The 72,089-nt window shown below is 38.2% G+C and overlaps 1 long non-coding RNA gene across 1 annotated transcript; it reads left to right on the top strand.

The window, feature by feature from the left end:
- Nucleotides 1–34,088: 34,088 nt before the first annotated feature.
- LOC118501065 lies at nt 34,089–43,466 on the top strand. Its single transcript, XR_004903636.1, has 3 exons — nt 34,089–34,101; nt 39,287–39,294; nt 43,263–43,466. It is a non-coding gene; the product is annotated as an uncharacterized LOC118501065 (long non-coding RNA).
- Nucleotides 43,467–72,089: the final 28,623 nt, after the last annotated feature.

The raw sequence follows: 72,089 nt of genomic DNA, 5'->3' as shown, positions 1-72,089 counted from the left end.
AATTCCTTACCTCATTGTTAGAGTTGGTTATGAATTTATGCATTTCAGCAGGAGGAAAATACGTATTTCATCAGCAGTGCTGAGCCAGCGTTATCAAATACAATTGGCAGGTCGCCTGAGGATGGGGTTCACTGGGTGGCCGAGTCATATTTCACTGTCCTCACCTGTCTCTTCAGCGGCCCATCTGATGCAGCAGCCTTGGCTGTTGACATGGCGGTTTCACCCTTCTCCGTTTTGTCGAAAAGCCCATCCTCACCAGGCGAAGCCTTGTCATACAGCCTCTGTGCCACATTTTTTCTTGCCTGTGGCATCAAGAGATCCATCTGTATCCCAAAGTCAAAGCGGCCGCCTTCTCCAGAAAACACCCTCCTCCAGCTAACATCCTGTGAGTGTGCCTTACTCTGGAGGACTGAAAAAAATCCCCTGAAGCTTCCTTTTTTACCTTCCTCTGATGCTGTTCTATAACAAATCACATCTAGGCAGAAAATTACAATAACAATCATTGCTGCTACAATCACAGGTGCTGCCACGCTGGGTTTGTTTCTTATACCCACAGCCTGGCACTTCCTCGGGGAGCTCACGGGACTCCTGCTCTTCCCCTCCACCACGGGCCTCTGTGCTCTCGTCTCTCCATTGATCTGGATCCCCGTCTGCCTTGGAAACATTTCCTTCTTGCTGCTCCCTGAGAAGCTTCGTCAGGAGGCTCATGAAGGCTGCAAGCTGTCACCCTTTTTTGCCTGAGGATACCTGCTCTGGCTCAGTAGTCAGCTCAGTGCTGGTGTTCTTCTCCCGGCCTGGTGATATTTTCATGGAAGAGCCTTCTGCATCTCCTAAATATAGTGTTTCGTCACAACATGTGTTTGTCAGCCATTCAGTGTCCCAGTGCAGTTTGACTGTCTTGCCGACAGCCTCCATATTATTTTTAAATTGGCAGAGGCAGCCAGCCAAACGGCTCTGTAGGACCAGTTTTTCCAGTTTAAGGGTCATCGTGAGGATGCTCTCAACTGTTCTAAGTGACACTTGTGCTGTTCCCATGTCTAAATATTTTAATGCTGCCAATTTAAAAAGACATGAACCTTCAATAGTTGTCAGAGCATTCCGATTGAGGATTAGCTTGAATAAAAACTTCATTCTCTGCCAGGCCTGAAACGTTCCAAAGCTCAGTTTTGTGATTAAATTGGAACCGAGATTTAAATACTGGAGGGATAGCAGAGGCCTTCGATTGAATCCTTGTGTAATATTCTCTCCCATTATTTCCACTGCGGATGAGGTTCTCAGCCCATCGATATGGCTTCCGTGTATCTTTATCAACGTAAGAAATGGAGTTTCCTTGGAAACTGAAGATGGGGAAGGTGCCATTGCAGGTGCTGGGCTCTGGCACAACACTCTGCAGGGTCTCTGCTCTGAGCCAAGACCAGTACGCGACCGTGTCTCATTATCATGGGTATAGAGTACACACATGGTCACCGTGGCATTTTGCTGTCATTGGAGGGCCTGTCTTAGATGACTTTGGTTGCTGAGTTTTGGTAACTTCCAGGTCCGAAGGTTGAACTGGGACTTCAGACGAGGTTGGCTGCTGAGCCTGAACAGGCTCTGGATGTGGATGTGCCCCCGCGGGGTGTTTTGGAGGGGCTGTGTGTTGTCCGCCACAGGGCTGCAGCATCAGCCTCCACAGTAGCCGGAGCTGGGGTCTCCTGCTGGGACAAAGATGATTCTGTTTTCTCTGGGTGCTTTGGAGGGTCCTCCTTCTGGGTGGGAAGTTTGGCCATTTTAGTGGATTTTTTCAGGATGAGCTGAGACTTCCTGCTCAGTTGCAGACAGGTTAATCTCCTTAGGGCTCTCTGGTGTTATCGAAACCTCAAGTTCCACATCTTTAATGTTATTATTAGGCAACACTGGGTGCTGAGCTTCACCCGAACATAGAGCTGAGACTCTCACTTCATGATGTATTGAAGGTTGAGCTATCACAGCCACAGAGGATTTTGGAGGCTCAGCCTGACCCTTCTGCGGGACTGAAGGAGGTTCTATATCAGCAAGAGGCAATTACAGCTGAGCTGAGCTCTCCTGCTGGATTGAAGAGTAAACATTTTCAGAGGGGTTTGGATGCTGATCTAAATAAAACTCCAGGATAAACAGGCAAAGATTTAAACGTCTCAGGGAACACTGCAAACTGAGCCGAGGACTTCTCCTGGGTTGAAGATGATTCTCCCACCTTAGGGGATTCTGGATGATGAGCTGAGGCCTCCTGAGGACTTGCAGAAGCTTCCATTCCCTCGGGGGCCTCTGTAAGCAGAACTGAGACTTCCTGTTGGAATAACGAATGTTCAAAGCCTTCAGAGATATATGAGGGCTCAAGTGGGGGTTTTGGCTGATGGTTGGATGGCCCCCTTGGAAACAGAGGTCAGCAGCACAAGGTCCAGGGCTACTCCAGATGTCGAGCTGCCTGGACCAGCAGCTGCAACAGCTATCATGTGAAAAGGAGCCTTGGGTCCAGAGGTACAGCCCGAACATGACGTCCGAGGTCTGAGGCTCAGCGAGCAACCCGGGCTAGTGGTGTGACGACACTGCATGCTGAGCAGGAGCGGGACAATTGGCAGCTGTGTCATGTGTGCATCCTTTAGCAACAAAGTACCCCTCCCCCGCCTCAGTTTCCAACCCTTATTAGTCTTGCACTGAGAGTGACTGAAGAAGGGCAAGCCTTTTCCCCAGAATTACCAGGGACCAAGTGGTCCTTTGCCCCTGTAGAGGGGAGAACTGCATCCCACTGGGCCCCACTCCCTTCCTCTCTGTGAGGCAGGTTTAAGCCACATACCTGGGTGGTACTGGACTCCAGCTGCCTAGGTGTGGTGGGATGTAGTGGGCTCTTACCAAAGAGAGGGGTTGGGCATGGTGCTGAGCTTCCCAAGGAAGCCCCAGGGCCTGGTATCCCAGGACATTCAGAAGTGCTAGTATGGTTCTGGCCATCTGCCCTCCTCAAAGTTCAAATCTGAGAGACAGTCATCCTCCCCTTGGCCATACTGCTTCCAGAAAAGTAGCTGAAAAGTTGCCATTTCCTCCAAAATCCTCAGTATCCATGTGTGATTCCTCATTCACCACTCTATTAAATAGGGGCTACCACTACGCAGTGACAACTCCGAAACTTCTGTAGATGGGGTTTAGAGGGTAAGCAATTCATTCTGGGAGAAGGGTTGTTGGTCTGAAACGAAATGAGTATCCCTTTACAATGGTTTGGGGAAACGTCCCCTTCCCCCATAGTGCAATAGAGCCATTAAGAGTTTTAAATAAAACTTTATGGGTCATTTCATGGAGCTTCTTCCTTTACATGATTACCCCAGTATTTTTGAGGCCCTGAAGCTCTTCTTTTTTGTCCCCTGGGGCTTTGATTACCCGACTCTGCCATGAGCTTCCACAACTGTGTGAGTGGCTGGGGTTAAACAACAGGGAAACAACTAGAAAAAGCAGTGGCATTCACCCGCTCCTCTTGGAATCAGGGCTTTACAGCACAGAGAGGAAGGTACACTTCCCTCAGTTTTAGCTCCTGCAGAATTGCTTCCTTTTCAATTTAGTTTTTATTGTTATTTTTCCATTACCATTTAACCACCTTATACCCCCACCCCCCTGTAATCACCACGCTGTTGTCCATGTCCATGAGTCCTTTTTTTTTCTTCAATTCCCCCACCCCTAGCCTCCCCGCAATAGCTGTCATCCTGCTCTCTATCTATGAGTCTGTCTTTGTTTTGCTTGTTATTTCAGTTTGTTCATTAGATTCCACATATAAGTGAAATCATATGGTGTTTGTCTTCCTCTGGCTGGCTTATTTCACTGTCATCACCACCATGGGATTCCTTGGGGGCTAGAGCTTGAGGGAAGAAAGAAAAGTGGGGGGAGGTAATTTCTGTCTTCCTCTGAATGTCAGGCCCTCCTCTCCTGTTCCTCAGGCTAGAACTAAGGGGTTCATCTAGAGCCCAGGGGTGTCCAACCCATGGCCCACATGTGGCCCAGGATGGCTATGAATGTGGCTCAACACAAAACTGTAAATTTACTTAAAACCGTTCCTTTGCTCATCAGTTTTTGTTGGTGTTTGTGTATTCCATGGGTGGCCCAAGACAACTCTTCTTCTTCCAGTGGCCCAGAGACTTCAAAAGTTTGGGTCTCTCTCTTTGTCCCACGGCCCACTTCTGGTGTGCTGAGCTCAGGCTTGGAGCCACTAGAGGAGAAAAGGTGGTAAACTTAATACTTGCCCCATGGATTTCAAGTTTGGGTCTTCTCCGATCTGCTTTCTATGATTTACTTTACAGGGTTCACTCGCTGCCATGTGCATTCTGTCAGTATTTTGTATTGGTATTCAGTGGGAAAGACTAGGTCAAATCAGAAAACCTAGTGTTGATTTTGAAATAAGTAAATATAAAGCAAATTTGAAATAGTCACACAATTTCAAAATGCTAACAGTAATGTCTTTAATGACTGGAAAAAATAATTATACATAGTATATGGGATGATATGTACATGTGTGTTATGCCTATAAACATGCTCACAAGCAAGCATGTATGCAGGTGCTTAGCTAAGACCTTGGGGAATGGATTCATCCTTATGAAATTAAAAGTTCTCTGTCTGAAATCACCACCATTAATAATTTCTTGGCTGAGCTATTTGAAAGCTGATATTAAATTATACATGCTAAATTGGAGAAAAGTTCTAGTCAATAATTCATCATTTTTTCTTTTTACTAAGTAAATTCAACAAGCAAATAGTCATCAGCTTTAGAATGGGGAAAATTGAGTACATTGAAAAATACGATCAGAGGAAACTGCTGTTATTTGTGTAATTTTTTTCTAGAAACGCACTCCCCAATATTGTAATTCATGTTTTTGGCAGGCCTCAGTTGATAAAGGTTCACCATAACCTCATAAGTCACTAATAGAAGACTCCCTTTTTCTTGGGTTGCCCAGTTACGTGTTATCAAGTTAATAGAACACATAATTAATGAAGAAACATTATTTTCCTATAGCTACTTAAAGCTATACTTTAGGTTATTGAAAGTAACATTTCTAAAATGTAGTACTTGCTAATGCATTCATGACTTCACTTGAATTATGAGAATTGCCTGGACAGTTTCCCTCTGTTCATAATCAAAATACATTTGCAAGTTTTTAGAAAACCCTTTCTGGAGTTCACTGTAACAAAGGGAACTTGTCAGTAGGTATTTTGAAGTTAATGGAGTTAAATGTAGAGTGTTACACACAGAGTCCACTAAATGAATGATTTTGTATTTTGCCAAGAGAAAATGAAGAATTTCTTTAATTCTAATCAATTTATGGCAGGCATGTCCATAGGCCGATGGCCTTAGTGGAATCCTGAATACATGGACTGAGCATATAATGAAGTTCAGCAGGCAGAAGAGCTAAATTTGATTAAATTTGGTGGTGCTTTTATTCAAGGATTTTTTTTTCTCAAGGAGTTTTTATTTCATTTCCTTTCTTGGCCAATGTGTTGGTCATTATGCTGGAAAGATGGGTTGAAGACATGCTACGAACATACATGCCTAGAGACCTTTCAGCTTATCAGAGAGGCATTTTCAAGAGTGTCCAGTGATGAGAAATTAGAGGTTGGGAATAAGAGCTTTTGTCAGAACAGGGTAGGAAAAAATTAAAGGGATATACTATCCTGTGCAAATAAAACAGGATCTTGTAGGTCACAGAGCATGTACTCAATAAAACAAATACCTTATTATGACCCAACATAATTGTAGCCAGTAATTACTCTGCAAACAGAAAAAATAACCAACTACAGTGGGTTACCATAATAAAATAAAAGTATATAATAAATACATATATATATAAAATGAAACATATATAATGTCACAATGAATATTTTATTTTTATGTAAGTGATATAAACATATAATTACTTGACAATCCATTTGAAGTCATTTTGCAGTTACTGGTATGTCTTATAGAGTCTCACATCATTTCTTTCATATGCTATACTTGTCACACAGTACCCGTTTTCTAGTATTGGTTTCTTTAAGGTGGAGTGAGAACTTAAAGGCATTTATTAGGCAATCTGAGTAGAAATCCTTCTAGATATCTGCACTTTGCCCCCTTTTTTTTCCAGTCGTCTTTCTCTACCTAATATGGCAGCATTTCTATTATATTAATTTTAACTAACACATTTATCAAGTTTTCCTCACATTTAACATTATTTTCATGGAAACAACTTTTTTTGCATTCATATTTCATTAGTTTACATTCGATTTTATTAATATTTATATTTATAATAAATGACAGAACTAATCTAAAAATGTCTGAAAACCACCCAGAGGCCAACGAGATGACCCTTGTTAGCACACAGCTTTTGATAGTGGAGGCCGTGGGTCGAGGGCGGCTGGTCAGTTTGGTGCGGACCCTGAACTGTGGGCAGCAGTCACTGTGGAGGGCACAGGGAGGGAATCTGTAAACAGCTCATGGTGAGTTTTGAGTGAGTTTTAACTATATCTCCTTTCAACTTACCTGCTTTGTAGAAGGTAGTAATTTGACCTCTGAGATTATTAAATATTAAGATTCTTAGTTGATGCCAGAGAGATATTCATACTGTTCTTATCAATTCAGCAAGTAGGAAATACCATTTTGAAAACTCCTTTTGTATGTTGGCACAGAAATTTTGAGTTGAAGTTTACTAAATAGTATCTGGTAGTCCTTGGAAAGTCTAACAGTGATAAAAAAAAAGAGCAGAGAAATATTGGCTCCATAAAACTGCAGCACTGAGCAAGGCTTGGCTTTTATTTTACAAAATAACTATTTCAAAAATTTTATTAAGTATGCTGGGAATCTTTTTGTCACATAGTATTCCATTACATAAACAAAACAAAAACTATTTGACCTCTATATCAACATATCCTCACACTGTCAGGAAACTTCAATTTAAAAATAAAATGTACTTTCCATCAAAAAATATATTTTAAATGTTTGGGAACTTCAGGAGGATTTTATTGATAATGCTAGAAGTAACCAGGAAATTTAGTCGTTTGCTATTTTACTCAGCAGGGAAGCACAGACTGTAGTAAACAGAGGAACAGGAAGAGAGACGTGTGTATTCATTAAGGGGGCAGATTTTTTCCTCAATTATTAGCACAATCAGAAGGGAAACAACAACAAAAAATCAGAATACTGAGGAGTGGTGAGGAAAGTGCCTAAACTGCACATCACGCTGTGCTGAGCTAAATAAGGAAAAGTAACCACATTTACGGCTCTTCTCTCCATCCCGTTTGGGAGGCCTGTCCTCTCATTTCAGGCCCCCACTTTCCCGGTCCTTTCCTGCCCCAGATTACAGTATATTACTGTTCCCCCATTCCTAACCCCTGGCTGTATAAAGCTGCTTGTTTTGCCTTTCCCCTCAAACCTCAAACTGGAAAAAATATTTTTATTTTCAATAACTTGTGGTGGCATTTAACTGCTCCTCTGATCAAGAACACAGGCAACATGCAGTGACAGTGTTAAGAGTTCCTGTTGTGCATTCCACCATGGCGTGACGCTTTTGCTCCTCCTGCTCTCTTCTCTCGGCCTGCGCTTTCCCACTTTTTCTGACCTAACCAGCGCTGCCCTGTATAAAGTTCTGTAATACCTGTCGTTCATCAGAACGTAAAATTGATGAAAACAAAAGTCAAGCATTGTTCAACTAACTCTTGTCTTAACCGGCACCCAGAAAAGTGCCTGATACATAGCTCCTTAAAAATGATTATAAAATGCCTAAATGAAAGAAATGGTTGGAGATGACAAATACTGCTCACTTCTAACCTCTCTACATCCACTGCAATCTCTGGTAATATCTCAGAATGCGTGTTAAGAGTGGGCAAGGTAAGAAGCCCATTGCTTCAATGAATACTGATGGGCATCTGAACACCTTTATCCAGATACTTAAAGCTAAGTGTGAGCATAAAATGGATTTCATGCATTATTGTTTATTAGCCGTTTTATTTCTGGGATTCGTGTGCACAGGGGTATTTGTTATATTTTGAAAACCATAAAAGGCAATCTTGCATTGATCTTGTTGCTGAGATTTAAATGGCGCAGATCCACTCAACAGCCCATTGAAGGCGCCTCTTCTTACACCGTATAGATGTGAAATGGGTCTCTGCTCTTTCATTCTGCTAATCTTCCATAATACAATGGAATATGAGGAGTTTATAATAAAACTTTCCAATAGCATTGATAGAATAAATCTGATTTGAAATTTATGAAATGAAGGGAATATGTTGACAAGTGAGTCTAGACAAGTACATATCAGAGAAGTTAAAGAAATGACATATTGTAAATGCTAATTGTAAGCTCTCTTCCACTCCAGTACCAGTGAGCTTTTACGAACAGTGTTAAAGCTCACAGACAATGCAAACTGTGGAAGGTACAGAAGTTACACAGTCCAGGTACTGCTCAGGAATACTTGGTAAATGTGCTATTTTGCTTAATGACTCAAAGATATGAATAGCCATCCTGAAAAAGTTCAGACTCGGGGGAGGGAGGGATTGACAGCAGTCGAGAGATTATGGTGAGGTTGGTCCTCGCAGCAGATCCAATAGCAATGGATGGGGCAGGAGGTGGCTGTGGGGAGCAAATATCGCTCCATTAACTATGAGCTGCCTTCAGAGAACTGAAGGGAATCATGAAAAAAATTTTGTATTCAGCAACATTGTGACAACAGGTAATTATAAATGCAAAAAGAGAGTTCTAGTCCAGAATTCATTTCAATAGGAGCTAGAATTTGAGGGTTACCCCAGAACAGCAAGGATAGGGAATACATGTTCACAGGACCAGGCAGGGTCTCTGGAAAAGGCATTGGGGGGGCACACCCAATTCACCCATAAGCATTTGCCCTTCAGCATATCCCTTCCTCATGTCTCAAATGGCATATCTTCTGACTGAAAATTACTCTTTTTGGAGAGACCCCACCACTTATAAGAGTGACAGACAGAAGCTGCCATTAGTACAGCACTTAAACAGCCTCTTAAAAAGAAAGCTGATATTGGTTAAGGGCATGGGCCTTGGGATTAGCCAAGATTGGTTTCAAATAATGGACATGTCCCCTAGGCTATGTGACATGAAAATGCTTACTTAAATCTCCTACCCCTCAGTTCCTTTCGTTGGAACCTGACACAGTACCAACTGCCTCATGGTGTTGTCAAGAAATTTCCATGATGTCCTGCACATGAAGTGCTTAATAGAGCTCCCCCTACAGAACAAACCACTACACTGCACATCACCTCCTTGCAACTCCAGTCTCTCAATAGCTCATTAGATGAAAGATGGGCATCTGGCTTAATTTGCCCATAACCCTAACCCCCGTTCATTGGGTAGAATAAACTGTTCTTTCTTCTCCAGTGTTTTGATCAGAGAGACATCAGCACTGTTGTCAGTGATCTTAATGGAGCAGCAAGTGTGGGAGTGGAGTGGCCATAACAACCACGTAAGCAAAGGAAAATAGTCTAGATGGTGAAAGGGGGAGATGAATGAAGTAAAAGTATAAAGAGAAGCAGAAGCGAGAGAGATGTTGTAATACCTAAAACACTGAAAAATTACCCCGTTTTCTCACCTTCTCATTGCAGCCTTATAGAAGGCTTAGCTATTTTATATTTCTTGCTCTGGGATGACTGTAAAAGAATTTATGTTTGCGAATGTGAACTGTAGGTGAACTATAGCCTTTTCTGTAATGTGAGGTCAACTTGAGATTGCAATTGCAGCTATCGCTGTTCAGAGAGGGTGGCATAGTAATTATCCCTTTGGCTTGAACACGTTTAGATGGGTCTTTCTTCCTTGCCACCGAAATTTCTTAATTCAAAGAGAATTAAAGACCAGAGATAAAAAAGGCTCAAAGTATCAGAAAAAAAATATGGTATCAAAATTGGTCAATGGGGAAAGGTAGGCATTCTCCCTAAGGCAGGGGCCATTAGTCACTGCAGCTGGTCCTGATGTCAGCCGTGGCATCGCTGTGTCTAGCTGTGCTGCTCTTCTGGGCCTGGAGCTGAAACACAGCTGAGGCCTAGATGTAATCTGTAGTTTGGTCAACAGATCTGATGCTTTGTTCTCAGTTATTTGGTGCTGACCAGAATCTCACTGGCCTGAGGGCTTAAGGCTCAAGGGAGTAGTGGTCATGCAAGGGCTTGTAGGAAGGTAGTAAGAAGGCATTCTCTGCTCCCCCCTCCCCAACCTCATTCCTCCCCTAAGGGGTCTATATGCTATGGGAGGAAAGGTTAGGGGAGGGTCCAAACCCTGTGACCAATGACATGCTAGGGGAGGAAATGTTACCCTGGGGGGTGGTTGCACCCTACAATACTTGTGTTCCCAGTTTTGTCCATTGCTAGACACCAGGGCGTTCATCCCTGGTGACCTTCTATACCTGGGTTATCGTTCCTCCTCTGCTTATGTCTGCTTAACTGCCTACTCTATCAATTCCAACATTTAAATAACATGTTGTGTTTGCCATTGTCGTTTGGAAGGAACCCATCTTAGTTCGTGCAGGCTGGAAGCAAGACCTTGTGTGGAAGTTATATATCTCAAGCATTGTTGTTGCCAACATTCTCAGGGGCTAGGGAAGCTGGAGAATGCTCATTAGCATATAGCAACAAAAGATATACTTCATTATATTGCAAATGTACTGTAGTATGTACTGCACCATGCCCTGTGGTTAATCAGAGTCAGAAGCATGAATTCATTAGTCAGTGTCATAAAGCAGCAAGGGTCCCATCCATTTCTAATTGGTTACCAGCAACAGGATCCACTCCATGAGAAAAAGTTCATTCAGAAGCCCATAGTGTGTTGCTTTCAGGAAAAGTAGACTGCAAATAACTACTTTTAGGGGAAAACCCAATACCCTATATATTTTTTCTGACGTTAAAATGTAATTTGTTAAATTTTGCAACTGGGGCTGCAACTTGGTCCACCAACAATATTTAAAAAATTTGTTCCAGATACTTAGAAATGCTAAATTTTCCCAGATGACTTTCTCTTTGTGGGAAAACTGGCAGCACTCAGCAGCATCTGACCTCCTACTTTCCCACCTTTACTCTAAATGCTGGGCTCAAGTAGGAGCATCTGTGATAGGAACTTGGAGCTTTCTCAGATGTTTTCGCAGAAGGAGGCTCTCGAAGGGCTGCCGTTTGGGCTGAAGGACCTGGTCTGTGTGTGAATGATGGTGACAAAATAAATGGAATCATTTCTAAATCTCAAATTCTCTTTGGGCTTTTTGGAGTTCCTACATTAGTTAAATTTTAGAGGTTTTTACCATGAGGTGAATAAGAATTGAATCTTTTGCTTCTTATCCAGATTATGATGAAATCCATGAGAAAAAGGTGAGAGGACTTTTGCAGTTTTGCGGTTCAATAGAATGCCAGCCAGCCAGGTGAGCTATGATCAGGTGCCCGTCACAGAGGGAGGGCTTACTCCTCTGTTTAAGTAGCACAGATGCAGGACTCGGCCCTGGGCATTTCTAGAATTTCTTGTTGAGAGATTCAGGAACTCTATGACATGTACTTGCTGGTCATATCAGGGGTTAGATAACAATTTAATTTACACTTGATCTTAGATCCATGTTAATTCTAGCTGCTGCAAACATTTAAAGGGAGGAAAGCTGCTATTAAAATTCTGATTTAATTCTTACCACAAGTCTGAGACAAAACAATACCTTGTCTTTCATTTAAAGGTCCTTGTAATCCCTGCAAAATGTGGAAACTGGTCAGAGCCATGCTTCTCAAACTCACAACATCCACGGGCCAGTTAATGTTTATTTTTTCAAAATATCCACACATACTGATTTTAGCTAATATTTTTATACAATGACAAAAATACTGCTGAAAATAGTTCTTTTTCACACTAAAGAAAGGGATGAAATTATTATAGTTTCACCAAGAAATATATATCTAACTTAATAAATAGTGTTAGCCACAGTTCAGTTTCTAGTTAAGTTTTGTTCTTATATTTTACTTCTACTATATTATAATGTTTTAACAATAATAGGGCATGGTTAAGAAAAAAACACCAAAGACATAAGACATAATGAGTTTCTGTATTGAAGGGGCCATCCAAGGGCCAGAAACATCAGAACAATAAATGATAAAACAAACACACACACAAACAAATGATCCATACACAGACACCAAAAAACACAATCTTAGACCTAAAGACTGAGTTTGAAGGTAATAAAATGATTCATTTGGAGTAAAAATCAAAACTTAACTAGTAATATTCATAATTGTAGTGGTGGGAGAAAAGGTCTTTGAAACTTTTCTTGACCAAATCTTCCTTGGACCATCAGTTTTTCATGGCACACCAGTCACACAAATGGATGGGGAAGAGGCAAGAAATGAAATGAGATGAGTCCTTCTCACGCGGCAGACAATATGCCAATCATTTCATCTACATAATCTCATTTAATTCTCGTTCCATCACAGCCAGGAAAGTTTTCCTGTTTTTATTTTTCGATGAGGCATTTGAGACTTGAAGCAGCTAACTTGCTTGCTGAAGGTTACCAGCTAGTAAAATCCTGAAGCCACAATCCTAGGTGAGCCTTTTTCAAAACCAGGTCTTTGGGTCCAGGTCTCAGCAGGAAGAGCATTCTTGAACTGAATCATTTGAGGGAAAGTTGAGAGAAGGGCCTGTTCATAAAAATGTGGACACGACATTGGGAAACAAAAGCGATCATGCCTTTCCCGGGGCAGTAACTCCAGACCTGAGTGGGGAGGGGGTGCGTGACCATGGGGACCTGGAAGTCAGAGTGTCTCTTCACAGAGATTGTCTGTGGGAGCTGTGACCACCCTTTGGGATGTCATCCCTCTCAGGAAACTCTAATCACCTAGAGAAATGCACGATCAACGTGTTATGGGATGCCTCTTGTAATTAAGTCTAAATTGCTGAGGCTTATTTTAGCACGTCGTATGAAGGAGGAATAGGAGGTCTCAAGTCACCATCCCAGGTTCCTTTGCTAGTTTACAAGAACCACTCTGTGAAGGTTTTATTCCCTTACACAAGATATTGTGATGTTCTTTTAAGGGCATTTTTCTTTATTGATCTCCATAGTGATATTGTGAATACATTGATGTGGCCTGGTCCCCCAAATCATCCAGTAATTGGATAAGCCAAGAAATTTGTTCTGCCTCTTTCTTGTCTCTGCTGCCTGATTAAGAACAGCTCACTGTTCATTAGGATCTCCCCAGGAGAAGCCCAGAAGAGAAATAATTAGAAAGTCACCCACTGATTTGACTCCTGCTATGAGCAAATACAGAGGAACTTAAGAAAGGGACCTAAAATAGTGGAGAAAGTGTCTTTGAACATCACTATGCCATCGTACGAGCAAAGGGCAAATGAGTATTGGGATACACAGAGGCTATTTATGTGGGGAAATCCTACAGTAGCTCAGGATTTATGAGATAGGACAACACTTTATTGAAGAAGAGATTATGTGGTTTTGAAGCAAGGATGATTTATGTTTTAAAAATTCCATACATAACAGGAAAATGAAAGGAATGAATTTGAGGTTCTATTTTAGGTAAATGAGAGAAAAGCACAAACAGCTAAAGTTTGCAAAAGAAAAAATAAGAAGAAAGGCTTTAAAATATCAAACATGAAACCACATGTGATTAGGAAGAGGAACTTTTCATTAGTACCATATTTTTAGGACTATAAGACGCACTGGGCCATAAGATGCATGTAGGTTTTAGATGAGGAAAATAGGAAAAAAAGATTTTGAAGCGAAAAATGTGGTAAAATATTTAATAACCTGTGACCCCACTCCACCACCGCCCCAGGCCCTAGTGAGCCAGGTAGGCTACATTCGGACTATAAGGTGCACCCCTACCTCCCAAATTTAGGGGATGTGTCTTATAGTCCAAAAAATATGGTATCTATTTCAAAGAATTCCAAAATGAATCAAAACAATATATTGAAAGGCCAGAGGCATTTTGTAAGTGTATAATTATCTCAACACAAGTGAGTTAACTTAAAAACTGTTAAGGAAATGTTCTCTCCTTTGAATTCTAAAAGTATACCTCAATCAGTTAACTTGCAAAATGGTTTTCAACCACATATAAATAGACTATAGCTTGTCAAACTATGGTATTAAATATTCCCCATAATGATTTGCATTTTTTCATAGTAAATGCATCTGCATCTAGTATGCTCTGAAATTTTTCCTCTCTCTGTAGACTTGGTTTGCTCTGCATGGGTGGCCAAAGAAGCAATCCCGTCCTTTCTTTGAGGAGGAGCAGGCATTTAACATGAATCTGGTCATCAGAATTTGCTGTAATGTGAATAGGAGAAAGGAAGCAAGTGCAATGCTGTGATGGCCTTGTTCATAGCATCACTGTCCCCAAAGGCAGGTAATAGAGCCATATGCTTATGTTGGACTAGAATCTTCCAGTATTAGCTGTGTGACTGTGAACAGATTACTTAAGCTCTTAAATTCTAGTTTCCACATCTGTAAAAATCAGAATAATTGCACTTTCCAAGGTGCTGCATGAGGTTGCACAGTCTGTGCATTGCATAGCCACAAAGGATGCCACAAAGGTAACCCTTGCACTCATTAGGTGCCAGGCAGTGCTCTAAGTATTATTTATACTAATTCATGTAATCCTCCTGGCGACCTATGACGTAAGGGTTACTGTTAATTCCAGTTCACAGGTAAGGAAACAGAAGCACAGAGAAGTTAATGTTAAATAACTTCTTATATTTGATGTGAAGAGTCATTAATCAATGACAGAAAATAGTTTGCCCAATCTATTGAAAATAACCTTCAACAACTAAAGAAAATGCAAAATCAAATTTAATTTTTTAATAGCATAGATGCTTCTCAAATCAGATATTGTTCCATATGTTGAGATGACATTATTCCAATTAACTATTTTGATGAAAGAGAATCTTTATTAACTAACCTTCATTTTTCTGACTCAGTGGATTAACTATTTCATCTGTAAACCATTTCATAACACACTATATTCCTTTTAGCTGGAAGCTAAAGACACCCTACTTTACCATTCCCATCAGTTTAGCTGAATGTTTTCTGCTTTCTAACAGTCGGTTGTATTTATTCTTAAACCTATATATTCTATTTTACTTGGTACTTTACTTGCATAATTCAATTAAACATCATACAAATCAATACAATATGAGTGTGAAAAGAAATGGAATTGTTTCCATGTAAACAAGCTATGTGCCTTGTTAACACTTGTGGTGGTTAATGTTTTGTGTGAATTTCACTGGGCTCAGCGATGCCCAGATAGCTGATAAAACACAGTTCTTGGGTGTATCCGTGAGATGTCTTCATAAAAGGGTAGCATTTGCATCAGTGGATGGAGTCCAGAAAGTTGCTCTCATCAGTGTGGGTGGGAATCATCCAATCCTTTGAGGACCTGAATAGAATAAAAAGGCAGAAGAACAATGAGTTTGCTGTCATTGCTTCATCTTCTCCTGCCCACAGACATCAGTGTTTCTGATTCTTGGGTGTTTGGACTGGGACTGAATTGCACTACCAGCTTTCCTGCTTCCCTACTTTACAGGTGGTGGGTTGTGAGACTTCCCAGGCTCCCTAACTGTGTGAGCCAATTCTGTGATTAATTTATGTATGTATGTGTGTATGTATGTATGTATTATCTATATCCACCTTCTATTGGTTCTGTTTCTCTGAGGAACCCTAATACAACACTTGAAAAATTGAGTTGATTTAAAAAAGAAATGATGTTTAATTTGGTTTAAATGAGCCAAGTATAAAAGCCGGCAAAAGGACTGAATCTATACTCTAGGAGAAGAACAATTAGTGTACATTTAAATGTTTTATGCTTAAGCGTACTGTTTAAATTATGCACTTATCATTTTCTAAGCTCTCTTTCTAATTGACTTGCTCAATTAACAAAAATATTTAGGTCCAAATTTTATAGAGAAATGCAGGATTTTTTTTCTGTGTATACTTAGTTCCTATGACCTGCCAACCTAAGGTTTATCCTGAAGTCGTGAGCCTGGGGTGTTTTTCAAAACTTCCATAGCAGAATTCACAAAGCCAGTGTCCAAATGTGTAGTGCATTTTAGGGAAGACTCTTGCATAAGCTACAGATGGATTGATTTACCTACTTTTCCATCTGCAGGAATGTAACCATTATTGAGCAAAAGTTTTGTAATACGTTTTTGAGATTTGCTTTGTGGATCATTTTTAAAAACACAAAAATACATTTTATTATATTGTATACATTCAATGTTCTGTATCTTAAAGATGGGGACAAGCCTGGGCCTTCCCAGATTCCCCAAATATGAATACCGATAATTAGAACTATTTCCAAAACACCAGACCACATTAAATGATAAGCTGCCCCGGGCCCTAAAGAGAATTCCATGAGGAGTTTATTAAGATAATGTTGGCAATGGGGATGAATTTTCCTCCTGGAAAACCTGTCAAGATAAATAATGTGCAGGGGCTGCACTTACTTGCTATTCTTGCTTAAAATTAGGTCACGTTCCCTTATGTTTCCACAATACTTATTCAAATAATTCTTTTATCGCTGTTAAATGCATTCAATCTATCTTTTATTCTTAAAACATGTATTTGAGATTTCCCCTTACAGGTGGCTTCAATTTTGTGGAACATCATTAAATCTTCACTGTAGCCAGCATAATCATATTTTGGGCCCCTGCTGATACACATAGAAGGAAGTATTCTGTCTTTGCAGCCTAGTCAATTCTACACATCTTTTAAATATCTGTTTTATGTCATATGCTGTCTCTGACCATTCTGCCACGTGGTTTCTATACTGAGCACATAAAAATCACATGTCCTTAATCATCTAGAAGAGTGCCTATTTCACTTTTTTAAAAATAAAATTAGCCAAATACATGACAATGTGTGGCTCACATTTTCATATTAGGAACGCTTTGTTATGTAAATCAGTTAAACATAAGAAATTTTTTAGACTCCATATTCTTATACTTTTGTTTGTTTCAGGAAAATATTGTCGTAAGATTTATAGTGTTTATCCAACTGTAGTCCATTATGAGAACCATCTGGTGATTCATGCGTGGTTTTGGTTATAAGAAAAAAAGACCCTCAATTATATCTTAGGCAGATATATTATACATTGGAAAAATATCAAGTAGCTCATAACACGCAGGCGCAGATTGGAGACTTGGGCTCAGGAATGAAAAGGAAGGTTAGGGTGTGGTGTGCATGTTTGAGGGCAACGCACCCACCCAGATGTGATCCCTCACCTATACCCCCGCTACCACCCATGGCCTTCTATTTCCTCACAGTTGCTGGCCACCAACTGTGGCAAGTCGATTAGAGACAGAACCTAGACTTGCAATGCGGCCAGCACTACAGGGAGTAACTTTAATTCTTTACCTTTTGTCACACTCTTCTGCTTTCCTCCTTCTGGTAGACGTGATTAGCGATGCATAGATAAGTTATCTGCTTCCGATTATTCAGGAGGTGGATCAGGAATATACAATCCTCCTTGGACCTTTGTCTCCCACCAAAATTTATTCAATAGTAGATTTCTCCCAAATAAAGAGGTTTATATGCTTAAGAAATAAGAAAACACCTACTAGCTTGACCTCAACTCAAAAATTTTGGTATATCGGGTCTGGTATTGGCAGCCCAGTCTACAATGGAACTATGGGATAACGTAGTCCTGGGTCCAAACCTGTCTCTTACTCTTATTTGCACACTCTTGAGTGAGTGTATAGTCCTCTCTGTGTCAGCATTTCCTGTGGATTTCCACAGGAGTCCTAAGCATCCCTGGACACCCTTCCAAACATGCCAAATACAAGAAGTGGCCATCTCTGATACTGAGGAGTTTCTCCAGATGGCAGTTAGCTGGGCCAAGGCGACAAGGGCAAAACCGTGGTGCCACTGCTCCTTCTCTCGACAGGAAAGACACTGGCTTGTCTGCTGCTTGCTAAAGGGGCTGAGACATTAGCCCTGTGTCCTTTAGTGTATTTTTTTTAACATCTAGGATTTGTGACTTTAAAAACAATGTAGCTTAAGAGATGGTGGTCATGGGAACCATGGCCACACTGCAGCGATTAAACAACATCAGTTTTGATCTGAGAACACGAAAGCAATGTGAGTGCCAGAAATAATGGAATTGTCTGTTTACCTGACAGTTAGGAAATACAGGGAAAGAAGAAAGAGGAGGGACAAAAGAAGGATGTAAGGAAAGAAGGTAGGAGGGGGAGAGGCAGGAGAAATGGAACTTATCTCTATCATTTGTAATTTTGTTCAAGTCTGTTAAAATAACTTATGCCGGTGTGTAGAATAAGTGCACGAAAGAATGCACGTAGGAATCAATCTATGCACTAATAGATAAATCAGGGGGTAGGTAGAATTAGAAATAAGATCTTATGTTAATTAATAAATACTTATATTTTTAAAAGAAAGGTACTTTGAGGTAGGTATGGGGAGAGAAATACTTTTCGGGGTTGTCTATAACAAATATAGTCTTCCAAATACTGAATAAGCTACAGAAGAACAAAATGTTAGCAAACTAGTTCGGTGTAAAATTTACAGATACTTTGAGTGAATTGAAGAATACCCACACACTCTGAGAACATTGATACTGAAGAAAACATCTGCTTCCTTTAGAAATACACTTTGGGGATACTCTTACATGAAAGTATTATAATGAACCTATGAATAGTTGAAGGTAAATTCTCAATTGAAGACTGAGCCTATTTAACAAGAAGAGATTAGCAACTATTGTTCAAATCCCTGATCAAACTCATCAGACACCAATCTTCAGGTCTTAACAGAGGAAGATTACAATGACCTGTTTCCGCATTGAATATTTGGTATTAGAATAGCAAGGATTTTCCATCTAGACTTTTATTAACGATAAACTCCTGCAGAACGAGTTCACTCCACATTATCTAGTTAATCTGTACCATGCCCTGGAAAGTTAAGTTTAGATCAGATTCTCATTTCAGAGTGATACATTGAAGTATATAAAGTAACTATTAGCATTATGTCATGAATTAGAGCTCAAAGAAAATACAGTTTTTTTCAGTACCTCCCCAGAGTTGGCCTCAGTCAAAGCATGATAAGCAATTGCCTGTTCCTGAGATCTGAGGGGCACAGGGGAAGTCCTCATATTTTCCCACCAAAACCATCTGTAATGTATTATTTTGTATCAGCAAGATTCTTGGTGACCACTTGAACCTAAGGAAAATATCCTCAAGAGGATTAATGCATTACTATTTTAAGGTTTGTTAAATGCAGCAAATAGATTCTCTTACAACTACTTAATGAGATCATGGCACTCAAGAAATTAGATTAAGAACATTTACTTGGGTGTACTAAGGGCAAGTTGCAAAGATCCACCCAATGAGATGTTAGAATGACAAAAGGCCCTTTTACATTAGGGAATGAGTGAAGAATGAAGAGGTGGAAATGGAATAATCATTTAAAAATTATGGTGGTTGAAAGAAATTGTATCTCCTGCTGAGATTTTCCAAGACCAATCCCTGATGAATTCATGATTCTCTAAGAGATAATATAAGCTTAGATGCCCTAGACTATGCGTGCCTTTCTCTTTGGACATTGTTATGGCTAAAATATGTGTCTTCCACACTGGAATGTAACATTTTGGAAGTAAAAAACTACTCATTCATTCAACATATTTGTTAGGTTGCCACTATCTTTCAGTCATTCTGATACAATAATGAAAACTTCAGGTCCTTCTCCTTAAGGACCTTAAGGACTGCTGTCATTCATCCTTCTACTTTCAACACCTACAGAAATGATAGAAATGCCCAAGCAATTCAAATTCTCTTGTTATAAGGTATTAGTTCATTTTTCTTTTCAGAAAAGGAGGATGCTTATCCAGTTCATAAAGTAATACAATTAATTTGAAGAATGTTTAGAGACTGCTGTACCAAGAATTTCTTCTGTAAATACTCAAGTAACAATTGGACAAAACTGAGTGTATCTAGTTATGTAGATAGGAAACTTGTCACTAGATGCTATATGCTTAGGACCTATAGAGTATCTAATGACACTGTAAAGTCTTAATAAATATGATTGAATAAATGTAGACTGCCCTGCCTTTATCACTGGATACGTGATTTCAATAAAGAAACTTAATCTGAGTTTATTTTCTCACTTGTAAAGGCAAAAATCCTTGCTCTGACTCCCTCTCAATGTTTACGTTCAGATCAGATCAAGTAGGGACTATTTAAACTGTAAAGGTAAAAATATAAAAGGCCATATATTTTGATGTATTGTGTATACATTAAGCACATAATATAATCATACGACTGTGTCACTGAAATATGGAAGATGATGGAAACAAGCACATGTCACTTGTCTTCTCTGCCTTTATATTCCATTTGCTTTGGAGCATTAGAGAGCCGAGACTCTGGGTCCGTGTTAGATAGGGTGCCTGCACACATTGAGGGTTATCTCTGGAAGGTCCTATGAAAAACATTCTTAGGCCTGCACTGTTGAATATGGTAACCCCTAGCTTTCTGCGGCTATTTATATTTAGGTATAAATTAATGAAAATGAAATGCTATTAAACATTCAGGTTCCCAGCCACATGTCAAGGGCTTCCTAGGGAAAGGCTGCCCTAGCGCACGCCACAGCTACAGAACGTGTTCATCACAGTGAGAAGTTCTGCCACAGCAGTGGTCAGCTGTCACAGGGCTGCACCTGGAAGTGTTAAGTTAGATTTTTGCTTTTGGTATAAGTTATGCATTTGGGTTATACCTAAATTGAATTATCATAAAAGTGGAATATGAAAAATGTAGTTCTTTTGTGGAAATAAACTGTATAGCTACTCTAAAGTCTTTAAAGTGTCACTAAGCATTATGTCAATTTAGCTAGTTTAACACTGCTAAAATACAAGCAATGTGAGTTTAGAGTACTATTAAAGGCTGTGCTGGAGGGAATCCAGAGAAATTCAAGAAGTCAATTCAGTATTATAAGAATATATCTGTGGCTCACCCCTCCTTCTCCTACTCATTCCTTAAGAATAATGTTGCATTTAATATAAAATACAGTCAGAGCTCAACCTAGTACAGGCACCATTGTTTCACAATAGATTATAATAACACACGTGTATTCCCTACACGCATATTATTTCATGCTATCCATTTCTGAATAATCATTTCCTTTAGTGGTTTAGTGGGGATCATATAAGTAAGCAGAGTTTGAAACAAAACATTTTTATGTGTATCAAAATACCTCACAATAAAACATTCTCTATTGCACCTCTCAGTTGTTTGTTTTTTGTACTGGAACTGTAGGGAGTCCTCGACTTCCCCGAGTGATCCATTTAATTATTGAACACTGTAACTTTTATTTTTTTTTAGTTCTAAAGTGGAAAAAGGCAGCACGATCCTCTCTCCAAAGTCTATAAGACTCCAGAAGAAAAGGTTATCCAGCCTTAGTTTCAACATTTCCAGTCACGTTTTCTAAATCACCCATATTCATTTAGGTTTTCATGCCATTAATGCTTTTTCTTACACTGGATTGATATACCAGTTCTACCCACTGATCTGTCCTCTGAGTCTCTCAGGGTGCACGGCAAAAGTCTTATTATCCTTCTTCCAGATGACAGCACTCCAGTTACTTTAAGATAACTGTCACGCCCCACTACTTCCAAGGCTTCTGTTTTTCCAAAGCTAAAATATCATTGAGATGCTCCTCAAGCGTTCCTTCCTGCCCAAGCCTTCTTGTTGTTTGAGGAGTCTTTTGTCAGTAGGACTTGGGGATCATTTCTTCACCCCTAGAAGTGCCAGCCCTGAGTTATTCACTAGCCTAGACATCATGCAGCTGTAGAAAAGCAAAATCAACAACCTCAGTCTCCTTTCTGCCAACCAGGAATATATCAGGGAAGCCATTAACAATGGCCAGGTAGTTGGTGAACTACTACTGTTTTGTGCCTATAGCTGGACATCAGGAAGTTTTAATGTTGCTAAATGCTGTAGTTACTCTCAGGAAGCCCATTTATGAGTGAGACAACTGGCAAAGTAACAATAAGAGGGAAAAGAAATGCATTTGTATGTAATTGTGACCTTGAGTGTCATCCTAAAAAGGGAGAAAAGGGCAAAAGCATTGAAAGCAATCATGTAAAGAGGTAAAAAGACATACTCTGATGGCTGGGGTATTGGAGTATAACACACAAGAGCAAGAGACACTCCATCAAGCAAAAGATGGGTAGATTGGACATCAATAAGCATGAAAAACATAATTTCAAGAAAAAAATTGGTAAAGACATATAAAGGAAAAGCTGCAATTTGGATAAAATTATTTTTAATCTGTGTATACTATGAAAGACTAACAGCTTATAAAAACATATAACTTATTTAAATTAGGAAAAATAATTAAAAAACCAATACAAAAACCAAGCAAAGGTTTTGAAATCCTGGGAAGGAAATTTAAACAGCCACAAGAAGATTCTAAACTTTAATTGTTTCATAAAATTTAATAAATTCCCCTCAAAAAACTAAAAATGGAACTGCCTTTTGACCAGGCAACATTATACCCTAAGAATCCTGAAACACCAATCCAAAAGAACCTATGTACTGCAATGTTCATAGCAGCACAATTTACAATAGCCAAGTGCTGGAAACAGCCTAAGTATCCATCAGTAAATGAGTGGATCAAAAAACTGTGGTACATTTACACAATAGAATGCTATGCAGCAGAAAGAAAGAAGGAGCTCCTACCCTTCATGACAGCATAGATGGAACTGGAGAATATTATGCTAAGTGAAATAAGCCAGGTGGTAAAACTCAAATACCATATGATCTCACCTATAAGTAGAACCTAATCAACAAAACAAGCAAAATATAATCAGATACATTGAAATAAAGAACAAACTTACAGTTACCAAAGGGGAGGTGGGGAGAGGGATAACAGGGGAAAGAAGGGGAAGGATCACTAAGGAACATGTATGAAGGACTCACGGACAAAGCCAAAAGGGGGAAGGATTAAGGGTAAGGGGTGGGAGTAGGTGGTGTGGGGGAAAGTGGTGGTTGGAAAATGGAGACAACTGTACTTGAATAGTAATAATAATAATAATAATAATAATAAATGTAATCAATCAAAATTGCAGCTATAAGATTTGCAATGCATATGTTAATATAAGTATTAAACAGTAACTCTCATTCATTGCCAGTATAAATCTAAATTAATGCACCAACTTGGAGAAAAATTTTACCATATCACATTGTTTGAATAAGTGAAAATCATAAATAATCTACACAGTTACATTCTACATTCCCTGAGAATGAGAGAGAATATATATCTAATGCAATCATACAGCCTTATATGCTACAGTATTTCAAATCAATGGAATAGATTTACTTGTGTTAATGTCACTAAATCTTAAACATATTGTTGAGTAAAAGTATGTATTTAAATCTTAAAAAACACGTGTAACTTTGGAAGAAAACCAGTAAATCACTGAGAGAGGAATACCTATCAAATCCAAATGGGATTATTTTAAAAGAGAGACAAGTGATTAGTATCTGGAGAGCTATTCAAAGAGTGCTTTTTGTGATTATTTTTTTGTGAATTTTTTATTTCTTTAAAAATAAACCTGAAGAAAATACTGTAAAATATTAAAACTATTTAGGCTAAGTGATGGTTTCTATAATTGTATTAAAATTTGTATAAGTTTTAATAAGTTATTCTCATATTGGCTGTATATTTGAATATTTATAATATAAAATACACAAAACAAAATAGTTACCAAAATGAGTATATGAATTAAACCTCTATGGATAACAATTATATTGTGAAGATAAAATAGAGCTTTCCTTATTCAATATAGTATAATATTATTCAATTTTTGCAGTGAGTTTTCATGCATTTAGCTTCATTAGTGAAAAATTGAACCATACAAATGTAAAGTAAAATGATACATAATAAAATTTTATAAATATAAAATAAACATATGTAATATAACATAAATATAAAATATAATTATATGTTATATATAATTATATAGTTATAGTATATAATTTTAAGTTTATATTATATATAATTATATACATATACTTTATTTATATTTATTTGTTTATTTATTTATTTAATCCGCCTGAAGCCTGCACTCAAAATTATAGCTGCTGGGTGCCTGTGAATAATGTGAGTGCAGTAAATGCTGAAACATGACTTTCTGGTCATCCTACTTATAGGACCTTTTTAAAAAATCCACTTGCCCTTTTTTATAATCCCTATTATGTCACTTTTAACTTGTGACACACCTAAAAATAACATTTCAAGTTGGGTCTAACCCACCTAAATTAAAACTAAGGCTGGAACACTCTGTGTTCCCAATATATATTTTATAAACATAACCTAAGATTATATTTAACTTTTATTATATCTTCATCCTACAGTTGTCCCATATTGTGCTTATATTTAATGGCATGACCTGATTAGTTTTCACAGATGATATTGGCAAGTCAATACTCAGTCTGTAGATTCACCATCTTCCTTAATACTTATCCAGTCCTAATATACCATGGTGTGCCAACCCTTCCTACACCAATCAGTGTCTCTTAGTCTCCACTGAAGAAGTAGACATCTGTAGGTTGACCCAGATGTGTGCTGTAGATGCATGCCATTCCAGGGAAGTTGAATGGAAGGAACATGTGACTTAAGTTAAACTGCAGCCACTTTGTTATCATGAGGGAGACACAAAGAGGAGAGCCGAGAATGAGACAGAATAAGAAATACTTCAGAGCTGTGATCAAATTATTACTTTGACACTCGTGCTTTTAAGTTAATGAAAAAATTAATATCTCATTATTTTAAAGAACAGAGTGGAGGCTTCTTTTAATTAGAAATGAAAATGTCCTAGGTAATAACAGAATTTGATTCAAGAAAGAGGAGTGTAAAATGTAACAGTTCCTAAATGTGGAAGGAGTGCAGTTAGGAGGACACAATAAAGTGAGCATACTGTGTTTAAAACCGACAATCTCTGCTATTAGTTTTCTTTCAAACAATGGTTTATTATTCCTTGATTAGCAGAGCATATGCTACAAGGCTATCATATTAAGGTAATTGGCAGGAAATTTCCAATATGCTACATTGTGCTGGCTACTCATAGCCTTAATGAAGTGCTGCTCAAATAAATGTTTGCATTGAAGCTGACCATTCTGAGATCAGAGAGGGAAGAAAATCTTGCTTTTCTGGGAAGAGGTCCTTTCTGGGAAAACAAAAACAAAAACAAAAACCCTGTAATCCAGATTGACTGAGAATGGGAATCTGATCATTTATACATATTCAGGGTTTGAAAAGCCAGATCTCTGTCCAGCTGGCTAGTACCAGCAAAGACAAGGATGATGCAGACACAGCAGAATCAAGACTGGGGCCCAGGAATAGCAAGCTCAGCTCCAAAGCAGCTTTGTCAAATTTTCTCTGCATTATAAAGGTGTTCAGCTAAGTAAGGAGATGTGACTGGGTTCAACCTAGAGTGAAATGTAGATGAGTCTTGCCTCTACATCTATCCTGTGTTTTTACGTAGTCCAATACAGTGGACATCAAAGCAACCTGGGTGCAACTACACCAAGGCTGACCATCAGCAGACGAAAATTCAGTGCTCTGTCCTAGGCTCCAAGACGATGATGAGACAATGTCTCTGGCTTTGGGGGTAATATAGGAGATATATTACCCCCAGAAGCCCACTGTTTTTAAAGGACTTGTTTATCCAAAGGAGCCCCAGCCTGACTTACCACGATTGTTATTGCTCAAGTCAGAGGGCCACGTTAGTTTCTTATCACATAGCAACAGGAATTGTGCTACAAAAGCAGCCAACACAGACTTTCCTCTGAGTTTCTGGGTAGTCAGTCCCTATTCTCAATTTCAACTAAAAAGATACAGCCTGTCTGAATCATTTTACATTGTTACTCTGTGACAGATGCTAAAACCTTCCCCTCTTGTTACACTCCCCGCCCCCCCCCCCCCCCCGGGAATTTGTTTCTAAAAAGTTAGTAAATTTTCAGTACATGATTACTATGAAGTGGCAAATGGATTAGCAGCTCACATAACTCATGGCAGGCTGACCTTTTATTCAGCAATTTGTTCTGGGAAGTAGTATTTGAAGGATAATGTATATTCAGCTCAAAGCAAAAAAAAAAATAGTGAAACAAATCATTCACTACATTGTTAAAGATATGGAATGCAACAGAATAGCATTCATTCTAATGATTTTGGAGGGAGCTACATGTCTGTTCACAGATCTTTAGTGTAGAGGCCCGAGTAAGCCAGGATAGAGCTGCTATCTGTGCCCTGATATGTTTTGTCTTCTATAATTACTTCTTTTGAATTCCTTACCTCTGACTGCTCATAATTTGTGAGAATTTGGGTAGGTGAAGCATTTTGCAAGTGTGAAATGCTACTAAAGTATATTATTGTTGGAAAAGCAAAAAGAAAAATTCTAGTGCCAACTTTTATCAAGCAGAACCATTTATTAAACAAAGCATGTTTTATTTAGGAATTAAAACATGGCTCTGGAGAATCCTATACTATGTCTATAACAATATACTAAAGTAACACTATCTAATTAAAGTCATACATTACCTTTGAATCAGAACTGGTGAATATCGACACCAATTAAATTGTTGCACATTGCTACAAAACATTTGGTTGAATAAATTATTTAAGAGAAATACAAAGTCATGATAGGTTCTTGGCTTCAGTAAAAGAAATTATTCTGATTTATCTTTGTCTTCAGTGAAATAATTTTAAAAACCTCCCTTATTTATTCCTATTAAAACTCGCTTCACAGATAAATTGATGCAGGGAAACATTTGTTTTTTAAAAAGCATAGTGGTGATAGCCCGTGCCTGATTTTCTAAGCAGCTCCACAGGCAGGAGCAGAGCTTAGCCACAGGTCTCCTGACTCGGAGATGAGAGTTCTTTTGCATTGACTGCTCTGAGTGTGTTGATGGATTACAACACACACACACACACAGGCACACGCACAGGCACACGCACACACACTGATTTGAGAGAGATTATGCCACGTAGGAGAAGCAGCCAGTTGCCTTGTGCCTTATGGAAACCAGGCATCTGTGTTTAGCAAGGCTACACACCTCAGAGAATCTCTGCATGGGCCTGTGTTCCCCTTGTCAATCTGAATTTTATACATTTATCAATAAAGAAGAAAGAGGATATTGTTTGTGGAGAACAGAGGACCAGCTCTATTGGAGATAGAGAACTTCTGACTGGACAAGTGATCTCAAACGTGTAGGCTATTACAAGTCATGTTAGGAAGACTAGAGTCTTTGTGTTAAATGAGTTACCAGGCCAAGGATAACTAGTTTCCATGTGAGAGGGCATAGTTTTTGAGATTTCTGCAACATTTCCAGGGTATCTGCAACAGATGAGCCTTTGGAATGTTCTCCGTTGTTGATTTCCTAGAGTATTTAATAATTTTTTTAGGCTGGCGTAGCTCAGTGGATTGAGCGCGGGCTGCAAACCAAAGTGTCGCAGGTTCAATTCCCAGTCAGGTGCATACCTGGGTTGTAGGCCATGACCCCCAGCAACCACACATTGATGTTTCTCTCTCTCTGTCTCCCTCCCTTCCCTCTCTAAAAATAAATAAGTAAAATTAAAAAAAAATGTTAGCATTGCTTTTCCAAATTTTCCTGAAAACTATTTGGAAAACTCAGAATGTTGAAGGTGAGCAATCATCTACATTTCACAGAAGGCGAATCAGAGATCTTGGGCTTGTAGATTGTGACAATGAACTTTCTGTGTCAACTTGACTAGACTGCTGGGTGCCAGCGATTTTGTCAAGTGTTACTCTGGGTGCTTCTAGGAGAGTGTTTTTGGAGAACATGAACATTAAAATTGGTAGACTGAGTAAAGCAGATTGCCCTCCATAATGTGGGTGGGCCTCATACAATCACTTGCAGGACTGAATAGAACAAATATTGTGACCCTGCCCGAGTGAAAGAATTCTTTGGCTTGATGGCATTAAAGCTAGAATATCATTTTTTTTCCTGCCTTCAGACTCAAACAGATATGAAATATGTGTTTACTAGTTAATGGTAAAAAAACAAGGGGGATAATTCTACATGTATGTGTGTCTGTGTGTGTGTTATGTGTCATTGAGTTGGCTCTGATTCCTGGTGACTCTACAAGTGCGTGGTGTCCACAGTGTCCTACCCTCGACAGCCCTGCTCAGCTCCTGCAGCCTCGTGCCCGTGGCTTCGCTAATGGAGTCAACCCCTCTCATAGTTGTTCTTCCTCACTCCCCACTGCCTTCTGTTTCCCCAGCATTATTTTTTCCCCATAGAACTCTGCCTTCTCACAATGTGCTCAAGGTACAACACAGTCAGTCATTTTTCCTCCAGTGATGGTTCAAGCTTCATTTACTTTAAGATCCATTTTTTTTTTGTATTGTTTTTCAAGAGATCCAAGTCTCTATAGAGCTCTCCTCCAACACCATATTTCCATTTTCTTCCCTATCACCTTCTTCCCTGTCTAGTTTTCACATCCATACACAGTAACGGGGCACTCGAGGGTATGGAGGACCTTAGCCAGTGCTCTGATTTCTCATGCAACTAAAGTGATGCTCACGGCGATGCAACAAATGCTTCTACCTTATATGGAGCAAGAAATGCTGGCTGTCCAAGCCAAATTCAGAAAAGAAAGAGACTGGAGACTGCGAACATTCACTGGAGACTCAAGTACTCTGCAGAAATTCCAAAGAAGGTTGGTCTATGTTTTATAGACCACAGTAAAACCTTTGAGTGCGTGGGTCATGGAAAGCTATGGGTTGGTCTGAAAGAAGTGGGTGTGCCTCAGCACTTGATTGTCCTGGTGTGTAACCTGCATTGTGGATAGGAAGCCACTGTCAGGATGGACTATAGAGACAGGATGGTTTCCTAGAGGCAAAGGTGTCAGACTAGGGTGCACTTTATCTCCCTCTGTGTGTGTACTTGCATTAAATGGACTCTGTTCTGCTACCCCAAGGAATGGACATGAAATTACTAAACTCTCCCTCATACCTTATACAAAATGCTAGTTGACCCTCTTCAGAAAGATCTTTATGCAAGTGAGATCATGATTTTCAGATTTCTGCCCTGACCTTCACTTATCACTTAGGAAATATTTGGAAGAATCCACCACTTTTAACTGTTTAAACATTTCTTAAAGTAATCCTACAGAATCATTAAGAACTACAACACATTTAGAAAAAGAAGTGGGTTTTTGTTTGTTTCTGAACAGAAGTAGAAAAAGCGCCTGAAGGAGAATGAAGTTTATAATGAAAGTACAAACGGTGTGAAGAGCCAGTTTGAAAAGGCTTTTCAATGTAGCACAATTGGCTGTATACAAATCTAGGAGAGAGAGTGGGCGGCAAAGAATACATTACTAATGTCTGAGAAGCTAGAAGAAAGCCTAAACAAACTAGGGCTCCCTTGGGAGCAAGGCACAGTTTCAAAACAAGGTCCTTATCGGAGGATCTGTTGTTTCTGCCTGACCAACATGGATTTATTTGGTGGACTGCCAGCCATTATGCTATCCCTCTGGCTTCACTAGCTTTCTAGCAGTGGCCGTGAGTCTCCTGAATGCCCATACCGTATTTTATATATGCAGTCAGGTGAGAAAAGCGCTCTCTTCCTTCTGAGATGACAAACCTTGAATTGTGTAAGCCGGGAGCTGTTGACAGGCACACTTCCTCTCCCTTTCTCATCCTAGTACCCGGAGAGGAAATGACCCCCACATGAACAGATAAACAAGAGTGTGAATGGGAAGGATTCCCAGGGGCACCATTCAAGGCCCTGGAGTTGCGGGTGCCAACTCCATCCCTGGACTTCCGAATGGTGAGACTCATGTTTTGCCCTGAAACCAGTACAAGTCCGGTTTCTCTTGGTGGCATACAAAGTCCCAACACAGCTGTCTTTTTGGTCGAAAAGGCCAAGTTACCTGCTGATGTATACTGCATTATTCTTTTTAAAAACATAATTGTAAGGAAAACTGATTGATAGTGTATCATGTCTACAACATCACCTTTAATGTGTGGAAGGAGCTCAGGTCCAAGCACACATGTCAATAATTCTATGTTTTCTTTAAGTGTAAAGGTTTCATCAAATACTATTTGTATAACATTTAACTGTGGAAAGCCGTTAAATAATAATCAAAATTTGGATTACTACCACAGTAATTGTTTAACAACTTTACAAGGGAACTTTCATTGAAAATAAGGAAGGAAGAGTATACAGTCTGCAACCCAGTAACCTGGGGTTATGTATTGAGGCGCCTTGCAATGAAAATTTCCAGATTGAAATGACTGGGACTCAGGTCCTGAAATTGTGTTATTGAATGGTACATTGAGATGGTAAATTGTGACAAGTTACCTGGTTGTAAACATATGGATTTTGTCTGTCCCTAGGCTATTTTGGAGCAGGGAATATATTTGTAATTTATCAAGGCTTTCCTCATCCCTTTCACTGACTATAATTTAGGGTGTGGTTGAGCATTGACACTGCCTTCAGGGAAGCTGAAGGAGAATTCTTATTGGCTATCTTTGTCTCCTGTATGATGAAGATGAAAATAATTGATGGGAATACATTTGATAAATATTCATTCAAATGAGACTAGAATTGTGGGTTTCTATATTTCCTGTTATCTTTTTCTTCAGTAGTCCTTTAAAAAATAGACAGATGTTATACTTTTTATCCCAAAGATTAAAGGGGATTATTAAAGTTTTTATCTCCAACTTCACCTTGCACGTTTGAATAAAGAAAACTTTTTAAAGGACAAAGTGTTTTTAGAAACACCTTGAAGGATCATTTTCCTTTGATTACATTAGAACATTTATCAACAAAAAACTAATAATTCCTTCCAGGAACAAAGTAAGAGGATTTATAACAACCTTTAAAAATAATTTTATTCATGATGGGTTTTAGTCAAAGCAAAGCACTGTAAAATATTGATTCACTGGGCATAACAATTCAGAATATTATTGTATGAGGGGAAATTTAATTTATTTTAAATTAAAATAGAAATTCATCTCAAAAGTCCTTATATTTTTAGCTGCTGATTCAAGTATTTTGTTTTAAATTAGCTTTTTCAATTTTTTTCCTTTTATTATTTTCACTGTATTTAAAAATTTTTGATAGAATAACCTGCTGTCGTAGATGATTCTGTGTATATAAATGAATGGTAAACTGTTACAAATGCATGTAATTGGTTTTGAAAAGTATTTTTTAAAGCAAATGTTTTTGTCAATATGGGTATAAAGCAAGGAAAAGTATACTATCAAAAATAATTTAGACACATTTCATGATGCATTGAATTTGGATCAAGAGAGTGATTTTTAACCCTTCTGAGTCACTGATAAACCTGATAAAGTTTGTGTATCTATTGCCAGAAAAATGCACACATATGTCTGGCATCTATACCATTTATTGAGCATTTATGGGGATACATGAATGGCTGATTTAGATATGAGATTTAGAACTGATTTAAAATCTAATCTGTTTTTTAAGATTTTATTTATTTATTTGTAGAGAGAGGGGAAATGAGGGAGAAAGAGTAGGAGAGAAACGTCACTGTGTGGTTGCCTCTCACATACCCCCTACTGGGGACCGGGCCCAAAACCCGGCATGTGCCCTGACTGGGAATGGAACTGGTGACTCTTTGGTTCGCAGGCTGGCACTCAGTCCACTGGGCCATACCAGCCAGGGCTGAAGTCAAGTCTGTTTTTAACATTAATTGTAAAATTTATCAATGCCATCCTCATTTGATAATGCATATGGATGGCTTAAAAAACTAAAACAACTTATTCTAAATGAATGAAGAGTAAATTATTGATTTGATTAATTTTCTGGAAAACATGTTTAAAAATATTAAGAAATATTTCCAAGCCAGAACTCTTATTGGAAAGATAGCTACAAATTACTTATTTTATAATGAATCATTTAAAAAGATGTTCTAAGAGTTTAAAAACTCTTCTAAAAATATTTGACTCATTTTCATGTGACTAAAAATAAAACCTTTCCCCACATGATGCAAATGGGAAAAATATTTCCATATCATTGGAAACAGAAGAACTCATTAGGAACAAATGCTAACATGGACTTGCTTACAATTTAGAATATCATCCATTACTGGATATTTGCCTACCCTCAGTGAGCTTAGATTTGCAAAGAGGCACAAAACTTTGCAAGTATGCAGGAACACATACTTGCAAATACATACATATATATACTTCAGTGTTCTGTTTACTAATTTTTCCCTTTTATTTTATAATTACAACATATAACATGGGTTCCAGAGTAGACATGCTGGAGTAAAAACTTGGTTCTCCCACTAAAAGGTAAGATACTTATTCCCATCGGTTTCCTCACCTGTAAACATGGGTGTCTCTCCTGCAGTGAGGTGATCTGCCTCAGAAGTTTTTTAAGTGCCTATTGTGATGCTTGGAACATATTTAACACTTGTGTTAACTGTGAATAGTGCTATAACTCTCCTGGATAGCAGTAGTAGTAGCTCTAGTAGTTAATAATATTTAATGTGATCAAAATATCCCCACAACTTTTCCTAAGGACGAGAGAGAGAGAGACAGAGAGAGAGACAGAGAGAGAGACAGAGAGAGAGATTTATGTATAGATACAGAGAGCACGCGGGTCTCAAACTCCGGTCCAGGGGCCTCTGGAGGCCTCCCAGGTCCTCCCATGAGGTTTGTGACGTCAAAACTGTTTCCGTCATGATGCTAAGATGTTATTTGCCTTTTTTACTTTTATTGTCTCACAAATGTCGAGTGAGTTTGCTGAGGCTAGAAGGCAGAAGCAGATATGAGAGTCTAGCTATCCTCTATTACATACGACATGAAAGATATTTGCAAAATGCAAAACAATGTCACTGTTCTCACTACATTATTATTTATCTTAGAAAATATAATTATTTTTACAAAATATGTTTTAATGTAAATATGTGATGACACCTATGGTTGTTTTAAATGATTTAATAAGTATAGTAAATATGTTTCAGTTTTGTTTTTTTTTTAAGATTTTATTTATTTATTTTTTAGAGAGGGAAGGGAGGGAGAAAGAGAGAGAGAGAGAGAGAGAGAAACATCAATGTACAGTTGCTGGGGGCTGTGGCCTGCAACCCAGGCATGTGCCCTGACTGGGAATCGAACCTGCAACACTTTGGTTCACAGCCCATGCTCAATCCACTGAGCTACACCAGCCAGGGCTAAATATGTCTCAGTTTTAACTTCAAATAACCATGAGTAAATAAAATCCCCATAAACTAAGTATTTTTGGTGTCATGTGGGGAAAAGAGTCTTGAAACTAAAAAGATTGTGGACTGCTACTCTGTAGACTGATTTGCAATGTGCTTTACATTACTTTACCATCTATCAAGAACATTTATCCATGTCATGTCAATATATTTACATCTATAATTTTATTCCTATATGGCTGAATAATATCCGTTGTTTAAATGTACCAGATTTATTTAACCTAAATGTAAAAGAACTGGTTTTTTTTTTAACTGAGAGGATACCACGAATTAGTGTACGTTTTCTTAGGGGAGAGAGGAGAGCTTGCTGAAGTTGTAAGAACAAATTTCCCGACAGGGCCTGCACAACGGACTGTGTTCAGTTTTGTTTTGTTTTGTTTTGTTTGAGGTTTTATCACCATGTCAGTTCCCCAAACAAACTTGATAACCATGAAATTACCTAAGGAAAATGAAAGACCAGTCATTAATTAAGTATTTTCTTATCAGCTCTAACAGAACTCAGTATAATAATAATGGCTATGGGGAAAGAAACCAATGGGAAATACCAAACATAATTGCCCCGAAGTCCGTGAGCACCTAATCAGTGTACATTTAATCAGTAACAAAGAGAACTACCTCATGTTTCACTAAACTGATAAGATAGATGTAAACCGTGTAAATCCAAATTTTAGGTTAGCTATGAATATTATTCAGTGATGCTGCATTTAATCTTGAAATCTTTAAGTTTTTTGGAGTTCTATCAGTTTTTGTGTGTTTATGAGACTGAAATACTAAATCTGGGAATGGGATTCAGATTTTCAGAGGTCAGCTCAAGCTCTGGGTATCAGCGTCTGAATGTCAGTGAGCAACACAATGAAAACTCAGTGTTGTGGAGAACAACATTGTAAGTAATTTAAGTTTTAACTTGATTTTATTATAAAGAGAATATCTTCATTTTGTTTATATTAGTTTGCTATTCTGCTCTAAAAGGTCTGTTTTAAGCCACAACACATATTGTGGCTTAAAACAATATAAAGTTATTTTCTCACAGTTCTAGAGTTCAGGATTCTAAAATTTTGCTTGATGTGAGAATGGTTGTGTTCCTTCTGGAGACTTCAAGAGAGAGGCTAGTTCCCTGCTTTTTGTAGTTTCTTGAGACCACTTGCAGTATTTGGTTAGTAGCTCCTTCCTCTATCTTCAAAGCACTTTCTTCCAAGGACTTGTGGGGTTTCACTGGGTCCACCTGGTTTATCCAGGATAATCACTGCATTGGAAGGCCCTTAGCTTAATTATATCTGCAATGTCCCTTTCCCCACATAAGAGAACATACTGAATAGTTCAAAACTTTTGCATGTGAATATCTCTTTTTGGTGAGGTACATCATTCTGTCTATCAAAATGTTTAATGCTAAACAGGTAATTTTTATTTAGAAAGATTCTTGATAATTACTTATATATCTCAATGCCTAAAGCACCTACCATGAAATATATTTAATAAATTATTCAAAGTCCCTGCAGATTGAATCAATTGTATGTATTTCACTTAATTGCTATAGAATGTGCTAGTAAATCAGGAATACCAGTTGATTTGCCAGAATACAATGAAGATACCCACCCCAAATCTTGCTTTCAAGTTTCATTTGCCTATTTTGTTGCCATTTGCAGAATGTTGACTCATTCTTCAGATATGTATTGAGGATCAGTTGGCATGGAAAAATCACCACGTTAAAAACAATGATATAACACATATTCTTTTTAGCAAAGAAAGGTATACTGTTTGAGGTGGGGGAATTGTCTATATTTAGACACACAAATACCATTATAAGTTGTTACCCAACAAAAACATTTAAAAGGAAGTATCTTTTCGTAGAGAAACAAGCAGTACAAATAGTACAGACCGGAAGTTTAGGAAAAGAGAATCTGTTGCTGAGGAGGGTTTGTGAGAGCTCTGTGGCCGCAGGGCATGTCTGTGGGAGTCTGCCCAGAGGGGCGGGGTGATCTGGCTGTGCCTGGAACCGGCAGGAGACTCCCAGGTGCAGGTCGCCACGGGGAGAGGCAGCCCCAATCATGGGATGGCAGGCCCCTTAACTGAATTGGGTGGTTCCAAAGAGGATTGAGAAATAGTTAAAACACTAAGGTTTGACTTGACTGGAAAATGTCTTTTTTTTTTTTTAAAGATTTTATTTATTTATTTTTTAGAAAGGGAAGGGAGGGAGAAAGAGAGAGAGAGAAACATCAATGTGCGGTTGCTGGGGATCATGGCCTGCAACCCAGGCATGTACCCTGACTGGGAATCGAACCTGCGACACTTTGGTTCGCAGCCCGTGCTCAGTCCACTGAGCTACACCAGCCAGGGCCTGAAAATGTCTTTTATAAAATGATTATTTAATTGTATTTTTTTCCATTACCATATAGTCCTCTTATACTGCCCTGCCCCGCCCCCCCCCCATCACCACACTGTTGTAGGTGTCCATGAAACACGTTCCTTTTAGTTCAATTTTTCCAGGACAGATACAGATTTCGGATATTACTAATTAGATAATCAATAAAGATAACAATAGAGGCGAAAGAAACATAAGGTGAAACAAGAGGCCAGTTAGCAAGATGTTTACCTTTTGAATGTTGCTAGCTGGGTGAGCGTGGCCATGGCTCCTGTCCTTTCTGCATCTCCGTATTTCAAGTGGAAACAAGTACTGCCTCCATGACTACAAAACAAGGCTCACCCATCCCATTCTCGTGTTCTTTGGAGGATTATCTGGGATCATACATGTTGAAATGCTTGTAAAGCAGCATAAAATTAAAGGTCTTTATTAAAGTAGTAAGTAGAGGATTAGTGCCCTAACGTAAGCAAATCTTCATTGCTAAGATGACTGTTCACAGAAATGCACCCTAAGTTAGGACAATCATCTTTCAGCCCTAGGGAACATGTGAACAAGTACATCAGAAGAGAAAGGGGAGAGAGAGATGAGACAGAGAGCTCATTCATTTCCTTTTCTTCTTATAGTGCTATGAAACAGTAAATTGTTTTATCCCTCAGTTTAAGAAAACAGACAAATAAAACAAAAACAGGTAAAGACATATATGCTAACGAACCAGACTTGTACAGTGAGTTCTCTTCATTTGATTCAGGTCTCCTCAGTCTGGTATCCTTATTCAAAACTATTTTAACACCAAAGATATATATGCTTTCAATATGTTCTCTTCAGTATTGTCTCTCCTATCCCCCATTCAAAAGGATAATAAAGAACAGACTCTATTATATGCAGATATCAATGGATACATTTTACATTCCACCAGCTTCAAGAGGTAACACTTAAGAGTTCATGTCTACCAGAACAAAATTTAGATTTATAGAGCTGTTCTTGTGGGAACCCTTGAGTGGAAACGTTCCTTCATTAAAAAAAGGAATGTGATCAGCACATTGGAATGTCAATTTCTTAGACACAAGGGTTCCCTTACAGTATTTTAATAGACCTTGACTTCAGGGTTCCCTTAGTTTAAGAGTTTGTCAGGCATCAACACAGTTTTAGGCCTTTCCAATAAGCCCATAAACAGATAAGAAAATATTAACAAGGTGCAAGAGATTGCATTTAGTTTAGATTTTTGAAACAACCTAAAATGTAACAGCATTAAACTAGGCACAATTTAAATTTCTGAGTGGCAAAAAGCTCCTTTGAGATGGTTCTCTGGTTGTACTTCTACCCACCCCATGCCGGACCACAGGCAGTCATGCTCATCCTTAGAGCCACACACGTATCATGGCCCTTGGTGAGGGCAGCACAGCTTCCTCCTGGAACATTAGTAAAGACTGTTTGTCTTAGAAAATGAGAAACTGAATAGTTTTCATGGTTGTTTCCAAAGATCATTGTCGATCTTGATTCCAGTCCTGGATCAACTGCTCTTTAGTTGTTTGACTCTTGATGAGGCATGAGATATTTAGCATTACCAGGTGCAGCAGACATGATAAGGCAATTGACAGTGATTTGAAAGCTGTCTAATCACCAGCATCAGTTGCTCCTATTTATAATGGTGTTGGTAATAGCCTAGTTTAGCAATACATTTCATCCATTCACCACACACATATAAGAGAGAGTGAGGGGCGGGAGGAGGGGGATGCAGAGGCCCTCCTTGATTAGGTCATAAAAACTGTTTTGTTTTTATTGGATATTAAAAGTCAGGAAGCTGAGGGTTCAAGAGTTATGCCTCAGCTACCTCATTTAAAAAAAGAAATGCATGAAAGTTATGAGAAATTGTCACGATAGTTAAGATAAATATGAAATAGCACAATAAGGTAAAATAGTGCTATATATAAAATGCACTCTTATTATTAAATATATAAAATTTTTGTGAAAATATTTATAACAAGCCAACTCAACATAGGTTAGCCACTGCGCATTCCATAAAGCATAATGAAAAATGATTTGCCTAGAAGGATCTATTTGCTAACCCTTGGGATCGCTTTCCCTGAGTGCTAGCAGAGCAGTTTTAAACCAGAAAAGGGACTTATCTGAGGAGCTCTTGTACATAATCTAGCAGAGCAGGAAATCCGTGCCCAGTCCTCCTGGAGAGTCTCTACTCTAATAAGTGACCCAAAAGGCTGTCCTTATGTCTTAGCATCTATTCCTTACAACACTAACACCTCTACTGGGGTTTCTGTTTGAGCTAGAACAAAATATTATTTCTGTGAAAATACTTCTTTATAATCATTAGTACCATTTCTGGAGCACAGCACATGCTCCTGGGTCATTTACACGTGCTGTTCTATGGGCCTGGGCATCCTCTTCCCCCCATTCCTCTCCTTTTCCCAGTAAACATCTACACACTTAGTTGTTAACTTACTTATTCATTCTTTTACCTATGACATTCAAAAAAATGTACTGGGAGTGATGAGACAAATTGGCAGGCTTCCTGACGTGGGTCCCACTAGAAGCCCTGTTGCTCTGGGCAAATTCCTGAGCCCCCAGTCTATGTCAGAACTTCCGGTGAAAGATTTCCTGAACTCCTGTACGTCTTCGCCATTGCACATTTTCAATTCATAGGCCTTCCCCAGCTAGAGGTAAGTTCCTAGGGCCGGAGCCTATCTATCAAATGTGTTACTTTATTCTCAGTTCCTTGTGTGTACATTATACAACATCTGTACTCAGCAAAGAGTTCCTGAATAAATATATACACACAGTTTACCTATAACATTGTATTGAATTCAAAAAATTATTCTGTAAGGCAGATGGAGTGATGCCCATTTTATATACGAAGAAGCAGAAGAAAGAACGCATATAAATTGCTCACGGTTACATAACAAGTACCACGAAGAGAGCTTTGCCTCACTGCCGGAATGTCTGACTCCAAGCGCTGGGTGTTCCTTTCTTTTGTTCCACCGTAAGAACAGTTCCTTTGTACCAGAACTGGAAATTTAAAATAAAAATGGGATAAGTGAATACTTGTTTTACATACAATTTATAAAGACTCCGGTTATATAAAAAGTGGTGTTGTTATATTAATAAATTTAAGGTTTCTCTAACAACATTTGTAAGTTGTATCTAATAATCAATGTGTTCTCTGTTTTCTTTTTTTCTTTTTATCATCACTTTATCTTTTATATTCAGTACTTAGCAGTAAATAGTGATTAGTTTTAACAGATAAGGTTAACATTCTCACTGGCTTTTTGAACCTTAGCTGTCAGTTCCATATTTTTCTTGTCTTTTCTCTCTAAATTTTTAATTGTATTTTTTTCAAAAGTCAACCAACGAGTGGAGTTTCTTTAACTCATCTACCTAAACAATAGAAGTTTGAGGGGAGTAATCACGTAAGGACAGAAGTCTGATGAAAAATGATTTAATAAGTTCTATTATGTGCTTACTCTAGGCAAGGCTTCAACTCATTTAATTCTGACAAAACTTTTGGGAAGTGGGTATTATTTTATTTGCATCTTACCTGTAGGGGGGAAATGAAGCTTGGAGATATTCTATGACTTGCTCAAGATGAAACCTCTATGCAGTGGTAGAACAAGATTTATCGGACAGCAGGGGCTGAATTTTTAACAATGCCAAGGATAGTTTCTTGCTAGACCTCTATAAGCATTAAAAGTCAAGACATTTTATCTTCAAAAGGCACCAGAATTTTGTTACTTCATTATACATTGTTATTTGCTTATTATATAAAAGTAATTTCCTATTTCTTCTCAAATCTTAGATCACAATTATTGACTCAAGAAGGTGTGGCATGTTAGAGTCCCTGCCCTGTCCCCATCACACACACCACACCCAGTTCGAAATGGACAGCTTTAAAACAGTCCTTCGGATACGATTTGGCTCAGCAGAGGTTTGGACTAGAGCTAGAGATGAAAAGCACAGGATGCGTAAGAAAGGGAAAGCAAAGGATTAGGGTGCTCTCATAGCCTCAGGTCATTCTCTGGAAAATTTTTCCTTTTTACTCTCTACTAGGTGGGGAGGATACAGGGAAGAAAGAAGAGCAGGGAGAAAATGAATGAATGGGAACATTCCGGAGCATATGCTTATCATCGTTCCTGAGCCAAGACCATAAATAAAGAACTACTTTCCCTTCCCTCCAAGTCATCCATATCACATTATGTTCTACTTGCTTTGGTTGTAGGGCGTATTGCTTGCTGCACACATTTGATTTATGATTCAGAACTCGATGATGAATCAAGAAAATATTATTTTGCCTGAGGTTGCCGTGGCAGCTTTGAACATTCACTCCAGACAAGCATGACTTTTGTCCGTCTTCCATGCTGGTGCATTTAACGACATGTGCAGTGTAGTGAGTAGAGGATGAAAAGAAGAGGGAGCCATGTGGTGTGCGGAGACCATGCCCATCACAGCAGGAGAAGAAATGACAAAGATGGCTTTGTCTGGTTTTGTTTAAAGAATTTTGCTTTGAGGATAGTGGCATTTTGCTGTCACTATGAGATAAATTTCTTTGAAAAAAATAATTTCTGCTGCAGAACAGTTCTCAAGGTGATCTGGTAGGCTTAGGATTTAAACCAGAAGTGTCAGCTGCAGAAATGAGTGTGGAGGAGAATAGTGTTGCCTCCCGAGAAGAGAGCTCAGGGTTCTAAAAATAAAGTTGGGGCTTTTGATGTTTGGCACCATTTTCTCAAAGAAACTGTGTTCAAGTGCAGTTTAGACCTGAGCACTATTCCAGGTATGGAGATGGATTTTCGATTCTCTATTCAATAGTAACAACCCAGTCAAATGAATTCTTCCCATTCTGAGGCTGAGAAGGCATCAGGACTTGTCCAAGTTTCTGGAAGAAGAGGGAGAATTTCGCTTTTTGGCATGGGTGTTGGGGGAGGGTTAGAAATATTCAAAATAACCTGTCCTTGGAATGAAAACAGCTGAAAATCAGTCTGGAAATTTTTGTAGGAGGCTGCTCGTGACATGAGATTCCTAAGTGACGCAGTTGCTTTGTCACCCCAGTAGCCTTCAAGCAAGGGGCTGTTTTGATTCCCATTTTACAAGTAAGAAAACGGAGCCTTAGAAAGATGGTTGTTCTTTTTTTCTCCTAATGTTCAAAAATTAAAAGTTGTCACAGATCCTGAGTTCTTATGAGGGATTTCCCAGATATCCATTGAGGTTCTAAATTTTCTTGACGTTTTCATACTCGGCTACACTTGGAGAACTCTGGATTAAACAAAAAAGGGTTTTCTCTGTTGCAAGACTCCACATTGTGAATTCCAAGAGTAGGGTATAATGAGACACAAGTGGTAGCTAAGTGTAACCATTAGTTCCTTTCCTTGTCTTAAACTGAACACATGGCAAAGGATAATGTCATCTAGTAGAGAGGACTAGTGGGGGAAATAGATATTTAATGACCTTTGAGACTCCCCATTTAAATTTACTATGTGCATTCATGAAGGTGCTCAGTGACTGGGGAACAGCGCTGGCTTCCAACCAAACTGCCTACGTTCAACGCTCAGCCCTGCCATCTGCCAGCTGTGTAACCTCAGCTCAGTCACTGAACTTCTGTGCGCTTCAGTTTCCTCATCTGTCAGGTGGAGACAATAATAGTGTTTGCCTCATAGGAGTGTTATGAGGATTACGTGAGTGAATATTCCTAAAGTATTTAGAATAGTTTCCAGTACAGAGTAACCTCCATGTATGTATTTAGTAAATAAACTGCAGAATTTGGCCTTGCTGATCTGTTATGTATTTAAGAAAAAGTCAGAAGTTCATCTAGAGGAATTCTATATTTGAATGAATCATAACACCATGGTAAATAGCAATTGGATGTTCAAAGGTTTGATAATAACTTCTTTGGTACTTTGCATAAATTTCTAGATTTTCTTAAGTCCAAGAACACAGGTTTGAAATTCAGAAAGGATTGATTCTGCATGCTGTCACTTAGAAAGCCAAAGAAAATTACCTAAGCTTCAGTGAGTTTTGGATTTCTCACCTGTTCATCAGAAATGATTCATGTCTGGTATTTAGTCATGTTCATTAGTGCATTTCAGATAATGCATGTACAAATTCTGATTCACAGGAGGCATTTGATAAATTGTAGGTACTCTTTTTTTGTCCCTTTATTATTGCTTACAACATTATTGCTGTTGTTTTAAGTATGATGAACTTGGCAATTCACTGGCCTATTATAATACTAATCTTATATACTTAGTAATAAATATTTTTTAAAGAAACTGTGTAAACAGCAACATAATTGTCAATAAACTTATTCTATGAAAATATATGAAATGGGATACCAATTATAGATAAGAATTTAAAGAACAATAATTGTGTGTGTCTTAATAAGTTCCTAACAACTTAATTTTCAATTTTCATCTAGCTGAATGCAAACTTTCTATATTATTTTCAATTTTTTTAAAATTTTCTCTTTTAGTTCAAGCCTTGGTAGTTTTCATCTGCTAACAGCTAGTAAAGCTTTTAGCTGATTTATTGATATTTTAAAATATCTTAACTAAATTGCTTGATTTTAAGAGTTATCTATTTAAGCTAACCGATGCTACTTTGGGATGCCTCTGCCCTCCCTTTAGTTCCTACCTACCATATTTTCCTGTGTATAATGTGCACTTTTTTGCCCAACTTTTTGAGGGAAAAATAAGGATGTGCATTATACATGTGTAGTACTAATTCTATATCTATATAAATGTTTTTAATTCTTTTTCTTGTGCTTATGCATTAAAAGTATAACTCTAGAAAGCAATAATGATATCCATATGCAAATTAATACCCTGGAATATGATCATCAGTTTTGTTGAATTTACGATGAACTTTCAGTGAAAGCAGTTTTGGCCAAGAATCCAGTGAAAGGAAATGAAGGGTGATGTATTATTGTCCACAGAGTGAGACAGAGGAGGCCGATTGTTATCTGCTTGATAAGACAGGGGATGTCGACTCTATGACCACAGGGTGAACAGCACGACAGTTCTCTTCACACACTTTAGGTGGGAGAAGTTTTTGGAAATCCCTTGGAAAATATTGAAACAGTGTTCACACAGTGCAAGCTTTGGCCTAAAAGTTATTCAATGTGCTAGAAAGCATTGCAACAGAGCTGCTGAGAGACTCTCTGGACCTCCTCCCACAGCAAGTGTCAGTAGATTTCGGGCAGCAGAAGAAAAGCTCCTTCAGATGCCAGGACAGAAGAAGGCAATGCGAGGGAAGCCTCTGACGTGGCCGGAGGTGGAGCAGGAGGTGAAGACCTGTTTCTGGAGCAGTGTCCAACTGGGACCTCTGTTTTGACCAAGATGGCACAAGAAGAAGGTGAAAGGATTGCATGAGAAGAAAAACTTTGATGATTTCTCAGGGACACCTAAGTGCCGCTTTAACTCTATGAAGAGAGAAGGTTTGAGTATGAGGACATGAACGAAACTTGCCTAAAAACTTCCAGCAGGCTATGAGAATCAAGTTTTGGAATTTCATCCTTATGTTATCTGTCTTTGAAAAACTACAACTCTGAGCTGTCCCAAATTGCTGGCATGGATGAGGTCCCACTCACACTGATGTGCCATCCAACAGAACTGTGGGCATCAAAGGAGCTAAGACAGTGGCTGTTAGTGGCCACAACTAGTGGTTGTGAGAAAACACATTTCACTATTGTTCTAGCCTGTTGTGCAGATGGGACAAAGCTACCACCTATGGTCATCTTTAAAAGAAAAATGTTTACAAAAGAAAAGATTCCAAATGGAGATATTGTCCACGTGCATGAAAAAGGATGGATGAATGAAGAAGGCATGAAAATATGGTTTAACAAAGTCTGGTCACAAAGGCCTGGAGGGTTACTTGAAAAACCAGCTTTACTTGTTTTTGATCACTTCAGAGACCACGTGACACAAAGCCCAAAAGCAATCGCAGTGGACTTGAAAACCCAACTTGCTGTGATACCTGGTGGGCTAATCAGTCAACTACAACCTCTTGATGTGTCAGTAAACAAGCCCTTTAAGGCCTTAATGAAGAAAGAGTGGACGTCATGCTTGCAGTCGGCTGGTAGTGATTTAGCACCTACAGGCAGGATCAAGAAAGCATCTATCACGCAGGTTTGTGATTGGATCCTAAGATTATGGAACAGCGTCAAGAAGGAAGTGGTTGTGAAATCATTTAAAAGATGCAGCATCAGCAATACTGTGGATGGAACTAAGGACAATGAAATTTACTGGAATGAGGAAAGTGACTCTTTAGAAGATACTGGTGATGTAGAAATTGAAGAAGATGATACTTCAGATATTGTCAATGGCAAAGATTCTTGGCCTTCTATGATACATAAATATTGTAAATTTGTTACTGGTACATAAAATTTCTTGTACCATAATATGTTCAAAGTTAAATGCTAAAATTCCTTTATAATATAAAAAGAAGAATCTAAATATAAATACATGAATGAATGAATGAATTAAAAAATCAAAACAAAAGATTTTTTTTCTGAAAGTTTGGACCAAAAATGTGGGTGTGCATTATACATGGCAGAATACAGAATTTAAATTAAATTTTACCTCTCCAGTAAGAAGAGAGTGTATTGTTAGTTCACGTCAAATCCCATTACTGGGTTTTGTATATGATGAAGCAGGAGTTCTTTGCATAGCAGTGCCATATGTCACATCTGTCCACTGGCGACTCGACTCTAGAGGGTGGCATTCAGCAGAAATCTGGAGTGTTGTAAGGTAGATTGTTTGGTAGCATGGGATGCGCCAAAGGAAACTGGTCTGTGCGCTGGAGGACTGGGCTCTGTGTTTGCCAGATCACTTCCTGTCTCTGGACTGAGGTTCTTCCCCTGCTGGGGAGGAGGCTGCGCTCAGTGACCTGCGGCAGCTCTTGCAGTCAGGTCTTCTTTAACAGCTCCTTCAACTGGCTAACCAAACGCTCTCTTTCTCTGAAACAGGCTGCTCTGTTTTTAAGACAGTGTTATGAAAATCTTCATTTATTTATTTTGCATGAAAGGCACTTTATTTTAACTTTCATAGCTAATTCCAAACACAAAGTATGGGGAATTCTTTTAGATAATTTCATCACGTAAGAGTTTACAATATGCATCATGCGGTTGATCTCAGTGCATTCTGAGAAACTCCACACAAAGGCAAGTACGAACTCCAGCAACTGAGAGCATTCAACATATTAAAGCAACAGACTGGCCAGCTGACGTTTGCAACATATGGCTTATATTTAGCCCCATTCCCCGCAGCCCCCCTGGAGCTCACAAAGAGTTAAATCAAATTCCTACATGATAAATAAATTTGTTATAATACCAAAAAGCCATTACTTTAATAAATGTACTATCATATTCTGGGTAAACTTCTGAAGTTGTTATCTTAAATTCCTTCATAGTTAATTAAGTTTCTGAAAATCACTCATAACTACTAATTCATAATTTTGTTTTGACAGCTCTGTGTTTCAGCCCTTTGGTTTTAGATTTCTAAAGCAGGGGTTTCTGGTGGGACACGTACTTCAGCCACTAGTTCATGACCTGACCGATCCCTCAGGATGCCAAGACTAAGTCCCAGCTCTGTGATGTCCTTTTCAGTCCCCATACACTACCTCACCCGGCCCGCTCGCTTTGCAAGAGGATGCCTTTTTAGTTGGTCATGAGATAAATGGATAAAGAAATAAAGATAAATTAAAGCAAAAACTTTATCTAGAAAAATATTTCTGCATATTTTAGACTCCCAAGTTTCTGACATAAAATAATTAAAATTAGACCTGATTAGTTCCTCAGTTTTAATATTTAATTTAAAACTTATTTGATTTAAATATGCATTTAAATAGTTGCCTACATATATAGGCTGGAAAAAATTTACGTATTTACATACATTTGTATAAACATGCATTATATATAATTTTGATACAAAAACATATAACATATAATAATATTGATACAGTATTTATTTGTTCATCAGTATATAACTTATATAGCTAATATATATTTGCCAGCCAAGTATATAACCAATATATATTTTTGACACTGTAATTGTTTGCATTAAAGTTCTGTAGTGCCAGCATTTTCTATGTCACATAGAGTCCTCCCTTGGGAATGCCCAATTTTTATTCATATTTCAGTGTAGATATTTACTAAATTCTTTTCAAACTGTATACCATGGAAGCTTAATGTTCCGTGAACATTGTAGTCCTGTTAAATAATAATGCTTAAAACCCACCATCCTGTATGTTGTTTATCTTTTTGTTTGTTTGTTTTTCTGTCAAGAAGTAAGTTCTATTTCCTTTTCACTGTCTTCTCATTTCCATATTTATTATTCACTGTACAACATACTCCCTGCAATCTGGTTTTGCTTGGTTTCCCTGTTTCTGCAAGAGTTGCATTTGGTCAGCCTCAGGCACGTTTGACCCTCACTGGTAGCTCACGCCTTTGAGTCTCTGTTCTCCCCCACAGTGCAGCCAATTGTCTCTCTTCCTTCTTTTGACATTTGCTTTAGTCACAGACCAGCACTACATATATCCAAGCATCTGATAATAGAGAACACTAGTAGCAAAATCAATGAAGTGCCATTATTAATTAATAAGAGCAAAAAGAGGGGGAGAAAAGTTGAGGAAAAATTACAACTACAATATTGGTTGACTAAGTAAAACCATTCAGCCTTTCATTTATTTACTCTGAAATGGAAACTGCCTTAATCATTTTATCTACTAGAACTAACTCTATATCTAAGTATTCACAGAGTTCAAATTGTTATTAGCTCTTAAATATTCAGTGAGAGGCTTAAAAATTAAAGGAGTACTTGGCTGCCTTTCCACTTTTTACTTAATTGCAGTATCATTTAATTTTCCAGTATTTAAACACAATCAAATCATGACAAAAATAAGCCTCCAACTTCCCTATTCAGCCTGTGCTTTAAATGAAGTTCAATTTCTGCTGGACTCTGTCTTTGATCTATTGTACCCACATGTGATATGTCAGTTTGTTAAAATTAACTCCAGTTTGGAAATATTAAAACTCAGGTTCTGTACTTGAAATGTACAAAAAGTTCATTTGAGAAATGAAAGTTCATATATTCTTGAATATATACATAAGTGTAAATCATACACTGCATGTTGCAGGTACTGCACATATTCAGGCCTATTTCACTGAACAAAAAAGTCTTGTAAACTTAAAATTGAAAATCCAAGGGTCACTTTTGCCTCAATAACTTTTATAATTCAAGGAACTGAGGGAACAGTACATAAATCCTGTAAACTCAGTGCCACAGAACCTTCTTCCCACTGCTTCACAATGTCAGCCTATCAGAAGAATATCCCTGCTATAGAACGTTCATTTATGCAACTATGTCATTTAGTACGTGAAATGTACTAGGACATTCATAGCATTTAATCACTTTGAAAATATCACTCCCACACCATCAGGCCCTCAAGTGCCTTGAAAATTCAGCCTCAACCTGAGTATCTTACATATTCTTCTTGCCTTCCACAACTAATTTATATTTTATAAAAGCTTTAACTTTTTAAAACCTGTTTTATTGTACTTACTAAAATGCAATTAAGTGTGTAGGAAGAAACAGATATACTTTTATGGGAAACTGAAGTGTGAAAGACAAATGATATTTTAAAATTTTTTTTTGAAAATAGGATAACAAAGAATATAAAGTCTGTCAAGAAAAATATATAAAGATGTTTGATAAATACGTTTATATAGAGGATGAAAAATTAATAACTGGATACTGACAAATAATTACTTGGTTGATTCTTCTATGTTGTGGCAAAAAAACTGGCTTGAGGCCTCTGCCCCCTTTGAAAATAGATGACTCCTTGCTGGAGTCCACTAGACTACATTAACGTGTTGAAATCGATGCTTGTGTTTTAGTAATGAGATAAGTTGGCAAAACCCACTGATAATTATGGTTTACACATGAAATCGTCATTTGCTAGCACTTTTTTCCCTTGACATGCCAATTTAGAGAAAGGTATTTGCTCCCAAAATTGTTGCCACAAAGAGACCCCTGCCTGTGAAACTTGGCATGTTGAGACTTCTTACACAGGGCCTACTTGACTGTGGTGGGTAGGGTGATAATATGGGGGTGATAATTTATAGTTTTAATTTGAACATTTCACCTAAAATGTCATACAGGGTGCTTGAGTGTGGTATTGCTATGTTATAGAATTACGTGCTTATGATTTTGTAATAAAAGATTTTGTAATAAAACAAGGGCGTTACTTGTGCCGGACCCTGTATCTTAGCTCACCTGTCAGGAGGGAGACTGTTTCTGCCTCAGCACCTCTCTCAAGTAGCACAGTTTCCCCCATAATTCATCAATTTTAACCATACAGATCATGCACATTCTTATCAGTCTGAAAAGGCCCAAAGTTGTCCTAAAGTAGTGTTAGTACAGCCAGTCGGGATTAATATTTCCTTCCAGACAGGATTCCCAGAGTACCGTTGCCATACATTCCATGGGACAGAGATTCAGAATTTTCTCCCTGTGATGATTAAGAGACTTTTATGTCCCAAACTCAAATTTTCCATTGTCGCATGCTGTTGTCCAATATAGATTTTGTTTAAACACACACGCATACAATCTCTTTATTCACATTTCAAATATTCAGGAGCTTAAGCTCCTGTTGATTCTGCAAAACATGTTTGAAATTATTGTGATTATTTCTACCATTTATTTCCAGCCACGTATAAAAAAGGGGTCTGTGTTAAATTTTCATGTAGGGAATTTGCAGCTGTGAGGAGTTATGTAGTTTCCCAGAATATCTTGGTAAATCAGAAACCTAGCACAGATTGCTACTTCCTAATGTGGCTCCCTATAGTTATATGTCCCCAGAGAGGAGATCTGTGGGACTATTTGGGACACATTGAAAGAAAAGAGAGATTGAATTGCAACCAGAAACTGACTTGCTCCAGGAGACATCAAGTATCATATAGCCCTTACTGATAACGTATGGCAGTCTTCTCCATGACTTAATCTTTCCTACTCCACTTGCCATTTCCTGGTTACTAAGCAAAAACATCTCTCTATCGTCATGTGGTTTGTTAGGCCTAAAACTCCATTCGTATACATATATACAAGTAGATGTATATATTTCCTGTGTTGTAGCATACTTTTAATGTATGTAGTTGGTATGTTTTTGCTGATGAGATTTGATCTGTAGTGTATTAGATCAAGTAATATTTTACTGACATTCAATTATACCTTAAGGTCAGTCAACCCTATAAACATAATTTCAGTACATAGTTGGTGAACAGACCTGGTTTCAATCCCAGTTCTCACACTTAACTAGTTGTATAGCAGGGGTAAGAATTTCAGTTTCTATATAAGTGTGGAGAAAAATATATATCTGCTTTACTTCTATAACTCACTGGAAATATGGGTAAATGAAATATTTTAGATATTCTAATAATAGCACCTCACTTTTTCATTTTTGTTTCTTTTGGTTTTAAGCAATCCCTATTATGAAAAGATATGGACAGTTTAAAATTGCAAGTCTTGCTATGGCTGTTTATCCCACTCTTCCTCCTCCTTAACATGACATCTTGGAACAAAAGAAGGTTTATGGTTTCCATGGCATAGGGACCACCATGAGCCTGGGGTGGGTGGTTGTCGCTATTTCATGCTGGTGCTCGGGCCACACTTCACTGGCTTTATGGAGGCTGGTGTCCTTGAGGTAGGGTTGTTACAGAACAAACAAGGGGGGCCTGGGACGATATACTATTACTGAAAGAAGCCCCCAGGTCCGTTATGTCTGCCGCCAGAGGAAAGATGTCTCTCAATGCCAGAGATTTGTGAAAAGGAAAGGAAATGTTTATTTAATGCTATACAAACTTAAAGTAGGGACCTAATGTCTTCACCAAAAACCCTAAAGTCCCTTAAAGCACCCACAAACAGACACAGTCCTTCCTTCCTTCCCCCTTTGCCCAGTCCAGAGTACCGTGTCTCCTAAAGCTGCGGGGCTCCCTACTCTGGCATATGCACATGGTCCTCTCTCCCTGGGCCACGGGAGTCCCCACTCTGCCAGAGCCACGTGGTTCTCTCCCTCAGGGCAGCGAGAGTCTTCACTCTGCTAAAGCTGTGTGGTTCTCTCTTGCAGGGCTGCGCATAGTTCTCCTCCTCCAGGGCTGCGCATGGTCCTCCCCCCTCAAATGGCTACCGCGTCTCAGTTTAAATCCCAGCGCCAATCTTCCTCTGCAGCCCCATTTCCGGCTCTTCTCACAATTGGCTACAGCTGCCAGATTCTGGGCAGGTGTGGCCCTGTGGTGTGGAGCCAATTATCTCCAGGCTCTTCTGGATCTTATTACAGATCCCTTTTCGAGGCTCCCCTCTTGGCTGCACCCTGTTACAGGGTTAGTCTGTTCCCAACAATAAGCCTCCTAGTAGTGTACAGTAATAGCTCTGCCCTCCTGACCTAGTCAAAGCTCTATAGCTCTCCCTTGCTGCTGATTCATTCCTACTGAAGACAGGGACCTCCATAGCTTCCTGGACCATGACCAACACTCCAATTTCACCCCCAAAGTAGCCTGCTCAGTAGCCTTTAATGACTGAGATACTTTGTCCCTAAGGGGGATGTATAATTTTCCCAATGCTTATAAATTAATGTGTTGTAATAGATGATCATCTCACTAGTCCCATCTGTTTGCATAAAACTACAAACAAATCAAGTCAATTTAATTAGTCTCCCAATAACTGACTTAGAGAGGACTGAGCCTATGGTCTCCATTTTTTTTTCATTTAGAAATGGAACTGCAGAATTTAATATACTTCCCTCACATGGCATATGTGTGTATATGCACTGGAACAAAAGGAGATGTGCAGGGCTGGGGCGTTAACCTTTCCTTGACACACAGCTTAAGATTTTATCACTCTTGATTGAGACTGTATCCTATTATGGATAAGCAGCTTATACTCATTGAGTATAACAGCTTAGGGGATTTTTTGAGATAGTTCTGCTCAGGCCCATGTAAGTACTGACTCCATGAAATATCCTTCCTACACATACCATCCTAGACCCTGTAGGTTTAGCAACCACCTTTTTTTTTTAAAAGCGAGGGATATAAATGTGCTGAGCCATTGAAAATATACTTCATTTGCAAGGCAAATTTTGGGATAAGGCTGATTGAAATCTTGAAACACACAGAGGCTGTTGTCTGCTGAAGGTCCAAGGGGCGATGTGGAAGCTGCTGTCTGCAGGCAGCTTTACTTGAATGACAATGAAAGGGACACTAACAGGGTTCAAGGCTCCTAATGACATGAATTTGGTCTTCCTGTGAGAGACCACATCAGCATTTCTTACTAGTTAGCTCGGCCAGTGGTGATTTAGTCTGTGGGGACAGACAATTCTAGATCTTCATCTAGATTATCTTCTCCTTTATAACATTACTGGTAGGGGGATAGAGAATATAGCCACTAGAGGACAGTAGAGAGCCAGGAGCAGATGCAGAGGTGGCTTAACACATTGACACATTTGAGAGGGCGGTTGATACAGAAGAATCTGTGGCCAGTTACCTCACTCCTAAGCCAGGCTCCCACTTAAATGGAGAAAAGGAAAACATTTAAATGCTAACCACAAAAAAGTTTTAGGATGTAGTTCTCAGGTGTATCATGTTACTGGTATAGATTTTGAGATGCTAAACAGGACAAGCAATACAGACATGTGGAAATAATAAAGGCTTGGGAATCAGACAAATGATTTATTAAACAAACATTTATTGAATGCCCACTATACACCATGTACTCAGCTAGACTTTGTAAATAGATATAGTGAAGTTTAAGGAAGACAACTGCCATAATGAACAAGAATATTGAAGGCAAATACTCATGGAGGTAAAGACATGGTCTATATATAATTTTAGTACTAATTTAAAACCTGGGTAGAATTTTAGGCCTTCTGGGAAGGTATAACTCAAAATGATAACATTTAACAATAAATAGGAAGGAGAGAGGGGAAAAAACTAAGTGGAAAAAAGTAAACTGTTATGAAAGATAAAGAAGGAGAAAGTTATCAAGAAGTATACCTGAATCAATACTATAAAATGCATTCAGGACATAAGAAGGAGAGTTAAGGACAGTAAAACAGAGATGTGTAAAAATTCTGGATTTATCAATAATAATATTGGAAACCTTCCAGAAAATTGAATCAGTAAAATGGAAAGAACAAAAACAAGGGTATTTATTTTTTAAATTGAAAGTTGGAGGAGAGGAAATAAAAGTGACAGGTGAAGAGTATTCTTTCACAAGTTTGAAATTAAGAAGGAGGGAAATAAATAAGAGTCTAGAGGGGGTAACATTTTTAAAGGGAAAGAACAAACTTATGAAACTCAGATTCAGTCATTGGTAAGATGTGTGTTAAAAACTTCAAAAAATTCAACTTGAACTTGGTTTAGATACAACAATAGTTAAAACCAAAACCAAAACAGAAACACAAACATCTTTGTGTTTGGCGAGTGGGGGAGGAAAAGTAATTTTCCACTACCCTCCTAGGTTCTTGGCTGAGACTTCCCCCACCACTCCTGTGAGAGTAACAGGAGAAAAATAACAGAAGCTTAACAAGATGTGTATCTCCTATATACATGGGAGATACCACCTTAAATACCACCTCCAGCTAAAGACAAAAGAAGATGCTGGTGGGTGGGGCAGCCAGTGATGGTGCTTACCAGAAGAAGCACAGGAGCAAAAGAGAAAGGGTAAGGTTGTTACACAGATATAAGTTATTGTCTTCCCCATTGATGAGTTTTGAGAGATTTAGTCATCCTTCTCTTCCTGGTTCAGAGAGACTCATTAACAAATGGAAATTTCCCTTGTAAATGTAAATGTCTCTTACAAAAGGGTAACTTCTGCTCAGTTTTCCAATGTCTGCTGCTTCTTAAAATAGTTAGCTTAAAATAATTCTTATGCCAAAAGGCATATTTTGAAGTTGCAAATTCTGCCCCCCTTTGGGGAGCCCTGTATAACACATTTGAACCTTGTGCTCTAATCATCCCCATAGAATTATCTTATAATAAAGAATTTACCTTTGATAGCTCACTGGAAGGAGTTCTGGCTGTGTTAGTTTATGGTCATGACAAAAATTTCACGTGCTAATTATATTTGGTGAGTTGGATGTAGCCCAAGTACGAAATGTGTTCACAGAGTGCATTAGGTTCATTTCATTAGACTGCTAGGATATGTTATAATAATGATGTATTGCACTTATATACAAGCTTCTTAAGAGAACTGTAAGCACTATATCTTTCTTTGAAAGTTCTGCATACTTATTAACTCTTGCAATACCCTTGAGGAGGGAAGAGAGTAGATAAATTGGTTTTGTTCTTTCTGGCAAAGGTGCAAAGAAGCAATGTGTATTTATAGAGACAGAGCAGGACAGTACTGATGAGCTTAACCTGTACTTGTGAGACATAATTTGTCAGTGTGCCTAGTGTCTGCAGGAAGCATGATAACTTAGCCTGAAGAACGACCACATCTACTTAATTCATGGCAAGCTGTGGGGGAAAACAGTTCTGTGTGTATGACCTCTATAATATAAGTCTACATCATGGGAAAATCTAATGAAGTCGATGCTAAACAAATAAAGAGAGTGAAAAACTGGAGTGTTTAAGCCAGCACCTTAATACATCAATTTCCGTGCATATCTGTTTGCTAGACTTTGTAAAAAAGATGCAAAAAAGTCTTTGATTTCAACAAAGAACTGGCATAAAAGAAATATTTGAGATAAATTCTCATGGATGTTGTAAACCAAAATTAATTTTATTTTATTTTATTATTTATTTTTTAAGCTGAATTATTTATTTTTATTTTTATTTTTTTATTGTTGTTCAGTTACAGTTATCCCACCTTTTTCCCCATTGCTCTCCTCTACCCTGTTCCCTCCCACTCCCACAGGCAATATGCCCCATTGTCCTTGCCCATGAGCCCTCCATTCTTGCTCCTCTGTTTATCCCTTCCACTTCTTTCCCTCCTTATCCACCTCCCACCTCCCCTCTAGAATAAAAGACATTTATCTGAAAGAAAAGGAGCTGCAGCCTTGGGGACACAGATTCAGGTAGCAACCTGACTTGTGTTCCACTGAGACAAAACCACCTTTTACACTGAAAGTTCCCACCCGAGTTCTCAATTAGGTTTATTTTATGTAAATGAGGTGTACAAGTTGTGCAGGTCTGATTGGACAGGGCAGGCCTCAGTCCTTTGGCAGAAAGAGGAAACCAGGGTTTCCCTGCAGTAATTGACTCAGATGGCTGAATAAGCGGGACCTAGCATGGAAGGCTGAGTGAGTCTGAGGATCCTCTCAGGAGCATGTGAGAAGCCCTCGTCAGCAAATGGCCATTAGGCACTTATTATTCATAAAATTTTGGCCCTCACTTAATCATGGGGAGTCCATGTCACTTAACTAGAGGGAGTCCATCTCAGCAGATAAATTTGTTCTTGGGGTTCACATCAAATGAATGTTTCTTCTTGGGGTTTATAATATGAAGACATAGCTATACGTAATTTTAGTCCTAATTTGGACAAAGTAGAAGGTTAGGCTTTCTAACCTACTAATTGGAGTTAAGTAACCTAAATATTAAAGATTTACAGTTGTTAAATACACATTTACAAATAAATGTGTTGGTTTATTCCCAGAAGCACAGAGGGAAAGGTAGAAAAAACAATATTGTGATCAAATGGATTTGGCCGCTGTTATTTTTATCATCAATCTAAACGTTTATGTCGGGAAATATATTAAACATGTAGATTTTACATTCTGGCAAGGGTTGGAAGAAGAGAATTATATACAAAGAACTAAATTTCACACTCTTGGCAAATCAAGTAGGTATTTACTGTTAATTATTGTAAAGTAGCTTCAATAATGAGAAAGTCTCAATGTAATAATCAATCCACTGAAGCCAAGATGTTTAAGAATTCCTTTTCAAAAGCAAAATTCATCAGGCTTTATTTTAAGTAATTTTTTTAAATCAAACTTTGTAGTTCAATGAGAATACAGTTAACTTTATTGTAAAATCAATTTTATATCCTGTGTATATACACTATATTAAAATAGTCTTCTCTTAGATTAACTTTTTTCCTTTAAAATCAACTTTCCATACTTTGAGCATTATGTCAATATCATTTTAGATAAGTCTACACATATCCATTTCCATAACAGGGGCAATGATGAAAAAAGAGATGGTAACCATTAAATTTTAAACAAAAACAATGATTGTGAAATAAAGGAGTATCTTAAAAGTGAAACTAAACTATCCAAAAGAGAAACAAGGCTATTCTGTTAGAGAACTATTATCTCTTATCATCATTATCCTGATGTTATTTCATACATGGGATAAAACAATCATCTTTGTGTATTTCAGAATTTAATATTCTGTGCTTTAGGCTTTGATCTGATTCAATTATGACTTCCCTAATAGTATGAAATTGTGATAGGAATTTTTTAATTACTTTGTCAAAATTCAGATAATTAATATAAAACATCATTATTCAGAGCCTGTATATCCGATTACACTTCCTTAGAAACATAGTATATAGCAAATCATGTAAAGTGCAGCTGTTGAACCGGTGATGCTGACTATCATAATGGTCAAAACCACTGAGAAGTTTGGCCAGTAGATCTATGAAGATCTTTTTAAAAATGTGTGCATTCGAATTCTGACACTGTGTGTCTGACTCTGTGTGTGCCAATGTGTACTGACTTCATTGACACTTTTTGTTGGGTAAATATATAAAAAAATGGTTAAGCATATGCATCAACCAGATACAATGCTGATTCTTTAAACAAAAAAGAGTTCAGTCATTTCCTGGAAGCAAATCTTACTAGAACCAACCAAACTGCAAAAGTATATCATTCAGTTGCATCTTTGCATTAGTAGAAACATTTGCATTTTATGTAAATAGAAAAACAAGTCATATATTCACAGTAGAAAAGCTAAGTACTGTCTGCTAATGAGATACCTTTTGATTTAAATGTTTTTTAGGAGGCTCATCTCAATTAGTGACCATAATTTATTAAAATCTTCATAAATGTGAGAATTACAAACACAGAGTTTTAATTTTGTATATCTGATAAAAACAGACACTTTTATTTGGGAAATTATACTATGAGTTATAAACTACAAATGCAACTGGATTGATATTTATCAACCTACTTTAATTTTTTAAATATAATTTTTAAAAAGCACCTTTAAAATGTTAAAAATTCCTCTAGTTGACCAAAATGTTGAATTATTAGATTATTCCTGTGTGTAACAATTATACAATAAGATAAGTAGTCATCAGTACAGTATCATTAATACTGGTATGAAATACATCCCAGTATTAAATGTTATCAGTTATGAAATATACATTTACAAAAATGCTTGTGTTTATTTATTCCCAGGAGCTCAGGGAAGGTAGAAAAGGTAATACAGTGATTGAATAGATTTGGCAACTCTCATTCTTCCCGTCAGTCTAAATGCTTAATGATCTTAATTCATCCATGTATTTTCTTTTTTCAAAAGTCTCATGGTAAACACTGTGTCAGGTTCTCACAAGAACTCCTAGATTCTTCCAGGAGAGAAGATAACAACAGATATCTTGCAGACCCATGGCAGATTTCCTGTCTGTTATGACCACAAATAAAATCCAAAAACTAGATCTTAACCCTTTGCTCTTGCATAATCTTAATGAAACTCCACTTTGCAGGCACAGTGGTGGCCTGGAATGCCAGTAAATGCAGTGAAATTAGGTGGTCAGTGTGTGGGGGGGATTTAAATAATGCTTTTTAATAGGTAATGGGAGCTGCTGTCTCTATTTTGAGGGTTGAACTACTGATTGGTATGACTCAAATCAGCCTAACTCCTTGTACTATAATATAATGTATACGTTTATATAAACTGCGACTTTGGAATGCCAAGGAAAATGTTGTCCATCAGTCATCTGATTCAGAATGCCCTGCTCTGGACTGCACGAGGCCATTTCATTTTAATTAGTGCCATTTCAAATTATACCTCTATTTTCTTGAAGCAACTTTGCTACTTTTATGTTCAGTCAACTTTGAAGAATAGTCATTGCATTTCTTTCTATAACCTGAGTAAATGAAACTAACCATTTAAAAAGAGAAATGGGGAAGAAAATGGAATTCTCCAGTCCAGCGATATAAATGGAGACTCGTAATCTACGAAAGAAATATAAAGTACTAATGTAATTGAAGATATTTGAAGATATGTACCTTCTTTTCTTAAAGTGCAAACATTTCTTCATTCTTGGTCTACAATGTATAGTATTGACCAGACTCTTCATTCATTGCCTCTTTTCATGAATCAGATATTTACTGAATACCTACAATGTGCCAGGGACAAGAAATTTTTAAAAAAAGGATAAATGACTGATTTTCCTACTCTAATGGAGACTGAATTCAAGTCAAAGAAACATGATCATAAATATAACAATGAATGAAATTATATAGTGTGTTAGGGGTGCTAACTGCCTGTAGAATAAAGCAGAATGGAGAACACCTGGCGAGAGTGGGCGTCACAGTCTTACATATGCCGTCAGGCACACCTCACTGACAGGATGTTGAAATAAAGAGTTGAGAGAAGTGAGGGAGTGGCCTATGTGGATGTTTGGCAGGAAAGCATTACAGGCTCAGGGAACAGCCAATGTAAATACTCTGAGATAGGAGCATCCAGGCATGTTTGAATTTTTTTTCCATTTGGAAACAAGTCTTTTAGGTGTTTTGCATCATTCAGGCCTTTGGTCCAAATACTATCTTTTAGCAAAATCCACAGGAAGCATAGGTATTTCTCAGATTCTCAAATCTCCCAGAGTTCCTAGGCATGTGGCTCAGCGTGTTTGACGTTGATAATTCTGTGTGCACAGTAGGAGATCGGATCTACGACCTAACATCTGTCCCTGAGGTTACACGGAGATGTGAACACATAATGCTGCATCTGTCTTGTCTTTAATTAAGACATGCATATAAGGCCCTGACAGGTGTAGCTCAGTGGACTGAACGTGGGCCTGAGAACCAAAGTGTTGTGGGCCAGGTTGCCAGTTGGGGGCACGTGAGGGGCAACCACACATTGATTTTTCTCTCCCTCTCTTTCTCCCTCCCTTCTCCTTTCTCTAAATAAATAAATAAAATCTTTTTAAAAACACACATATAAGTAATGACAATATTTAACATTTATCTTGCAATATTTTCCTCAGTTCTTTGAAATATAAAAGACATGTATTTTTTTATAGTTTTTACAGTAATAGAATTAATTGCCAGCATGCATGGAGCACTTACTATTTTTTAGGCATTGTTTTAAGAGTTTTACACACATAACCTTAGTATTTATAAAAACTCAAATCTAATAAGGTAGGTAAGATAGCAGAGCAGAAAGAATTGAACATGTTTTTTTGTCGACAGCATCGACTCTTCACACCACACTCCTGGCTTCTTCTAGACTAAATTAAAACAAAAAGTTTTATCTTGTTGTAGCCATTTTAATTTGGAGATTTTCACTCACATCGTTAGGCAGAATAGATAGTAAACCAAGGCAAGGAGTGGGAGGGAGACATGTCTCATTCATTAATTCAGGAGTCCGGAGCCTGGTCCCCAGTAAGATTGCCAGGTGTTCTGAAAATCATAAGAAAAACCATGGTGATAGCTCAGGAGGAGGGAGCCCTTTAAATTCTGTATGTATCATTTCCACTACCTGGGAAGAAAGTCTTTGAAGCTGTGTATTAATCCCAAGGTTTAGAGGCAAGGAGGAAGGAGAACCTAGAAGCTGGCTACAAGTACAAAACCCCTAAAATCCTGATAGTTGGGGCACTCAGACTAGCTGGGTGCCCGCCTGCAGCTTCCTGTGCTTCCAGTGTGCTTCGTAAATAAACTTGCTATCTCATTTCCACCGTGCTCTGTTGAATTCTTCTCTTGTGAGCAGGGCAAGAATCAAGAGGGCGCTCACTAGCTTGGGTCTCCCTGGTAACAATATGAGTCTATATTCACTCCTTAGTAAAGTAACCATCTTGATTCAATCTTTCAAAACATTTTAGTAGGGCAAAAATACATGTAAATGTCTCCCAATTTTTATTAACCCAAATTAGGGAGCAATAGTTGGATTTTGGGTGAGTTTTGTCTACTTTCTGAAAAGCCTATCTTTCCATGGAAAGCAAATTTGTTAGTTAGTCTTAGATAATTTTACTATAAATCAGAATACCTATATCTATTCCTAGCTCTGTCCCCGAAGCCCCTAGATCCTTAAATACCTGGCTTTCTGGACCTGTTTTTCCTTTTGCTCACCTGCAATGCAGGGCTGAGGCAGATATATCTTACTCATTTTGGGTCCTTTTTCATTACTTTTATTTCAAAGTAATTTCAGACTTACAGAAAAGAGGCAAAATAGTAAAAACAACATTCTTCTATATATCTTTACTCACATTCACCAGTTTTTAACATTTTGCCATGATTGTTTTGTCCATCTCCCTGGATGGACAAAACAATGCGTATCTATATGATTTACATAAATATACAGATGTGATTATTTTATGCATCATTTGAGAATGTTACACACATGACCTCCACTTACCTGTTTATGTAACTGAACACAGTGGAGGTCTGGCTACCGGCCATGACAAAGCCAAACTCATGAGGCAAGTGCTGGTACCAAAAGAAAAGGGTTTTATTCAGGTGCCAGACCACCTGGAAGATGGGTGGACTCTCCTCCCAAAGACTGCCTCTCCTTTCTGTCACGCCTGCTGTTCCTATAGGGGTAGGGAGGGAAGGACTGTTTCTTCTGTCCAATCATCTTGCTAACTTTTGGTGTGCTATTGTTCGCATCCACGCTTGTTTCTAGCTCCCTGTGCACCCGGTGTAAGAGCCCGCCCCTGCTGCCATCTTGGCCAATGGGGAGGCTCCCTAGCGTTCTGACTGATGGTCTAGGGTAACATTTATATTTTTTTGTTTATTTCCTAAGGTACAACATTTATTCTAATGTCATTAAAGTCTACAGACTTTTAATATTATTTCAACTACTATAAATAACATACACGCAACTGTTTTGAGAAATTTAAAGAACTACTAAGTGTGTAGATTGTTTTTCTTAGGAAACTAGCCCAAACTTATTTTACAAAAAAGGTATATTTCAAAGAAAATCTTGTAACTTTATTTTCACAGATTTGGAAACATCATACCTACAACATACCTACATGAAAATCTATTGAGTCCCAATTCTTATTTTTATAAGTGATAGAATTAGATGTACAATTCCAAGCAGAATTGGATGTACAATTCCAAGCAGTCTAAAGAGAAAATTATCCAGACCACTCAGTAGGGAACATATTTCATGCATCAAGGCAAGTCAGTTAAGCTTAAATTGATCAAATAAAATAGCATTCAGTCACATTTTGTAAATGACCGATGAAAGTAAAAGATGATTGCTCCTGAGAGTGCATTGCTGAGTTTTCTCTGCTCCATTGACAACATGTTTTTATACATATTTAGGCACTTTAATGCATCAAATGCATGGAGTTTATTTAATAGAGTATCCTTTTAAACAGAATATTGTCACTTGCAAGGCATATTCACTTCTGGATAGGTCTTCAAAGAATACAGACATTTAGCTGGTGAGGAGAGAGATTTGCATGTGCTGCTACTTCCCACTCACCAAGGAGGAAACATGTGGTCATGTTTGGGATGATGGGATGATGTTTGTTTGAATCGAAGTCACATGTAAGGCAGCGCTAACCAAGCCGTACCTCCAGAGACTAATGAATTTCTCTTGAGACACTGCCAAATGTTAGGCCATCACACTCGAATTTTTTTAAAACACACCTACAAATCCATCTGAACTAGAACAATAACTGAACTAACTCTTGGGAGAGATCTGTTCCAACAGAAAAAGGAAATGCACACACACCCCTCTCTACCACCCCCGGGACGCCAGATTGCTGTGGGGCCCATTGTTTCCTTTAGGTGTCGTAGTGAATGAGAGAATGGATTGTTGAGGTTCTTAGAGAAAGAAGCATTTTTTTCTTTTTAAAAGAAACCTCGCTTTTCCAAAGAACAAAGTGATATACACAATATAGTATTTTGAAGCATTCAGGATTTTGATTATTATGATTTCTTGGAGCATGCATGCAAAGCTCTTTTAATAAAGATTTCTTTTCCAAAACTCTCTGGCAGATTTAATATTTTATTTAAAAAGTACATTGCATAAGTTTCATTCTTAACTATATAAACACACCAGTATTTGCCCATCCCCAAGGACCATCCTAAGTATGATCATTGTAAATATGATTTAGAAATTCTGCAGATGATAGTTTAATGACTAATAACCTGATAAAGGTATAATTTGATTTATAGGTGTTCTTTAAAAATTTTTAATTGTGTGATAGAACTCTAGTTTTGGGGGGGCTCTTTGTTTTCCGCATTTTTTATTGTCATTCAAGTACAGTTGTCTCCATTTTCCCCACACCAATCCCCCCAACCCTAGCCATCCCTACTACTCACCCTTGGTCCTTACCCTGCTTTGGTTTTGTCCATGTGTCCTTTATAGATGTTTCTGAAAACTCTATTATCTCCACATTATCCCCTTTTGTTTTGAAACAACCATATCTCCATGGTCTTGTAGTATTCCTTCTCTGTTATCTACCATAAGGAAAAGATACTAATAAGATTTTTATACCAGATGATATGTGGATAACATAAGCTGAACATTCTTGCATGGTAGAGACTTCTAAGTAACTGTTTTTTCCTGTAGAACTAGAACCCCTAACTTATTGTGGGTGACTGGGCTTTGAGAATAAAGGCTATGATTCTCAGGCCACTTCTGAAGAGTATGGTTATATAACTAAGCAGTAACATGTAAGGGGAGAGATCCATTTGGGGGATGTATTCTTGAAAGGACAAGTGTGCCCTTTGTCCTCCCGCCCTCCAGTCTGCTCTGGGAACCTCAGTGCATTAACTGAAGTACAGTTTGAGACTGGATGCCAAGGGCAATAATATAGAAATTACAGAGCAGAAGGCTGAAAACACCCCAAGTCCCAGATAATATAAAATCTTAAACTGCCTCCATCTGGACTTAGCTTTTTCTCTTTATGTGAAATAGAAATAAACTCATATATGGCTCAACCAATTTTATTTTTAATATTTTTTTTATTTTGAGATAATTATAGAGTTACATAGATTTATACAAATTGATGTAGAGAAACCTCATAAACCCTTCCACATTTTCCCTCAAAGGTGATATAATCACAATCAGGAAATTGCAATTTTATTATAGGTCTCTGTTGCAAACCTATTTAGTGAATTAATTTTTATTTGCAATGCACAACATTTGGGTCTTTGTTACACATTTAAGTCAAACATATCATAGGTAATATAGTTCATGCTACAAATTACCTAGAAATAAAAACTGGAATAAATATTTTAAGCCCTTTAAAAATTCTAATTATTCTTGCATCAAATTAAAGAATCATCATAGATTGAAACCAAAGAGCGAACATGAACCTGGGAAGGTGCCAGTCCTATACGTGATAAAAGTGGGTTTCTCTGCAACGTAGGAGCTGCAGTGTGGCCTTCGGTCCTCCAGAGATGGAGACTGGCTCTACTTTCAGTGAAAGGGTGGACTAGATCAAAAATAATTGGCGCAGGAGGGATGGCCAGGATGGAAGACAGGCCCTCAGAAAATTCCCAGTCAACTGCCCTGCCGAGTCTCAGTCAGTCGGGGAGGGTCACATTTCTACAGTCTGGATCCAACAGGAGCCTTGAAGGTATAAAAACAGTTAACATAAAACATTTAAAAGATGGGTCTAGGCTAGTGGTACTCCTCAGTCCTCCAGAATAGGTAAATGTATACACTTTTAAACCAGGCTGCACAAAACTCCTATAAAACAAGAGCTCATAATGCAAAGGTACAAAGTACATGAGGAGCCAATGAGCCATGAGCAAGAGTAGACAGAGACAAGAAAAGTGAGATGACATTCTGTAGTAATTTTCAAGGGCTACTCTAACAAATTGCCATAACGTTGGTGGCCTTAAAAAACAGAAATTTATTCTGTCAAGGCTAGAGATGTGCAGCCAAGGCGTCAGTGGGGCTGCATGCCCTTCAGAGGCTCTGGAGGAGATGCCGTTCCTCGCCCTTTTCATTGGCTGGTGGCCGAGGCATTGCCTACCCGTCGCTGGACTGCTCCAGTCTCTGCCTCAGTCAGTCGCCTCCCCTGCCCTCTGTGTCTCTCCTCTGTCTGCCCCACCTAAGGACACTTGTCACTGAGTTTAGGGCCCACTTAGTAATCCAGGGTGATCTCCTCATCTCCAGGTCCTTACTTTAATCACAGCTACAGAGACCCTCTTTCAAATACAGTAACATTGTTAGCTTCTGTGGGTTAGAACACAGATGTAGCTTTGTGGGCTGGGGTCCACCATTCAGCCTACTATGCTCTCTAAAAAACTGCAGACAATAAAACCAGCAGAGAGTTATTTTAAGTTTGTTTAAAATAATTGCATTTTTTAATGAAAGAGGCAGCAGTAAGACATTATGGAAAAATGCCTTCCAGTTTTGCAGAAGACCAAAACAGAACGTCAAGTTATAAATAAAATAGTTGTTGAAATAAATGAACCAGTAGATGAATTATACAGCAAATTAAGCACTGCTGAGATTATTAGTCATATGTATGAGGATTAATAATAAGGTTAAAAACCATAAAAGCTGTAAGAAGTTTTTTTATATGTAAATATAAGTATACATATGTATATACATATATAAATAATTGATATAAATTTGAGGAGTACCAGATTTATTAGGAGAATGAAAATATAACAGTAAAAATTTTTAAGAATTATTGAAGCACATAAATCCTTACATTTAGAAATCATTTCTTAAAAGGAATAGTTAAACATTAATCCATACCTAGGAATGGAACAGCAAAGCTGCATCACAGCAAATAAAAAGAGAAGGTATCAAATGTAATCACAGACCAACTTTTTAATCAGTAAATGTAAATAATAAGAGTTGAAAACAGACTTCAATAAAAACAGCAAAAAAGAAAATAACAGGCTTCTCCATGAAAACAACAAAAAAGTAGAGTGGAATAATGTTATACATACTAAAGATCGGGTTTGGGGGGGTGTTTATTATTTAGTTATGTAATATGTATATTTATGATTATTATGTATATTTCTATATTATTTTTCCATTTATCCTTGTGTTCCTCTCTTTATTAGAACTCAGAGTATAGGATTTCTTAGGCTCTTTAGAAGGGTGGCGGATATTTCTGTCCACAACTCAGATGGACACACAGAGGTCTTACATTTAGAACCTAATTAAAGAGTAAAAGGTGGTGGAATGAGAGTTACTCTTTCATACTTGTAGCAGCACAGCTTGAACCCAAAGTCCTGAAGGTGGTTTCCAAATTTGTTCATGCAGCTGAGGCGCTGTGGTCCTGGAACCAAAAGTTGGGATGGCAATTTCTGGATTCCAGCAAAGGTAAAATACACACACAGACACGCACACAATTTCTCACGTTAGGTCTGCTTTGTGGGTTGGCACTGCCTGTTTTACATTGTCTTCATCCCAGGGACCAATCAGAAAGAGTGGGGGTGTTCTGGAAACAGCTGGTTTTGTGGCCAGGGAAGACACATGGTGGCAGCCCACTCCGCTGCCTGTGAGAAGTCCTCCTGTTTGTGTACACCTGTTCTGCTCACATCCCATTTGACACAGGAAGCCTTATAGTCGATGAGCCTAAGCCAGTCAGGTAGGGATAGTCTAATTTGCTATAGAGGAGGACAGAGAAAATATCTTAAAGAAAAATATAGTCCATCATGAACTCGTACTTATTTTGGCATATGCATTTTTTCCCTTGATTTGACACTGTAATTGGCCTCTGTGGCATGCTGCGATCTGATACTAAATATAGTTGTGGAGGAAATTAGATAGCAGTAGCACAGCAAGACGGTAACTGGTGTTCCCTTTGGAGGTGACCTGTGAGGTCAGGTCAGCTCGTCAGAGAAGCAGGCCCCTCCCTATTCAGGAGAAGAGGGGGCGTTCTGCTTTACCTTTATGGAGCTTTGAGGTTAGGGACTTCAGAATACTTACACTTATAAAATTGTTCAAATAGCAAATTCTGTTTTTGAGGGGCTATCTTTTCACAGTCAACTTCCACACCAGGGACTCAGAAAGTCTGTGGATTTAGTCTCCTTCATAACTCTAAGCGTTTTATACACATTACCTTATTTAGTACTTATAAACACTCAAACCTATTAATCTAGGTGAAATTCTTTCCATATTATGTCTAACACAATTATAATTTTTATATTATACACCTCCTTCAAGATTTTAAAATATATATTTAATCAGCGTCATTAACTTCTATTTCACAGGCAGCTAGGTTCATCGATTTTAGGTGTATGATTCAACGGGTTTTGACAAATGGGAACAGTTGCATGACTGCCTCTGCAGTCAAGATTCCGAAAATTTCTTTCACTCCAAGTCCTTCCTCTCTCTTACCTACATCAGTCCTTTCCCCCAAACCCATAACCCCTAGGAATCAGTGACTTGGTGTCTATCACTATGATCTTGACTTTCATAACTTAATATAAATAGAATCATAAAGTCTTTGGCTGTCTTCTTTCATTTAGCAAAAAAGTGTCAAGAACCATCTGTGGTGTCTCATGGATCAGCACACTATTCCTCATTATTGTTGAGTGGCATCCCATTTTGGCGAGATACTACATTCTGTTTAACCCTCCATAAATTGATGAGCATTGGTTATTAGTTACAGTTTTTGACTATTGTGAAAACAGGTGCCATACATATTTGTATGCAAGTCTAGATGGAGGCACATGCCTTGTTTTCTCTTGGCAAATACCTGTGAGTGAAACACGGGATCATAGAGTGCTTTCCTGCCTAACTTTAAGAGAAATTGCTAAACCCTTTTCTCAGATAGATTTATCTTTTCTACTTATTTATTCTATTTTGCAACATGTAAGATTTCAAGTCACCCTTGATATTTACCAGCACTTGGTAATGTCAGATTGATTTTTATATTAAATTATATAGTTGGCATACAATATTGTATTAGTTTCAGTTGTACAACAGAGTGGTTCAATGTTTATATAACTTATGTGATCACCACATTAAGCCTAATAAACATCTGTGACCACACAAAGTTATTATGATATTATTGACTCTATTCTCCATGCTGTACACTGCATCCTTGAGGCTGATTAATTTTATAACTGCAAGTTTGTACCTCTTATTCCCCTTCCCCTCCTCCTTTCCCCTCTGGCAGCCATGAGCTTGTTCTCTGTATCTGTGAGTCTGTTTCCATATTGTGTGTTTGCTCATGCTACATACAATGGGATATTACTCAGCAATAAACAGAATGAAATCGTGCCATTTGTAACAACATGGAGGATATCATGCTAAGTGAAATATTAGACAGAGAAAGATAAATACCATTTGATTTCACTTATATGTGAAATCTAAAAAACAGATTTTAAAAAATTTAAACATTCTAATGAGCATAGTCATTATCTCATTTGGGTATTAAATTTGTGTTTTCCTAATAAACCTGTTAAACATCTTTTTACATGTTTATTTAATATCTGTCTGTCTTCCTTGGTAAACTGTCTCTTCAAATATATTCCCCATTTTGCGGCTGCATTGTTAGTCTTAATATTGAGTTTTGTTTACAGTACATTCACCGTGGTAAGAGTAAGTATTCTTGCCCTGCTCATAAGCTTAGGCAGAGAACCTTCAGACTTCAATATGAAATAGGATGCTAAGCATGTTTTGTAAATGCATTTTATCATGTTGGAGAAGTTTCTTCCTATTCCTAGACTGTAGAGAGTTTATACTAAGGCAGGCTGTTGAATACTGTAAATGCTTTATATGAATGTAATAACAAATCGTATGGGTTTTCTTTTTCATCTCTTGACACAATGAATTACATTGATTGATTTTGAATGCTAAACCATATTTACCATCTTAAAATAAAACCCTCTTGGGATAAAGCTCTCTTGCTTATGATCTATTATACTTTTAATATGTTACTGAATTCAATTTACTAATATTTGCTGCAGATATTTGCATCTCTACTCATGGGGGATACTGGTCCAGAATTTATGTTCTTCAAATGCTTTTTACTGGTTTTCCTATCAGGGTAGTATTGGCCTCTTGGACTTCCTCCATCTTTAGAACTCTCATCTCCCAAATGCCACATCTCTCAGCTCTGGCCGGGCTCATTTTCCCGGACGACATTATCTCAGGGTATTTATGATCAGGCCCAGCTTCACAGGCACTAAGCAGGATGGAAACACCGGAAGTTCCCCCATTGCCCACATTACTTTTCTCCGTGCTTAAATTTCAGCATGTAATTTCAATTACTCATTGTGTTTTCTCTCCAGCTTATCTTTTTAAATGCATATTGTGTAAAAGAATAAGAGGACCAAAAGCCTTAGTATAAAACATGTATTGATCATTTTCTTTAGGTGACAAGAAATAGAAAACTTTTCAGTATCAAGGGAAGTTAAAAGAGGAGAAAAGAACCCGAAGTAGATTTGGGGTCACCGAAGAAAATTGCATTATTGCTTCAAACCAGATGGTTTGATCATTATTTTTGAGTGAATACACTGTTCATAAGGAATCCAATTCTGTTCAAAATTACCCCTTTGATGACTGTTAAAAAAGAATAAATTTTAGTTTTCTTACCAATGTTCTCCTGCAGTGCAGTATTGCTAGTATTTAGTGGCCAAACTTGAGAAGATCCCCTCATAAATTTGCATCACTCGTGGATGACAGAAACAAGCACTCTAACACGACGACACTGTGAAATGTGTAGACATGGGAACCAGCACCGCTTGTGTCCCGAAGGACTGAGTGTCGAGGTTAGGTGCTCTGCTTTATGCAAAGCAGCCTGGCCGTGAGTGCTTTTGAGGGCAGATGCTGTCCTGAGAATCTCCAAATGTAACAAGAGTAGAATTAATGTGGTAAAAACAGATAAATTATCTTCAGCCTACTTTGGAAATTTGCTCTAAAATACCAAAGTGAAGTGCCCATCAGTAAATGAGTGAGTCAAAAAACTGTGGTACATTTCCATGATAGAACACTACTCAGCAGAAGGAAAGAAGCAACTCCTGGCCTTTGCAACAGCATGGATGGAACCCGGGAGTATTATGCTAAGGGAAATAAGCCAGGCGGTGAAAGACAAATACCATATGATCTCACCTATAAGTGGAACCTAATCAACAAAACAAGAAAATGAGCAAAATAGAACCAAAGACTTAAAAATAAAGAACAAATTGACAGTGGCCATACAGGAGGGGGGAGGGAGATGATGGGGGCAAGAAGGAGATGGGGCAAGCAAAGGAGCATGAATAGAAGCCTCATAGGTGTGGACAATGAGGACAGAGATTGACTGCGGGGAGGATGAGGTAGGGGCGAGGACAATGAGGAAAAAGGTCGGGTAACTGTAGCTGAACAATAAATTTTAAAAAAAGAAATATGGTTATAATACAAACTCTATAATTTTTTAAAAAACATTAGTTCATTGAAACCAAAATATATGAACACAGAAAAAAGGTTGGACTAAAAGTAGATAATTTATCAATGAAAAAGGAAGGTCAATCTTAAGAGTTATGGTGAGTCGTGGTGAGAAAAGAGGTATCTTCTAGAAGCAAATATATTGATTAGTTTTACAGACTTCAAAAGACTGAAGAATTCAAATCACCAATTAACATAAAAGTGAAGAGGAAGTGAGGGACTGAAAGTAGGGAATTATTTTGTGTTTACATAGAAAAGTGTGATTCCAAGATCCTGGACTCACCTATCTTTCCTCACCGTACTGAGAAACAGAGGTTTACCCTCTGTTGTGTTCTCCTTAAACGCATTTTAAATTATGTCACCCTCTGGGGAAAGCTCTCCAAACCTTCCCTTCACAATGTCTGTGTTCTTCCTTTCCATGGAAAAATAGAACCAAAATGTCCTTTATTTCAGGGTATTTGTGATGCTTATTTTTAAGTAGCAGTAATACAGTTTGACATCCATGTTTTCCTTTTCTAAGCCTTGCATGGGAATACAGCAGAGCACCGGCAAGCGTGCCCTGCTGACAGTACTCAAATCTCCCTTCCTCAGTCGTGTCCTCGGGCGAGTTTCTTCACATCTCCCTAGTGCCCTTCCCTTATCTGTGAGGTGGCGGTGCTCAAGGATAGATACATAGATGGATATAGGCAATAGCTACCTGTAGATAATCAATACATAATTTATCATGGAGTTTTTTACACATTAACTGCATAAAGCATTTAGAATATTAGATTGGCACATAGAGTACTATATTGTTGTTACTTATTATGTCAAAAGTCTGTTATGATGACTACCTTTTAGAAGATCTACTGTGAGTTAGGGAAATATAAAAATATTAAATAAGTATTTTTAAAATTATTATTATTAGAGCAGAAAACTGATGCAAAAGCAGAGGCTGGTAGTTTCTCTCCCAGTATTAATTCTGCCCTTCTCCTTACAAAAGAACCTGATTTTATTCAGTGCAACAAAATAACTGAATTAAAGATTACATTTCATAGGCTTCTTTACATCCAATAAAACATACTCAGAAGCCATCAGATAGAGTACGTAGAAAAAATGTTTAAAGAGGGACATTTGTCCCTTTAGTTTTCTTAGCTTCCTCAATCTTCCTGGAATGCAGATGTACTCTCTGGAACCAGGGTGGTCCTTTTGTGCCATGAGGCAACCTCAACAATGGAAAACATGTGCTAGGAAAGGCTGAATAGAAAGATAAAAAGGGTCAGTATTCCTTAATATTAGTGACGCTGCAGTATCTGCCCGGAATCCTTATCTTCACAATCTTTGTGAGGCAATGTTAAGCTTCTATGATTGTAAAGCCTCTTTAATTTGGGCTTTGTTTATATGCTGCTGGTGTCAACCCCAGCTGATGCAGAGGCCTTTGGTGATTTCTTTTGGCCTATAGTAATAATATGCCCAGAAAAACACAGTGATTGAGGAAAAAAAAAACAAAAGTTAATCCTTTCAAATAACATGAATTCAGAATGTACCACAGAGGCTTCAGTGAAAAGTTTTCAGTTAGTTCATATTTTGGGGGGATAAGAAGTTTCTGGTTTATGATTGGTTTACTTCTGTATTGTCAGAATGCTTTTTTTAAATTTTTTTTGTGAAGCAGATGCAAAGATTGAATGCTTGTTTTTGCTATTGGTTTTTCCAGTGTTATGAGCCTTAAGCTCTGGTCAAAATTGCTGTTTGCATCGCATGTCTCAGGCTGCTGTGCCGTGGGGAACAGTGAGCCGTTACAGTGTTCATCACGTCTACGGTCAGTAAAAATGCCCGTGTGTGTGTGTGTGTGTGTGTGTGTGTGTGTGTGTTGGCAGTGCGTGCCTGTGTGGTTTAAAGACCAGGGAATAGAAGCTACTGCAGCTTTTCTTAAATTTAAGTTAAATTCAAGGCTATCAATTCAAAGATTCATTGAGTTCTGGGGTATGTAAAACACACACACACACACACACACACACACACACGGGGGAACCCCTAAAGCCCAATTTATTTATAAAAATGTGTATTTATTCTCACATGTTTAAACTGCAGTCACCTTCAAAGTACTCTTCATTTGGTGCAATACACCTATCGACACATTGTTTTATTGCTCAAAACAGTTTTTGAACTTGTCAATTTTGATGTCTTTTAGTGCTTCTGCCACTTTTGTTTTATGTCTTCCACACTGGCAAAACATTTCCCTTAGAGGACTTTTTTCATCCTGGGAAATGAACAAAAAAAAAGTGTCCCTTAGTGTGAGATGGGGTGAATAGGAGAGTGGGGCACAGGGGTCAGACTGCTTTTGGTCAAAAACTGCTGAACACTCAGTGTGGTGTGGGCAGGTTCACTCATAAATCACCCATCATGAAATGGGCAGATGAATGAAAGAGTCTTCAACAACAACAACAAAAATCACTGAAGCCAAATGCAGCCTCTCACAACAACGCCAGCTGGTACACTGATACAGATGAGTTCCTAGAACACACACCTAGCAGGGGAAGCTACACAGGGCATGTATTCCAGAAGATAATTCCAGGGTGTTTTTTGGGGGGTCCCTCCTTGTATAATATATATTATTATATATTGTGAAGTATACATTTTTAACGTAAACTTATATGAGTGAGAAGAATTTTTTTCATTCTGTATATAGCCTTACATTCTCCACTACTATTCTAAACACCAACATGATATTATAATGAGTGACATGGAGAAGATGGAGGATAATTGAAAAAAAATTACAAAAAGACATAGAATAAACTATTTGCTACTGGAAGTATTTCATAAGGTATACCTCTGATCATCACTCTATGAGCCTTTGGCAACTTCTACATTTCAAAACCAACCATCAACACTGAGGGATCCGGACTTGACTGGGTTCCTTTGCCAAGTCTACAGGAATAGTGTGATCACATAGCTCTCACACACCCACCAGTTTGAAGGAGAATAGGGAGTGAAAGTAAATATCATCAGGTATCACTGTTAAGGAAAGACGAAAATCCGGGGAGAAAACCCAGAGTTGCTTTTCTCTGGAACACAGAAGCCTCTCCCAGTTTAGTAGATGCCTATCTACCATTCTCACTGAAATACTGTTTTCCCAAGCTGAAATAAAAGAGGAGAGAGAGAGCAGAATACAGTATCTTTAAATCAACTGATGTCAAGCACTTTTATTTTTAGTCTGTCTCAGCCTCCTTCGGGCAGTGCGATCCCCTGTTAGAGAGCGGGAGGAGGGGAATCAGGTCATCACAAAGAAGTTGTTCCCTGGATTAGAAAAGACAAGGAAGATTTCCATGGCCAGTAGCACACGGGTTCCCAAGGGCGCAGATGTGCCTGAGTGTTCATAGGCTGCAGGTTAGGTGTTCAGGTTAGTGCAGGCTGAGCAAGATGCAAAATTCTGTAACACATGCTGGGTCAAACTGCCATGTTACAATAGAAAACTTAAATTTTGGCTAGATTACACATATATTATTACAGTTAATTATCAAATATTTCTATGATCTTGGTTGGATAGCTCTTTGGTTACCCACAACCAGTAAGTACCCTACTATATCTTTTTCCCACAGAGCAATTGAACTGCTCAAAAAAACACAGAGTGAGTAAGGCAGTTAGTTGTAGAATCACAATTCTGGACCCCTCTACCTGGGGTTGCCACATTTAGCAGATAAAAACACAGGGATCACTGTTCAATTTGAATTTAGGTAAACAGCAGTTATTGTCTTTAGCATAATTATTCTCCATGCAATATTTGAGACATACTGAAAAGTATCCGTTGTTTGTCTGAAATTCAAGTTTTCATGGGTAGGATCCTACCTTTTATCTGGTAAGCCCATCTCTACCTCATAATGCTATGTTTAAAACATATGTTAGCCCTGGCTGGTGTGGCTCAGTATTTAGAGCAGCATCTTGTAACCGAAAGATTGCAGGTTCGATGCCCAGTCAGGGCACATACCTACGTTGTGGG

Source organism: Phyllostomus discolor, chromosome 6 (genome assembly GCF_004126475.2).
Source record: "Phyllostomus discolor isolate MPI-MPIP mPhyDis1 chromosome 6, mPhyDis1.pri.v3, whole genome shotgun sequence".
Lineage (NCBI taxonomy): Eukaryota > Metazoa > Chordata > Mammalia > Chiroptera > Phyllostomidae > Phyllostomus > Phyllostomus discolor.
Note: the sequence above shows the minus strand (reverse complement) of the source record. Positions and strands in the feature narration are given on the sequence as shown.